The sequence below is a fragment of the Phodopus roborovskii genome, unplaced genomic scaffold (genome assembly GCF_943737965.1).
Source record: "Phodopus roborovskii unplaced genomic scaffold, PHOROB, whole genome shotgun sequence".
NCBI classification, from domain to species: Eukaryota; Metazoa; Chordata; class Mammalia; order Rodentia; family Cricetidae; genus Phodopus; species Phodopus roborovskii.
In genome coordinates this window covers 383720-455808 of record NW_026126443.1, presented here as the reverse complement: position 1 = coordinate 455808, position 72089 = coordinate 383720, and the positions used below count along the sequence as shown (strand labels likewise).

The 72089-nt window shown below is 44.4% G+C and overlaps 2 protein-coding genes across 2 annotated transcripts; one reads left to right on the top strand and one right to left on the bottom strand.

Moving 5' to 3' along the window:
* Nucleotides 1-46566: 46566 nt before the first annotated feature.
* Nucleotides 46567-54324, bottom strand: Sec61b (SEC61 translocon subunit beta). The gene is made up of 4 exons (XM_051187771.1): nucleotides 54249-54324; nucleotides 54004-54101; nucleotides 49736-49837; nucleotides 46567-46830 (listed from the first exon to the last, which is right to left on the bottom strand). Exons 1-4 carry the CDS (start codon nucleotides 54249-54251, stop codon nucleotides 46743-46745), a joined length of 291 nt encoding a protein of 96 aa, XP_051043728.1. The 5' UTR covers nucleotides 54252-54324; the 3' UTR covers nucleotides 46567-46742.
* Nucleotides 54325-54595: 271 nt separating this feature from the next.
* On the top strand, nucleotides 54596-59532 carry Alg2 (ALG2 alpha-1,3/1,6-mannosyltransferase). Its single transcript, XM_051187770.1, has 2 exons — nucleotides 54596-55049; nucleotides 56824-59532. The coding sequence occupies exons 1-2, from the start codon at nucleotides 54702-54704 to the stop codon at nucleotides 57721-57723; spliced, it is 1248 nt and encodes a 415-aa protein (XP_051043727.1). The 5' UTR covers nucleotides 54596-54701; the 3' UTR covers nucleotides 57724-59532.
* Nucleotides 59533-72089: the final 12557 nt, after the last annotated feature.

Here is a 72089-nt window from a genome sequence, read left to right as displayed (position 1 = left end):
AAAATTTGAGATACAAGTCTGGCTTTCTTAACTGCATCTTGAGCATCTGCCTCCCCTCCCCCTCCCATGCTGGCTCACTCCCAAAGGTGGAGAGAAACTTTGAGGGAAACTTTGTGGGCTGTTTCCCAGTTATAGAATACACAGAGACCAGGGGCCTCACTTCAAGACTATGAAAATAAACTTCCTTATGCTGCTTAGGAGACTGAACTGGTGAACCACCCTTTCCTTAGCAACCCAAAGACCATGGTATTCCATGAGCCAGGGCTCAATGTCAATGTGTTTTTATGAAAGGCCTGATCCAATACTTATTCTAAATGGAATTTTCCATTGGCTTTGCTGTCCATAAGAACACTAGTTCATTATCTATATTTACTAAGCAAATAATTGTTTAACAGAAGTCTGTTTCTCCTCCCTAAATTCTCACAAAACAGAGTGCTAAGTCATATAACAAGAGATTATAAATGAGTCAAATTTCTTCTGATTAGCTACATTAAATGTCATATTTGTATATGTTGAAATATTGGGTCTTCTAATCATCTTAATAGGTGCATTCTATATCCATGCTTCAATTTAGTTAGTACTTAATTCTTTCATATTGAAATTTCTTATAATTTTACTGAAATTATAAATAATCTCTTGATGAGGATTTCTATAGGTAAGGTTCATTTATCATCTATGGAATGGTTTACTTTAAAATTCTAGGAGAAAGGGTATTTTTATATGTGAGTATTGTTGTCATTTACAGTTTTGGCAAATGTTGAAATAAAAAAATCAAGGTACAAACCTCAACATCAGATGTTGACTTCAATTTTTCTATCGTTTCTATCGTTAATCACAGCTATATTTGTGGCTTGTTTTTGTACTTTACTTTCTTTCTCTATCCCATGCTTCACAAATGAATGTGTGTGTGTGTGTGTGTGTGTGTGTGTGTGTGTGTGTGGTCACAAAGACAGGGACACTTCAAAACACATTTAGCCAATATGGCCTAGTAGTTCTTACAGTGCCTATTGAAAGGAGAAATGGGCCTGAGGCTGATACTTTCAGTAACGGACTTCCTTTCCTGGATCCAAGAAATGGACTTCTAGATGAGTGGTGCCTATTTGTTGAGTCCATATGAGGTCAGACTTGGCTACCAATAAGAGGCTGTGAGCTTTGTCTTGGCCCACTGAAGCAAAGTCAGGATGGCTTACGGGTAAGAGTTGTGAAAATTTGCAAACACTAGTTTAAACCTAAGGCCACTGAATAAAGGTGATGCCACGGGGCATCTGATCTCCACTTATCTGAGAGAATTCCCTGGCCTATTGCATGAGGACCTGAGGCCTGGGATGCCTAAGAAGAAACACATTCTTATCCAGGAATATTTGTTTAGAGTCCAGACAAACACAGTCAAATGTCAAAAGACAGAGCCCCTTTGAATTGGGGAGCCATCTCCCCACAACTCCTGGGTTCCATAAAATAGCTCTTACAAGAAGGTAGAACCCAAGACCTACAGGCTGCACTCACCTCTCCTCTACTTGACTCTGTATTGTGAATAACAGCGAGGTCACGGGCATAGATTCAATGTGTTCCTGTTTGTCCAAGGAGACACAATGTGGACTTTGAATTTGTCAAAGAACTGAGGAGGGAAACTAGCTGAGATTCAGGATAATCACAATTCTCCCAGATATTTAATCATCTTCCCAGCTTCCAGCTTCCAAGAAGACTTAATTCCTCTAAATCTATGATACACGAGACTGGAAATCAATCTTTATGAACAACATGTGCAAAATTCCAACAGATTTTACATGTGAGCCCCTTTATCAATATTTGTGAAAAGAAATGTCATAGGCACCCTGGGACTTAACACATGTCCTAATGACACCTCCTAAATCCTTTTATGTGACTTCAGACTATTGCATCTGCTTGAGAAGCAAAGGAACTTGACTTCAGTCTCTAAAGAAGGGATCCTCAAAACTCTGTACTTTAGCCCAGATGCATGAGTAGACCCCCCCAACCTTCTTAGGAGTTGTTACTAGAAACGGAGGGCTCCAGACCCCAATCTCAACCTGTCCAGTCAGCGGCAATTGTAATGGGACCTAAGGTGACCAAAAAGCATAACGAAGTCACATCTGAAAACCCTTCATCCAGATTGTTCATAAAAAATTCTGGCAACTTTCTGATTTTAAAAGTTAAAAAAAAAGTAGAAGAAATTTGTAAAGTGTCTCCTGGAAGGAAGAAGGTGGCTTGAACTAGTATATAAATAGGTCATGCACAAGGTGACTGCCAAGCCATGTACAGTTGTGTCATAAGACAGCTGAGTCAAAGTGGGTGGCAGACTGGAGCAAGGTTGTAAGGAACCTAGACGGCTCTCATTGATGATGTGAAATGCTCACAACTTTGTGAGCAGAGGTTTGGTGAACTTCACAGTATAGGAAGATGCTCTCTTCTTGCCCAAGATTGCTGTACCAGTTGATTGCAAGGACAGGAAAAGAAATGTTGGGTGGCTGTTCTTGAGAGTAATCCTTCCAAGACAACTCAGTTAAGCCAAGGACAGCTGAAGATAGAATGGCAAGGACAGGAGGAGCCCTGGAGGAATCCAGTTAACAGTGAAATGTTAAAATTCTCTCACACTTTCAAAATCCTTTGAAAACACTGTTCTTTAAAGACACTGTCATTACCATATTTAAATAGTTCCCATTTTAGAGTGTGAGATTATTCCTATTTTTTACTGTAATATATGATGCTGCAATAAATATCTTTTTCACACATCATTATCCATATACTCAATTATTTGCTTTTTAAAATCTAAGTGAACTATATAGAGAGAAATGTGTAGAATTCAAAAGTAGATCATTTAATGACTGATCATAAAAAGAACATACCCAGAGATGTACCATCTAGGTCATTGTTCCCATTTAATGACTGCACCTCTCTTCAGGGCATACCATCTATACTAGGCAGCTTTCTTATCATCATACAAAAATACTTGGGGTGGTAAACACAAGAGAAGTTGTTTGGGCTCCATCTCAGAGGTTCTAGTCCATGATCGTTATTTGGCTCTGCTGCTTTGGGTCTTTGTAGAGACACTGGATGATTTCAAGAAGAATGTGGTGGAGTGACACATTCATCAGTTAGAGGCCAAGAAGCAAGAGGAAGGAAGAGGAAGAACCAGGATCTCAATATCCCTCAAGGGCATTCCACCAACAACCTAACTTCCTTCCAGTAAGCCCTATTTTTGGATGGTTCCATGTCCTAATAGCACCATAGACTGAGGACTAAGCCTTCAATGTGTGGCCTTTTGAGGAGCATTCCAGATTCAAAGCAAATTTTTAATACCAACTGAATAAATTTTATAAAAATACAAATATATATTTACATAGTTGAATATGTTGCATAAATATAAACTATGCTTACTCATATATCTCACACATATCACATGCATTTATGTTTTTATGTATCTTAGATATCAACTGTATATAAATGCATCTCTAAATTTCATGCATAGCCAAATATAAAGTCATACAGATTTTGCACGTGGGCCCCTTTGTCAATATTTATGAGATTCATCCAAGGTTTGTGTAGTGGGAAGATCCATTTCTTTATTGAGTGAATATCCACAATGTTCCATTTCTGTTTGTTCAGCAGGGCATCAGGCTGCAACCAGCTGCTCAGTCCCAGGCAGAAGCAGAAATCCGCTGATTTTACTGCTGCTGCTGCTAAACTCTAAGTGGATTCCTGGGCAAACAAAACAAAGATCGTTTGTGTGTGTGTGTGTGTGTGTGTGTGTGTGTGTGTGTGTGTGTGTGTGCGTGCATGTGCCAGTGATTTATACTGTTAATTGCTTTCCATAAAAGTTGTGACAATTTGTGTTAAAGGAAAAAAAAGCAGCATTTTCCTGAGGCATAAGTTTCAGGAATTCCTCAAAGCAACCAAAAATATTAAAACTTTGTGATGATATCTTAAGTATTATAGCCGTCTAAGAGAAATTATAACTATGAAGATGTTGGCATTACCTCTGTCAAAGTCCTTTATGATACTTAAAGATGAGGAAACTAAAAGTCAAAAAAGAGAAGGGACCTGGCTGAGTCATTGAACAGCATCCGGATTACACGACTTGCCTAGATGATGGCTGAAGAAATACATCACGGACACTGCAGGATACAATGATGTTAGAAATACAGGAACATCACCCTTTGGTGTGGAAATGGCATCCATTCAAAAGTATCCTTTTTTCCCCAGAAAATTTGTCTTCTCATCCACCTCAGAGAAGTAATATGTTATGTGCCCACCCCCACTCCTAAAATGCCATTGCTGTCATTTGGCCAGAGACTAGTAATAATTTTCCCTTCCCTGTCCATAATGGATAGAAGGATTGAACTAATTAATCACCATGTAGCCACAGCCTACCCTAAGAGCCATCTCTGCCTTACCTGCCACACTGCCTTGCCCTTAAATGTGGTGGGTTTCACACCTTCTTCTGGCCTGGTTGCAGCCATCTCCTCATGGTTGGATACTATTTCTACTTTGTCATTCGGGTCTCAGCTGAAGCATTACTTTCTCCCAGCTCTTACTGAAGTCCAATCTCAAGGAACACCCTCTTCCCCTCCCCCCACTACTATCTGTCCTGCTGCCATTTTCTAAGTTTAATTTAGTCAGTCTATTCCTGTATTTAGTGTTGCTGCTGCTATCTCCTAACCTGCTCACCTACCCAGTGTCTGGAAGAGTCCCTAGTACAAAGCAGTTGGTCAGTTAATGGTTGCAAAATACACCATTGACTGGAAATGACTTTTTCTTATAAGTCCAAGCATGCCATTTAAAGGTACCCTCTACAGTGTTACAGCCATTTGCTACCAGGAACAGAATTGAAACATGGCCTAAAGTCTTTCTGCAGTGACTATCTGTCTTAATCCTCCATTTACAAATCAGAAAACTGAGGCATGGAACAAGCAACTACACACCTGTAGTAAGAGAGAGAATAGAATGGGGGCTGACATCAGATGTCCTGACAGGTCACCCTCCCTGAACCTACCATGTGGAAATTCAGATCACATGGGAGCAGTATGATTCTACCCAGGATGCTTTCAGGAATCACCAGCTCCTTTTATCCCCATTCTGGGGATAGAGGTCGGTATAAGATTCTCCTGTTTCTGTGGATACAAAGCAAACCCAATCTCAGACTCCCTTGAAAATGTCAAAGGAGTGAATTTAATTTTAATTAAAAAAGGAAAATCATGTGTGTGTGCTTAATAGAATCTAATTTGGGCAATTTGGAGCTCATAAAGCAGAACCTTTATGTAAAAACTAGCAATTAACTTTAGGAAACAATATATTGAACCCTTGGCATTAGTAGAGTCAGCAGCTAGACTTTCCAGGGATGAGAAGATTGGGATGATACAGTGAAACAAATAAACCAGGGAGAATGACTCCTAAGAGTCCTGGGGTATGAATTTGCTTCCCCAAGAGCAAGCTTCTGAGACCTATGACCTTGAACCAATGTCCCATCTCTAGACCTTTGTCAGAGCAGCATCCTTATTCCAATACAAGGCTGATGCCATCTGCTTTCCTACTAGAGTGCTTGTGCAGGTAGAAGCAAACAAAGAAGAGCTTCAAGGGAACGCCCAATGACTGCCATGTCATCATCTCACCCATCCCTATTCTTCCAGCAGAAAGGATGGAGTTCTAGACCAGGGGCATGAGAGGAAAGTGGAGAGGGAGCAAGGGTATGCAGTCTTTCACAGTCATCTTGCATAAGTTGCTAGGGACTTATGACAGGCTGCTAGAGTTTATGTGCAGGAGCCAGAAGCAAATTTCCAAGTCATACTGAACTGGGGGGAGGGGAACCCCTGAGCCTCCTGGTTAGTAATCACCAGGGCCCTCACTGGACTTCCATGCAGACCTCAGAGCTTCTTCACAAAGAGTTGTTGTTACTTTTGTTTTGTTTGTTTCTCAGACAGTCTCAGATAACCAGACTAGCTTTAAACCCTTTATATAGCTGAGGACAACCTTGAGCTTCTGATGCTCCTGAGTGCTGGTATTGCAGGTACCGGGGTTTGTTCATTATTGAGTGCTGGAGATCAAACCCAGGGAATTATCCAGTCTTCTAACAGCAGCCTATATCCTCAGTCCCACAAAGAGCTTGGTACACAGGCTGTGCTGTTCCCGTTCAACAAAGAAGATGAACCATGGGGAGGTACAGCCACTATTAGGTCATACATCCCGGTGACCCCGTCAAAACTCAAGGCAGCTTTCCTGATGCCATCTGCCATTCTACTTCACAGGTATTCCCAGGGTTGCAAAAAGCAACTCACTGTGAGGCTGAGAAGTGAACACCCACTTGTCCCCTTTTGCCCTGTGACATCTGAAGTTTGTGCCTGAGCCATAGAAAGCCACAGCCACAAGCATGGTCTTCATGATGAGGCTCCTGCACACAGTGCCTTCTCCTGTCCCTCTGCCAAGCAGCAACCACCACTCCAGGCAGAAGCAATTTTTCCTAGTGCCTTCCCAGAAGCAAAGTGGCTAATTAATTGCACTGAACAACACATTAAATGTACTAATAATTGGGTAGTCACAGCAAAATGATTACTTTGAAGAAATATTACCAATTCCCTGTTGTACTTAACATTTCTCCTTATTTATCATTACCGTTTTAATCAATAATAGTCACAATACTAATAAATCCGTCTTAATTTTAATTGTGTTCAATTGGATGTACCCACACTGGAGTATTCTGAGCATACTTCATTATTTGTATTAATTTAAGATCACTTAAAAGCAAATTACATAGTTTGTACTTTCAAATAGGTAGTTAATTATGGCAAAGTTTCTCTAGATTCAGCATTTTCCAGTCAAGCTGTATGTGGTGCAAAAAGAACACCCCTATTCTGCCAAGCATGTGGGACAGAAATGGAGAGAAGAGCGGTGTGCTCTTGGAATCCCCTTGGACTAGCATACTCTGGCCTCTTACAAAGGGTTTGGGTCTCTTGGAGTGTGATTGATAGCTCTCTTCTGTACTGAGTCATGAATAGAGTCCTCATTCATTTATTTACCAAGATGGAGGGCAAGCCCCTCACCAGGATTAGAAGACAGGGAGGTCAACTGTAAGAGTTTGGAAGTGTCCAGAAAGTTGTTGGGATTCAGTTTGGTGGCCAAAGTTTTTGCTACATAGGTATAAGGACCCTAGATCAGATGTCCAGCACCCAAACATGCAAAGTAAGTGTAGCAATTCACCTGTAATCAAGACAAGGGCTCTCCAGAACAAGCTGGATAACAGATTAACCATATCAGAGAGGCCTGGCATCAACCAAGAGCTGCCTCGAAGAATAGGATGAAGAACCATTACGAAAGACTCCCAAAGTCAGCCTCAGGTCTCTAGTTCAAGTGCATGCACACTCATGTACATCTACATATACACAAATGTGCATGCATACATGTCATATGCACAGATACCTGTCAAAAATTGAAAGTATCTAGAGGCACTCACAGAGGTCCTGAGAAAGGCCAGCCATTGTCAATAGTCAAAAGAAGCAAATTGCTTGCAAACAAATAAGGAATACCGACAAAGGCAGAGACACACTCTGTGGGTCTCCCAGGCAGGTAAGAGCAGCAGGAAGCAGGTCTAGTCTTGACAGAGAGCCTGTTAGATGGCCGTGGTGCCTAATGGGCTTTTAGCAGCAATAATGGAAGTGACAGAAGGGAAGGCCCAGAGGGAGAGCCAGGCTGAAGAAAGCACTGACCTTTAGTCAGAGCTTTGAGTGGACACTCAGAGGTTAGTGATACCAGAGTGGAGGAAGAGGAGAGGCTGGAAGAGGAAGGCAGATTTAGGAGGAAAGACCATAGGTTCAGTTTGAAAGACTAAGAAGCAGCCGGCTAGAGAATTGGCAGATAAGGCAGAGGTGCTGGCAAATGTCCACAGGAACCAGCACTTGGGGGTGAGTGGGGGCCACAATGAGAGGAAATGAAGCAACCACTAAGTAGATCTCACTTCACTGGTGTGAACCCAGCTTAGGAGGCTTCTGGAATTTCTTCCCCTTGTCTCCACCTAGACCTGGTCCACAAGATAGATCAAATTATACCAAATGGAAATTACACATTCATGTTTCAATTGTCCCACTCTGTAACGGCATCTTGCCACCCTCAGAGTTTTGCTCTGGACTTGTGGTTCCAGGGTAGGGGCCCTGGGAGCTGTGGCTAGCGACAGTGGCAGATGGGACAGTGTCTCTGTGGCCACTCTGCACAGTTAGGGAATTGAGGTCCTGGCATCAGCAATAATTTACTGAGATGGATGTAACTGTGCTCATGACTGCCAGAAACCTCAAGTTGTAGGAAAGGGATTTCGTGGGAAAGGGGCTCCATCTCCTGGTAGCAGTCAAAACCAACATTTCTACAGCACTTTCCAGTTTATGAATTTAGGGTTACGATTGTCATTTAGTCTATGTCTTGGCCAGGTGGGATGATAATGAAACATGAAAAACCGTGGAGGCTACACTTTATCTTTATGCAGTCTATCACTAGCAATAAAACAATGAAAGAATAAATAAGTACTATCTTATCCCTTCCGGTTAGAGACTTTATTACCTGCAACAAATTAGCCTGGCTTGAGCCATTCACCCTGACCCAGCAGTTACAAGTGAAGTGACCACCAAGCCAAAATGGCCCGGCATGGGTCCCTGCATCTGGCATGGATTTCAAAGTTTGGAGTAACATGGAATAATCTTGGTGCCAAAGTAAGACCATAAAGCAAAAAGTGATCAGTTCTTGTGAGGAGTCCAAACAACTTTCTGTACAATACAGACAGATGTTTGATGCTCAGCAAAGAGCTGTGCATGTTCTGGACACCCTGATCAGCAGCAGCCACTACCAGGAATGAAAGGGTACCAGACAAAGGCGAGGGTGGAGTAGAAAGACAGAGAAGAGGCAAAAGGGGCAGGAGCTGGGCATGGTGGCACACACCATGTGATCCCAGGTGATCCCAGCTGAGAGAGCAGGCTTCTCGAACTCTAGCACAACCTGGGCTACTGACCCAAAACATGGAGGGAAGGGGACTGAAAGAATGCTTGACCCAGAAGCACAGGGACATCAGTTTGATCCCCAGAACTCATGTTTTTAATAAATAAATAAATATTTAAAGTAAAAAAACAAACAGGCACAACACATGTAGATGTTTGTAATCCCAACACTGCAGAAGTAGAGACAGTTTCCTGGGACTCACTAGTCAAACATCCTAAGCTACCTGACAGATGTTGTCCTCTGGCTTCTATAGACATGCACACAGAGAAATTTGAACATGTACATGTGTGTGCATACACACACTCCAAACACACACACATACACGATCAGGAATCTGTATACATACAGTAACTTCATTCAGGGTAATATTGTGCTCATCAACAGAGGCTCAAGCAGTGAGTCTCAAAAAAAAAAAAAAAAAAAAAGTTTGCAAGCCAGATATGATATACTTCTATTCTTGTCCTCCTGTCCAGGGACACAGCAGTACTCAGAAATTCTTGAATTTCTGTTTTTCTTTGCTTGTAGGTTGTACATTCTCCCCTACTATTCTGCCCATACTTAGGATCATGGCCTCCTGGGGTTCCCAAGCCCAGCCTCCACTAAGAATTTTTAATAAGAGGCAAAGCATTTGAATGTTTTATTTTCCTGACCCAAGCAGCACAGTGAGTCTATGCTCACAAGACACCTGAAGAGTCTTCTAGCCTAGTGCTCTGGAAGCAAGACCCTAACAGGCTGTGGTTTGTCACAGCCTGGGGGGGGCGCTATTCAAGAGGTGCCACTTGTGGCTTACCCTGTGGCCTTTACTTGGCAACTTTTCTATCCTGCTACCTGAGAATATGAGGCCCTCTGTTTTTTGTAGGTTTGCACCATCGAAGCAGAATTGGATCTGTCAGGTGTCTATTTTCTGTGTGATGAATGGGCTCTTGATTTCTGTCTCCACGTCTAGAAGGTCCAGATCCCCAGCTGGGATGGCAGAGTCACCTGGAGACGTGGCATTGAATGGATGAAGAGAGACCAAGCCACAGCTTCCTGGGGCCTCTGGGAATTAGGTTACAAACAGAGCTGGGGACAAGTGAAAAAAATAAAATAACAGTATCTTTTAGCTCAATCTAGATGTTCTTTGAAACAATAGTCTGTGAGCTCTATAGCCTGGAGATGTGTTGAGATACCAACCACCACCTAGAATAAGCCACATTCATGGCTCCCTTCCTCTTCCAATTTAGAGGACCCCTTCCTTAACATGATCCACTCCAGGTCGAGCAAAGAGAGGATAAGACCTGCCAAGTCTCCTCTCTGCCATGGTTATTGTGAGGCATAAGCAAAACCCCAAGCCCCTGTTTACCCACCTGCAAAATGGGAAAGCAGCTTCCCTAAGCATGGTTAACTCTTCATGTATTTCCATGTAATTCATACAACACCCCACCTGTTTTAGAGGCTGGAAGTACCTGGTAAGCATGCCTGCCCTTATTCTCTGAACCTCAGATGAGAGAGTGTGCCCAATTGTTTTTGCAAATGACACCATGCCTTGCATCCTAATTACCAAACCTATGTGATAGTCTGACCATCAATAAAAATATGGCTGTGTCCTCAAGCCACAGTGGTGAAGTCAAGTGAAGGTTTTAGAGTCAGCCACAGGTCACTTACAAGTCATGTGGCCAGCATAAGATCCCAAAGTTCTCAACCTTTGGCTGGCTCATCTACAACATGGGAACATGCAGGGTTCTCGGGAGGGCTGTTGCAAGGACTCCACGGCACAGTGCACCTAAAGTGGCTTCCAGAACTGGTTGGCTTCTAGTAAGTGCCCAATGGCATTCTAGTTGCATGATGATGGTAACAAGCATTCTAGGGACAGAGGTTCTAGCATGCCACCTAAAACCACATTCCATGTCTCCAGAAGGGGACTAGAGACTGCGGGGCCTGCTTTGGGTTCTACATGGCGACATGCGTTTCTTGTGTTTATGCCTCAAGGCTTCCTTTCGGCGGCTTCTTCCTAGGCAGATGCTCTGTCAGTGGTCCATATGCCGCCTCGCTGCTGCGCAGCTTTAAAGACGTGGCTGCCAGAACCACGGGAGAGCTGTACAGCTGAGTTAGCAGCTCAGGGGCACTGGCCTGCATCACAGACAGCCTGTACCTCCTTGCTGCTCCAGACTGGGAGCTCCAGCCCCTGCTCCACAGGGAGTACCTGTTCCTGACCTCATCCCACATACACAGCTCCAGCCCAGCACCACACATTTCCAGTCTCTCACCCCACCCCTGCTCCTCAAGCCCCAGCCCTGCACCCTAAGCTCCAGCCAGACACCCCATCCTCCACAGCACAAGTGGGCAGGGGGCAGGAGGCCAGGCTTGGTTCCGGGAGGGGGTGCACATGGCAAGGAGGCCAGCTGGAGGAACAGGAGGGGACAGATGCCATGGGGGCCTAGATTTGTTCCTACAGGAAGAATTCAGGGAGCTAATTCTAATTGACTCATTACCCCGGAGCGGTGTGTGTGTGTGTGTGTGTGTGTGTGTGTGTGTGTATGTGTATGTCTGTGTGTGTGTGTCTGTGTATGTGTATGTCTGCGTGTGTGTCTATGTCTGTGTGTGTGTGTCTGTGTATGTGTATGTCTCTGTGTGTGTGTGTGTCTGCGTATATGTATGTCTGTGTGTGTCTGCGTATGTGTATGTCTGTGTATGTCTGTGTGTGTGTGTGTGTGTGTGTGTGTGTGTGTGTGTGTGTGTGTGTGTAAGTGAGAAGGAAGGAAGGGGAGGCTGGCCTGGGTTTCCTCCAGACCTATGCAGAACTTCTAGCTTCCAAACCTCAGCAAAACCTGCTTTAAAGAATTCAACCTCAACCACAGCACAGCACTCCTTCCACCCAGTACCTCTAACTTCCCCCATGTCACCTTCAGGGACAACAGATGCACACACGTATGCACACATAAGCACGCATGCGTACACATAACTCATACCCTGCTGTTGCCCTTTACCCTGAGACTGATGTAGTTTCCAACCCATCATTTAAAATGAAAAGGTCCTTAGGTTCTGGTTCGTTCATGGGTCCTCCTTGCTTTTGTGCAGCAGTTCTCAGCGCGTTTCTGCTTCCTGCCTGTTGCCGTGCTGGCCGGGCCCCTCCTGCTAGGTACCCTTTGCACCTGCTTGAATCTGCCCATCTCCTTCCACACAGTTTTCAGAGACCAGGTCAATAGCCTACCTTTTTCTTCAGCTTGGTTGTGTGATGCCTGCCCTTCTGCCTCTAATTTCAGACTTCCTGGTGTGAAAACAAAGATAAGTGACCTCTATATAGCACCTTGACTCCTACAATAGCTTTCCACCCACGCTATGGCATCTCTGCCTCATAAGTGACAGCCCTGGAAAATGGGCAGGATAACCTTCTGGCCTCCCTCTTGCAACGCAATCAGCTGGTAGATCTCTGGAAACACAGGGCACTAGCCTGTACTTATCAGGCCGGCATTAATGGAGATAATCTTTGAGAACTGCGAGTTTCCACTGCTGGACTGAGCCTTTCTAGTCTCCTACCAGCTCTTCTGTCTGAGCTAGTACCTTCATATCCAGTCTACACAGCTGTGGGAACTGCACATTTGTATGAGAGGGAGGTGTTGTTGTTTTCTCTTACCATTTTTTTTACATTTGTATTTTTATTGCATGTGTATGTGTTTGTATGCATGTGTTTATGTGTGGGGGTATACAGGTGTCACACTGCACACGTGGAGGTCAGAAGACAAACTGAGGGAGCCAGCTCTCTCCTTTCACCTTGTGGGTTCTGGGGATCAAACTCAGGTCGTCTGGTTTGGCCACAAGTGCCTTTATCACTGGCCTATCCTGCCATCCCTCACTCCACAGTCTGGCTACCTGATAGCTGCAAGATGGTTGTTCACTGCCAGCCTCACATCTGGGAGAAGAGAAAAATGAAGAGGAGGAAGGGGAATGAGAAGGGGTAGTTCCTGCCCTGGGAAAGCAAAACTTGCCTGTAATTCCAAGTTGCCTACAAAACCAAGTTTCTAACTTGCACAGGCCATACCATACATATGGCTACCCTCAGATGCAAGGGAAGCCAGGAATGCATTTGTGTCCCTGCGTGCAGTGGCACCTCAAACAATTTCAAGACACCACTGCTAAGGAATGAGAAAATGACCCAGGTATTCTTCAAGGTTTTCTCCCTCATGGGCTCTGGGAAGTTAATATTTTCGTGCCCACGGTTATATCCTCAGAGTCAATGCTAGTGCTTGGCACTCAGTGACTGCGGAGCACATGTGCTAAATAGGGAATGAGTGGATGAATGAGTGAGTAAATGAATAAATGAACTCTAAAATCATTGCAGTTAATGAGTCTGAAGCTCTACCAGGTATATCCAACTTTTTCATATTACATTTCATCTTAAAAGTTCACACATGAGAACCATGCTATTGGGTCACATTTTTAAAAATCATGGGAGGAAATATCTCATAGTTTCTTAAGTTTGTGTTTTTGCACTGGGCCATATTCATAGCTGTCTTGTCCACCTTCGCAGACTCAGATGGAAGATCCTGACATCCTCCATCCACTTTTCCACACACCTGGTATTTGACATTTCACTGTGCCCCACCCTGGCTTTTCTGGGAAATACTTGATAGCCCCTAGTACACACTGTAGCTGAATCGGAGCTACCACACGTAGTTCTCACTTATCTGAGACAGAGCCTCCAAATTCACTTCTTAAATGACTAATTATGAAACATTTAAAAACCCCAACATGGGTAGATACATGACCTGTGTACTGACATGGGCTGGAGCATGTTCTTTTGTCACAACTGTCTGGAATGCAAATTTTAATGCAGGTGTTTATTGCTAGATACCTATCATTTTGAAGAAACATAGGTTTATATGTTTTAGTATAAAAAAATTATGCAGATTTTTTTTAAAAATCCTGTCTTCACAAATGCTATAAATTTGATAAACAAATAGAAGTATGAAAATTAGCCAGAAGTATACTCTTAGTTGAATAGGTTTTTAAATAATTAAAGTGGATTTCCTTCTTAATTAAGAAATTGGGGCTCCCAGATCACGCCAAGAAATTCTACATTTTAGATTGTTTCTGCTTTAACTGAATGTCCATGAGCTGCTTCCATGGCTTTGCTGGCCAGGACAGCTATGGGGGAAGAGGTTTGGGGGCTGGGGATGCTGGGCTGATGTCCTTCTTCCTTCAGATGAGGGTGTCTCATTACACAGAGTCAGAGCCGAGCTTCTCTTCATTCATAATAGAGCCAGCAACAGTGTTGACTTGACCCATTAACCGAACCACTAGAAGCACAACATGGAGAAACAAGCAATTTCTTGGAAGATGCCACCCTTTAGGATGTGCTTGTGTCTTGAGGCTCCTCGTCCTCCTCTTCTCCGTCCTCCCCTCCCCTTCCTCCTCCTCTTTCCATCTCTCTTCTTCATAGCTAAGGATGACTTTGAATTTCTGATCCTCCTGCCTCCACCTCCCAAGTGCTAGGATTGCAGTCTTGTGCCACCACACCTGGTCTATGCCATGTTGATGGTGGAACCCAGGGCCTCACGTTTGCTGGACAAGCCTTCTACCAACTGACTACAGCTCCAGTCCCATTCTTGCCTCTTTACAGTAAGAGTAAAAATAGCCAAGCTGAACATAATGGCATGTGCCTATAATTCCAAGGCTAACCTAGGAGATAGAGTAAGAATCTGTCCCAAAATCACAACACAACAACAACAGCAAAATAATGAAAATAAGTATCGTATTCCTTTTCATTGTAGTTATGAAGAGGAGCATCAAACAGATTTCTGTTTCTTTCTGTTTTTATGGCCAGAACTACAGTCTGTTCATGTCACGTGACTCCTCAGAAGACAGCAAGGTGTGCACATGGACATCAAGATGATGACTATCAAGAAGGAATTTCGGGGTCAGTGATGGCTTTCACGGAAACGTCCTGACAGGACTGCTTGTGCAGAGGATTGTGAATTCTCGACACAAACATACACAAATGTCAGTGTGAAAGTAACGGAGGGAGGTTTAAACTCACTTTGGCTAAAGAGTGAAGTACTTTTGGCATGCTAATAGAAGTGAGACAAGGCCCAGGGACTCTGGACTATGAGCAGGGTCCTGAATCTGTCACTCTCCCTTCCTGTGACTTTGTGTTAGTTATCTGAAAGAAATTGCAGAACTCAGTCTTCTCCTCTGAAAAGTGAAGCCTTGAATGAATCTCTGGAGGCTGGTTCACACTCCAGCCTGGTGATGTAGATTCATAAATGCCCACAAGGTCTGGGAGAGAATGGTTTGAATGTGTACACCCCTCTCCCACAAGGTCCTTTGCAGCTACTCCAACCTTCCCTGCATGTTCTGTCCTCACTGCCTTGGGTCTCTCCAGGTATAATTCCTCCAACACAGAGCCTTCCTGAGCCCCTGGGAGAAACCAGGTTAGAAGTCTCAGGACAGGGCTATGAAGTCATCTATGTCTTGAACTATAAGGTGGCTATCCATAAAGTAAGGGCGCCATGCCTCAGCCTCGTCAGATGCCTCAAGGAACCTGCAGACAAGTGTGGGCTTACTCAAAGAGGCCATTGCTGTGGTTCCCACTGGAACCACATTATCATTCAGGTGTTGAAGGAAGATGTAAACGCCACTCATGCTGTTTACTTGGCCTCCAAGATTTATTCCCAGAGACAGGCCATTAAGCTTTCTTCCCTTTTATTTATTTTTTTTCTCAAATTTTTTTCTGTATCCATTGTTATGAACTGCAAACAGCTCTGCTTTGTCCAGGGGCTCAGCAATAAATCTGCATTTAATAAACTGTCAAAAGATCACCAGTCTAGAGACAGTCCATGCAGCCCTCCTTATCTCCTTTTATATGGTTCTTTGGGGTACTGAGAAGCCATCTGTATAAAAGCTACCAGCCATCCAAATGGTCACTCCCTATACATATGCTGCTGGTAGGAAGCTAACCCTGAAACTAGGTATCATCAGAGCACTAAGACCCTGTAGCAATTGTGACAGATGAAGAGGGACCTGATCTCCAGACTTAGCCATGATCGTGGACAAATCTTCTACTCGGAGCCCCATTTGCTTCATCTATAGACAGAAAACCCTGTCCTTTGCCACGTATACTTCTGAGAATGGTGGTCAGATGAAGGCAGGATGAGAACTGTCAAGCTGTGTGATTCTGAGAAGCCTTGAGACTGCCTTGCTAGAGCTGTTTTCAGCATGGTAGAAGGAAGGCGTCTTGAACATTCCTCCCTTTACAGGAGAAAACTCTGAGCCAGTATCAAACAGTCATTTGCCTCTCGCAGTGTCCTCCAGGTAAGCTACCCTATTCCCCCAAACTTCACCTGCTCAAACTTGGAAGAGACTTGGGAAGAAGGGCTCTGCAGCAACTCCTGGGGATCCTCACCCCACCACAGGCAGCTTGGTTAAACAGGCTCTAAAACCTTCTTTTCTTTGATAAGAGTCATCATGCCTTCACACCCTTCTATCCAGCTGTAAGAGCCCTGAAGCCATAGGACAGGCACTTGAGAATAATATATGAGTGTGTTCCAAGTTAATATAGGGCACTGATGCTCTGGCTAAACACCAAAGCCATGGGTGGTTGAAAGGCAGCTATCCTACCTTGGCATCCTTTTAGAAGGAAGTAAGACTATTCTGAAAGATAGAAGTTCCTTCCTGGAACTCACCCTGGGAGCACTGACAGCTCATTCCTCACAACTGAGGAGCAGAGAGAAGTTTTAGAAATTTAGTGTGTAAACAAACACACAAAGCCCTCTATAAACTTCTATCTCCAAGTCCTCTATAAACTCCTGTCTGACTTTGTAAATAACACTCATATAAGAACTTCCCCCAGTAAACGGGGAGGCAGAAATGTACAGGCATTTCAGAGAGCCTACTTCTGCCTATTTGCATCTTATAAAAAGACTGTGCTCTGTCTGGCTCCCTCTTTACTGTTCCATAATCCTATCCATAAAAACCAGGAGAGTCTTATTTGCCAGCACTCAAGTTGCTTATTTCTATTGTCCCCATGATGAGATGAGGATGGGAAGCCAATCAGAACCCCCACTCCCAGATCCTGATGACCCTCCTTTAAAAATGCCTGAGCCCTAGGCCAGCTGAGAGCTTGATGAAAAGAAACACAATTTTTAAAGAATGCCCCCATCACAAAGTTGAGTCATAGACTGAGAGAAATTCCAGGCATTCCCTGCTTCCAGCCAATGCTTACAAGCTCCAATCCCTAGTCCCTGCTTCCTGCCCATCCCCCATCCCTCCAGCTCAGATGCCTGACCTCTGGCTGCAGCACCCAGTGTGAAACTAATAACCTCATACAAGCTGACCAGTGTCCACAATTAGAGGAGGTCAACCCCATTGACAGAGCCTTTAATCGTGTATCAGAGTGAATTTGCTTCTCTAACTGAGCCCTCAATGACACAAGGGGGGGACAGATCAGAGGAAAACAAGACTGTGCTCTACACAGACTGATGAGGGGTCAGACTGGATGCAGGATCATAGGGGAAGTCAAGCTAAGACCTGATGGAGCCCTTGGGCTTCCACATATGGGCTGCCTGGATGCCTCAGGAAACTACTGATCCCAGAGCCTAGAATTAAGCTAATCAATAAGCAAGTGGTGGGGCTGGAGAGATGGCTCTATGGTTATGAGCACCTACTGCTCTTGCAGAGGATCCCAGCTCCATCCCCAGCATACCACTGCCTGTAATTTCAGTTGCAGGGGCATCCAATGCTCTGGCCTCTGCGATCATCTGTGCTTTTGTGCACATTCCTATTGTGGAATAGTTGTTTAACTCCACAAAGATGTGTTGTATTTGTTTAACTATGCAAAGATGTGGTGCATTTGTTTATGTTGCAGAATATTTAACTATGTAAAGATGTGTTGCATTTTTTAATTATGTAAAGATCTGTTGTTTTTACCTTACCTGTTTAAGGAATCTGATTGGTCTCATAAAAAGCTAATTAAAAAACAGCCAACAGCTACATCAAATAACATGTCCACTTCTGTATACTCCCAGTGCAATGCTGTGTGTTGCTGTACAAAAACAACTTTCATGAGAATCCGCTGTCCTGTAATAAGGCCTGTGTTTCACCTGAGTGTTATCCACCTTAAGACTGTCTCTATGTGTGCTTCCTCCAATCTGAAGGCATTGATTCTAAAGAGATTTGGCTTCTTATTTTATGATGTACCTGTTCAACCTGTGTTAGTATCTATGGATATGTAATAAAAATTTAGTTGCAGTTATGCTGTGCCTGTGAGTCATTTGTTCTTCTGTCTGGTAACATAAAGGATGTTATTCCCCTTTAGAGTCTAATCTTTATTAGAATATGCCATGGAGCTGGCATATTATTGCTATTTCTAAACAGTTTTCTCAATTATCTATTCTGTTCCATTGTTTAAATGACATCAAAGATTCTGATTATATGTGTGTTGGTTATCCTTTGCGTGCCATTTCAGCCACTTTCTCCCTGGCTTCTTGATCCCTTCCTTATGCTTTTATTCTCTTCACTGTGTTCCTTGCCTTCCTTCAGCTCCTCCTAATGATTTTTTTTGTTTTTTGTTTGTTTGTTTGTTTTTGGTTATTCTGCCTTGGTACTTTATAACTAACCCTTGTTAGTATCTTCTCTTTATATTTCCTCCTAAATTCCGTCAATTCACTGACTCTTAATTCAGTGATATTGTTTTATATCTTTATATCAATGTGGGACTCCTTCTGTTGTTATTTTGTGATAGTTTTGAGACAGGTTTTTACCATGTAGCCCAGGCTGACCTCAAGATTGCAATTCTCCAGTCTCAGCCTCCTGAATACTTGGACTTCAGAAGAGCACCACTATTTCTGGCTGGTGTGAAATTCTCTCTCTCTCTCTCTCTCTCTCTCTCTCTCTCTCTCTCTCTCTTTTTTTTTTTTTTTTTTTTTTTTTTTTAGTTGTTGTTGTTGTGGGGGAAGTGAGACTGAAAAAAAATTGCTCCCAAAGAGAGTGGCACTATTAGGCAGTGTGGATTTGTTGATATGATATGTTTGTAAGTATGTTCTTGTTGGAGGAAATGTGCCCCTATGAAGGTGAGCTTTGATGGTTGATATATGCTCAAGCCACACCCAGTGAGCCAATCCACTTCCTGCTGCCTTCTGATCAAGATGTAGCCAGCACCATGTCTGCCTGCACACCACCATGCTCCCCACTATGATGATAACAGACTAAACCTCTAAACTGTAAGCCACCCCAATTAAATGTTTTCCTTTTTAAGAGTTGTTTTGGACATGGTGTCTCTTCACAGCAATAGGATCCCTAAGACAGGTTGTCTTTGTCTGTTTTCAAGTTGGCAGAAATCATCAATCTTCCAATTTTGTGGCTGTCTCTTGTCTTACAAGACTGAAATTTTCATTTTGGGTCTTTTCTTCTTCACTACTCAACCTCCACATCGCACCTCCTCCCTACATCTCACACTCTCTTCCTCTGAAGTAATTTGCCTTGCCCTCCTCGGGTAACAAGATTTTTCAAGTTCCTATCAGTAGTTGCCAGCTCAGCCCAGATTCTTCCTCTCTGGAAGTGACCACAGAGCAATCACAAACTTCTCACTAGTTCCCCTTCTCCCTCTCCCAAACAATTGTTCCTACTTCATACTACACACCTAGTGAGGCAATGGACAATGCAGAAAGAAAACTCACTGTGAGTGTGTTTATGCATCTGTTGGTAAACCTGAAACTTGAATATTCCAGTCCTTCTGGTTATACTAAAGTCATGGATTTGTTTTATTTTTCCTTCTTGTTGTCGTTTGTTTTGAGATATTTGGATTTTTGTGGCTGTCATCTCATCTCTGGATGCTCTCTGATGGAAAAAGGATGATCAATGGGCACGAAGTTGCAGTTGGATAAGAGAAGTGCATTTGGGTTTGGCACAGTAGAGGGACTGCCAGTAACAATAACCATGTATTTCACAAAAGCTAGAAGGAGAGGCTATGAATGTTCTAACCACAAAGAAATGAGAAACATTGAGAGGGTAGACTTGAACATTATATGATGGGTACCTACATTGAAACATTATATGGAACTGTATTGAGATGTTTCAATGTGTTAATTATAGACCTAAAAAATAAATAAAATGCTTTCTAACTATATCTTTGTGTGACTCTCATGAACTGTAAAGATTTTACTGTCTTCCATGTATTTGCTTGTTTGTTTTTAATATGGTAATTGAACCTAAGGTTTCATGATCATTAGTCAGGTAAAACACCACTGACCTAAATCACCAGCCCTTTTTTAATTTTTATTTTGACTTAAGATCTTCATAAATTGCCAGGGAAAGTCTTGAACTTGACCCCTTCCTCTAACCCAGACAGTTTCCACTTGCCTTCCCTTCTGTTTTCTGAGAGTCACTGCTCTAGCTGATGAAAAATATCCATTTCATCCCCTGCCATCCAGCAAAACCCCCCAGAGATATGTATTGCCAAAGGAATCTATGAATTTGCCTGACTTGAAACAGGAAAATTATCAGGCTCTATAGATGTGGAGACAAATCTACATATCAGACCAAACTAACACACACTCTGGCCTGTTTCTCACATATTAGCTTCAGAGTGTGACCACTTATATAAGGGTGTAAGGGAAATAAAATCAGGAACAGTTTTTGAAACATAAATAGTTAAGAACAAGATGGCGGATAGGTGGGTAAGTACAAATGAATACCATAAATGTCATTACTTCCATAACTTAGAATCAGTGTGCACTTTAGGAAGTGGCAGAAGGTTGTTTTAGAATCTACAGCAAATAATTTTACCTAAAGGTTTTCAAAATCTTTTCTCTTGGTTGATGTCCAAACCTTAGATCCAGTGTAGTCTGGAAAATTCTCTCCATTTCAAGGCCTCTGCACTGTTGGCCCATGCCCTATCATGGCCTTCATATCTGCTTCCTCGGGCTTCCATTAGAAGTCTCTAACTGTTAGCTGACAGATACATAAACTGATGCCCCAGCTGGCAAATGCCAAGGCTTTGTTGATTTTTGTTCTGTTTGGGTTTGGTTTTGCTTCTGAGATAAATCTGAATGCATGGTTGTGGACCAGTATTTCTGGTCCTCAGTGATGGATAGACAAGGAAAGCCTGCACCAGGCCCTTGTCTCAAGACTTACTCTGCCTGCTGTCTCCTTGCCAGCATCTCTAACAAATAGCTATTTCCTCTCAGCATGCAGCAGCCTCCTTCCCAGAGTGGGGTCATTCACCACTAGATGGGGTGCAGGCAAGCCATTGCCCTTTTGCTGGAAAGAGACAAGAAGGCCACTGAGAGGCAGCTGAGCATGGGGATGTAGAGAAATAGCAGGAGGCTGGGTCTCAGCCCACTCAGCCATGGCCCACTGGTTAACCTGGACAAGTCTCTGTGCACTCTGACCTCACCTTTCCCATTAAAACCAGACACATTCTGCTGATCCTCACTGCTTGGAGGACCCCAGGCACTCCTGAATCCAGCTTCTATTAGTGATGGTCTCAGGGCCTCTGAATGTAGGGGACTAAAGAGTGAGTGTAAATGACAGCAAGTGTGGACAGCAGACACCACTGCAGTGGGATGTGAGATAGCAGGAGCTTTCTTTTTATTTAAATTTTAATGAACTTTTTAATTTTGTATGGAGTGGCTGTTACCACACACATGTGGAGGCCAGAGAACAAGTAGGAGGAGTCAGTCAGTCCTCTCCTTTCAGGAGGTGGTCCCAGGAATCAAAGTCAGGCTCAAGCTTGGCAGCCATTGCCTTTACCAGATGAGCCATCTCACCAGCCCAAAGACGAGCTTTCTTAAAAGGGTCAGCATGGGGAGTTAGTTGGATGACTAGATGTGACAGGGGACAGTAACCCCTGGAAGCTTGCAAGAAGGATCAAATGGGACCCAAGAAAGTGAAAAGTGGGATTCAAGAGAGGAACTGATCAATTGTTTCAGAATTCACAGGGCTGGGTTGCGGTCAGAACCCTTACACAAGCAAGTATCCCATTGGTTTGGTAGCACTGGGTCAGTTTAAATTATAATCTTACACTTTACATATTGTCTTCTTCTTTTGTCCTCTTCATATCTTAACTCATTCCATTCCTATGAAACATGTGTAAAGCATAGGATCTGCCAAAGTTATGACACTTCCAGAAACACTGGATCTACCCAAAGAGCTAAAAGTCAGGTATTGTAAAGAAAGAAAATTCAGGAAACTGTGTTGATAAACACTTTCAGAATATTCTACAACCTCACCTGAATAACCAAATCCAAACAGAAAAGAAGACAAGGCTTCTTGTCCTGATCACCAACCAACCTTCTTATTTTGTTTTCCAAAGAGCAACTGGCCAACTGTGAACTGGCCTCTTTGGTCTTATTGCTGCCCACATGACAATGTGGCTACCTTGCCATGGGTCTTCTAGTAAGCCCTTATGTAAGGAGTAAGGTTTTTCTGCTAGCCCCAATTAACACAAAGACTCTGTATTTGATATAATCTGTTGGCCAAGTACTAGTTTCTTATTGGCTAGCTCTGTCTTAATTATTAACCCATTTCTGTTAATCTATGTATTTCCACATGGTCTTATCTTACAGGGGGCCGGCGGTTCTGTTCTCTCCCGTCCCTCCATGTTGACTCCTCCTTACTACTTCCTCTTTCCTCCTTGTCTCCTAGTTCTGCCTATCTTGCTTTCCTATTGGCCAACAGTGCTTTATTCATTAACCAGTATGAGAAATATATTTACAGAATGACAACTCCCATCATTCTTGCCTTTGTTTTCCTTTATAAAACAAGGCATATGCAGGATCATCCCATCTCAGCTCAAAGAGGAAGTGGTGTCCCAGTGAGGACCTCCCTTAGAAGGACAGAGGCCCTCAGAAAGCCTTAAGGTCTCCACCCCCATGTGGGGAGTTAGAAATCATTTCCTATCACCTACTTCTACAGAGATTCCCTCTCCAGCTACATTTACTAAGTTTTCCCACACAGGACACAGAAAAAAGAACACAGGGACAGATGGATAGTAAAGATAAACCTGTCACATCAAGCCACAGATCACAGACTCTGAGGGATTCTGAGGGACTATAGGTAGGTAGGGGTACCCAGCCTGTTCTCCCATCTGTAGTGGGGAGAATGTGTTGGCTTCTCTAACAAGGGCATCTCCCCTCAAATGATGGAGGACAGGTGTTCTGCTTCACACAGAAAGAACAAGCCAATGCCTTCTGGGTTTGTTTAGGAAGAGGGGCTTGATCTCAAGGACAGAAAAAAAAATCATAAATAAAACATGAAGCAGATTTGATCCTACACCCAAATGGCCTCATGGTCTCTTTGTGTACCAGTCTTAATTCGTTCTGATGCAGAAGGCCACCCTGCCTAGCCCGTGTATGAACTGCCATGATCTGAGAAATGCCTGCTGGTGCCAAGTCAAAAGAAGTTCTGGAACCTCTACTGCTGTTTCCTGCATTACATTGGTGGAGAGATGACGACCATCAACCCGTCCTCCTTCTAAGAAGAACCCTTCAGAATGCCATAACAAGGTCATGTCCCACCTCCAGCAGCAGAGAAAGTGTCTAGCAACTCAGGTGCACTCAACAGCCTTAGGAGAGAAAGGAGAGCAGCGAGGAGCATGCCTCAGACTGAGATTTGCTCAAGGTAAGACAGGTGCTGGGAATTGGATATGCCTCACAGCATGGCCTGCAATCAAGGGCCAACCACCATCCAGAGGGTCCTCGCTAAGTCTACAAAGGACACAGCTCCATTAGGTAGCCATATTTTTTTGTTTTCCCAAGTGGAGTTAGACTTACCGAAAGCCAAGCAAACTGCTTTCAAAAGTAATGACTTTGGCCATGATTAATTTTTTTATTATAATGCACATTTCTTCCCACTGTGCACATAAATATACCTCCTTCATTTTACAAGCTGAGTAATATTCTGTTAAGATGCTGCATCGTTTATATGTTAACCTGTTCTTACTGGACAGCTGGATTATTTCCAAATCCTTCATACACCTACATCAAGGTGTATGTCTGTAAATACTCTAACATTTTTCCCTCTAGTGAAAACTTGCTGCATTCATCTCTATGCACATGTGTGAATGCATCAAAGGATAAGTAACTTGAAGCAAAATTGCTGGGCTAAAAGGAACAAGTGGTTTTTAAATTTCACATTCAAATTGCTCTCCAAAGATCTACCCATAAGAATAGAAGATTGGGGGTGGGTGGGATGGGAGGGTGGTTGAGGGGATGGGAAGGAAGGAGGAAGGGAGGGAGGGAGAGAGGGGAGGGAGGAAAGGAAGGAAGGAAGAGGAGAGAGAAGACTGGCCTCAAACCCTCAATCCTTCTGCATCATCCTCCTGACACCAAGCAAAAATGGGACCTTTTTTTTCTTTTTGGAACTAGCCCTTGTAGATCAGGCTGGTCTCCAACTCACAGAGATCCACCAGCCTCTGCCTCCTTAATGCTGGGATTAAAGGCATGCGCCGCCGCCGCCACCACCACCCGATCAGAAATAGGACTTTTACAAAGACTATCATTTGTGAGGCTGAGAGTCTCTGTTGGCCATGCTTGTTTATCTTCTGAGGACCTGCCTATTCACTGCCTCTGCTGGTTTGTATATTGAATTATTTGTCATTTTTCCATTGATCATGGAATATCTGTATGTAATTCACCCGTTTCATGCTGCAAACAAAGTCCACTTACCCTGTTGCTTCTAAATGTGCTTCTCTGTGCTCATTTTGCTAATGACTCACTGAGATTTTCATATTAACTTCCAAAGACTTCTCTTATCTTAAGGATCTCTATCTTGGCCACAAGTCTTTTATTTATTTGTTTTCCACTTCATTAAAGACTTGGTTAATTTAGGAGCAATTTATGCTTAAGTAGATACATAAGCCTTTTGCATGCCATAAATCTTTAGGTGGCTGCTCCCTTCACTAATATCTTCCTCAAGATTTCTTAGCTATGCCTTTGTAACCCATCTGGAATTTATTTCATGGTATGCCATAGGAATCTCATCCCTTTTTTTTCCAAAATAGTTGGTCAAATTTCCCGATATCTTTCATCAAATGAGTCATCTTTTCCTCCAGAGAGTATAACCTAACTTGCTCAGACAGTTAGTTTTTATTTGGACTTAAAAGATGTAGAAAAGATTGGGACCAGAGCTATCTTGACTTCATCTGCAGGGGGGCAGAGTGGTGTTTGCTTTGGATGGCAAGGGAGTGTGGCGTGGGATAACATGGGGGAGGCAGTTACGTGGTCATGGAATTTGTTGTGAAAAAGGAAAGTTTGAGGAAGAGAGAAATCTACTGAGTCATAAAAGGAACATGTTATCAACAAAACAGCTTCAGAATGGCCAGAGGGCAGGAAATCACAGGCGTGCCTTAAAATAGAAGATGATGCAAACAGACTCAGGCTCCTAGCTGGAAGGAAAAAGCCCACAGGCAGTCCACCCCCAGCTATCCTACTGGCTGTTACAGAGCCTCAGAGTTCAGGTCAGGATTGGCTAGCTAATTAGAGGCTAGAAGAAGCCACAGTTGTTACTATAATCAATCTGCTTAGAGGTGGGGAGATGGCTCAGTGGGTAAAGTGTTTGTCCTGCAATAATGAGGATCTGCATTTCATCCCCCAGAAACCATGAAGATAGCAGAGCATGGTGGCAAGCAATTGCAATATCAGTGCTGGGGAGGCAGAAATAGGCCCCCTCATTTCCCCCAGGCTCACCAGCCAAGCAATCTAACTGAATAGGTAGCCACAGGTACCATGAGAGACACTACTTCAAAAAAATAACACAGATACTTTTGAGGAATGACATGTGAGGTTGGCCTCTGGCCTAGACACACACACACACACACACACACACACACACACACACACACACCACTAAAGTAAATAATTTATTTTTAAAAATGCTTTTGCACATCATTAATGGCCCATAGAAATTCACTTAATGACTGAAAAATAGTTCAATCTGTAGTCAGGTCATCATTTACCTAATCAATTCAGTATTTTCATTCAAATGTCATGTGTGTCGTGTGTGTGTGTGTGTGTGTGTGTGTGTGTGTGTGTGTATACAAGAAGTCAATGCTGAGTGTCTTCCTTATTCACTCCATCTTATTTTGGGGGACAGTTTCTCACTGAACCTATAGCTCACTGATTTGGCTAGATTGGCTAATTGAATCTTCCTAATTCTGCCTCATCAGCACTGGGATTTTAAACATATGCTGCCACACTAAGTTTGTTCACATGGGTTCCAAGAAATCACACTCAGGTTCTCATGCTTGCACAGCAAGCACTTTACCAACTGAGACATGTCCAGCCTCTGATTAGTGATTTTTAGAGATAGATCCCTTCGCACTTAAATCTTGTGCACTGCTTAATAAGAAAAAAAGTAGCAATCAGCTTTCTTCCTACTGTCAAATTTCCTTCCAATCAGCTCTTTCTTCCTACTGTCAAATTTCCTTCCAGAATGTTCCTGATCTTCTATATTCGCAACTTAAGTTCACTGTGGTTCATGTGCACAAGCCAGGGGTGGTTGTGCCCATCTGTAGTGCTGCACTCACAGGAAGAAGCAAAGAGATTGTGAGTGAGTTCAAGACCAGCTGTGGCTACATAGTGAGAGCCTGTCTCGAATAAACAAATAGCAGCTGATGAACTCCAGCTGTAAATCCTTCCCACTCTCTTTGAAGTACTTAAGACTCAATCCTCTTCAAGGTGAAACACTGAGGACTCATTTGATACACCCATGCCTTTAGACAACTATTTCAGTATCCCCGCTTTACAGATGAGGTGCAGTCACCAAGAGTTTCCAAGGCCACCTAGCAGTAAATGACTATAACAAGTTTCAAACTCTGCAACCCAAGGCTCCCACCCTCCTCAGCCAATGGACAAGAATGCCAGCTGCTGCGCTCACAGAGCAGGAAGAGATCACAGAAGAGCAATCGCAGGGCAGATGAGAGCAGTTAGGAAGCAGATTAGAAATGCTGTGGAGCCTATGTGTCGGACATGTTGCCGTGAGATTCTAAACTGTATGTTTTCTTTCCTCCAGGAGAAGGTGAGTATGACACGTGACAAAACTGGCAGACCACACGGTTAAGCCTACAACCTACAACAACCCTGCTAAGGACAGGACGAGAGGGTGGTCTGCCGCAGAGGGAAGAAGGCAGATGCCTCCAATTTCCTAGATCTGAAGAAATGAGGAGAAGAAAGGGTCTGAAGCTAACGTTCTAGACAGGCAAGATAAGTAGAACAGAGAAACTTCTACTTTTCCAGGGCTTCTGGCTGAGACTCTCCCAGCTGTCTGCTGGGTTAGTTATGCAGGAGGCAGGCTGGCTCTTTTGCTGTGTGTAGCAGCGCCACCTAGCAGAAGTAGGGTAAAATTGCACCACAACCACCAGGGCAGTTCCCAGTCCTTCAAAAGACTGGAGGACCCACCAGGCCAGTTCTTGCCTAATGCTGACATCGCTGTGATAAAGAAATGAATGTCTGTTCTTCACAGTTCTCAGAAAAGATCTGCGAAAATGTGTGGGAAAGAGAAGTGAAACTGCCCTTACCAGAGTGTTCTGCTCCATCCATCTCTTAAAGATCAGTAATGATGACAGAATGAACTGTCGGAAGATGTCAGAAGATGTCAGAAGATGAGTGTATGTCTCAGAGTCCCGAGGTGGTGTAAGTCCAGTACATTAAAAAGAGGGGAATGTTGAACTCACAATCTTGTTTAGCTTCCTGTTATGGAGTCACCAAGACTTGAGCAAGGAAGGGACTTGTACAGATTCACACCCCAAATTGGGGTTGTCCACATTAGAACCCATGTTTCCTGATTGTCACTGAGCCAGGGAAGATCAAGGCCAGCCCTTGGCAGCCAGCTCCCTGGAAAAGGTCAGTTGGCCTGGCACAGCCCACAGCTGAGGCTGTGTACTCAGTAGGCCTAATGATACTCCCCAGCATCTCCACAGGACCCTTGCCAAGCTACCTGACCTGTCTGCATCTCATATTTCTTATCTGTCAAATGGGAATAATAATAGTAATGTTAAACATGCAGCCCAACACTAAGTTCCTGCTCAATGCTCAGTAATCAGATATTAAAATGACACTTTTAGTGCTGACATTTTTAATATTATACTATTACTGGTGTGCTTCTCAGACTAGTTAATTACAGTAGCTTCATGTTCTAATTTTTTTCTCTTAGTTACTTGTAAGAAGATCACATGGAAAATTGAAAAACTGATTCATACATTTTAAATTATGTGACATTCTGAGTAGCAGGATGACATCTTGTGCTAGTTCACTTGGTCCCATTGGAGATATAAATGGCTTCTGGGTGCAGTGTATCCACTCCATACACACTACTCTGAAGGGCCTACTTGGTTATCAAATTGACTTTGGGAGACATCAGTGGCTATATCTGTGGTTTCAGCCCACACTGAGAGTCTAGAAGCATAGCCCATGGATGGAGTAGGATCTATTATATAATTATTCATACTTACTAGGTCTTACTATTTCTTATTAAGGACTGCAGACTTGTAAACAACTGTCTTCACACCTTGAAGAGCAGTGCTACATCAAGTGTGGAGGTGGTGGGCAGACCCAGGAGGCTGCCCAATGGATAAGAGCTACAGGGAGCTTTTAGTTCAATGAGGCTTAGGAAGGAGCAGTCACTTTAAGACCAGATGTCCTATCAAGGCCACCTCCTCCTACCTTGCATTGGGCAGGAAGTCATTAGTCCTCTGCACCACCCAACGCTTTGAACCTCTAATTGGGCTCTGCTTCTGAGGGGAATATGATTTGGAAGGTCGTCCGGGAAGACAGCTGTCTATGTTCATAAATCTCACAGCCATGATCAGTGCTTGAAGAAGTCGGGATCCAAAACAAATAACCTTGTTTGTCAATGTAATTCATTAGATTTTATCTGGAAACGTGAGGGAGAGGCTGAGATGTGCTCATCAGCCCAAACACAGGGGAGCGGGCCAGAGGAACAAAAGGCAGTACCATGCCTGCTTCCCAATGATGCCTAGAGAGCTTTTTATTCCCAGAAGAGTCAAAGGGCTGTCACGGGCCTCACAGCACTATGGGGCATGCCAGACCCATCAAACAGAACTCATCAAAAGGTCACTGCTGGGACCAGGGAGATGGTTCAGCGAGCAAAGGCACAGAGTGCAAGCCCCAGAACACGTAGAAAGGAGGAGAGAGCTGGCCCCAAAGGTTGTCAGTTGTCATCTGGCCTCCTCATGTGTATCATGCCACACACATGCCCCCCTACATACATCACACAACACATATACACTAATAATCAATAAAGTTTAAAGAAAAAAATTCACTATTGAATAGCACTCATGGGGTCTGCTTTTACAAAGCACTTAGAATAGAAGGACAAACACAAAAGTGACCCCCATGAGAACCTGCATGGGACCAAACTAGGCCCTCTGAATGTGGGTGATGTTTATGTGTCTAGATCTGTGGTATGTGGGGAGGGGCACCTGGCAGTGGGACCAGGATTTATCCCGATACATAAACTGACTTTTTAGAGCCCATTCCATAAGGTGGAATGACTTGTCCAGCCTGATTCAAGCTTGGCCCTGCCTCAACTTGGTATCCCAGACTTTGGTGACTCCCCAAGGGAGGTAGTATCCTCTCTAAGGAGTGGATGGCTGGGATAGGGGGAGACGGGGAGGGAGGAGGAACTGGGGTTGGAATGTAAAATGAATATATATATATATATATATATATATATATATATATATATTGAAATAAAAGGTAACCCCATGAACCAGGAGGGGTGGAACACAGCAGGAACATTAAGAACCTCACATGAAAACCTGCAATTCAAGGCTAAAAAGGTCTCACCGGACAGCACAGGAGGGTTGGGTCAGGTAGCCCAAGAGAACCATGGGAGGAAGTGACTGTTCCCACAGGGCCTGGTGGAAATCATAAGATACAGGCCCAAAACAAAGAAGAGGCACTCAGGGGACATAGACAGTAAGTATGGAGTTGTCCTCGGTACTCAGGGGACAGCAGAGAGTAAGTATGGAATGATGGGATATGTCATTCTGTAAATAAGTTTCTCTTATTGGTTAATGAATAAAGCACTGTTGGCAAATAGGAAGGCAAGATAGGTGGAACTAGTAGACAAGGAGGATTCTGGGAGATGTAGGAGGAGATTCAAGATGTAGAGACGTGAGAGAGAAGAGGTCCAGGCCCTCTCTCTGTTAAGACCACGTGGAAACACTTAGATTAATAGAAATGGTTTAATATTTAAGAGAGAGCTAGCCAATAAGAAACGTTAATAACAGGCCAACAGCTTTATATCTAATACAGCATCATCTGTGTGTTATTTGGGGCTGATCCAGCTGTGGCACCAGGCTGATGGGAAAACTGCTCATAACAATGGAGTTGTCCTCAGTACTCAGGGGACATAGAGAGTAAGTATGGAGTTTTCCTCCATCGGCAGATTCTATTAAGCAGCTAGAAAAGCTCTAGTCCTAACTTGACTAACTGAGTTTGGGGGTTCTATTTGGTTCAGGCTTTTGCTTTTATGGTGTTTATTTTATTTTTGAGACACTGAATTGGGACTCTTTGGGTTTTGGGGTTTTTGTTTGTTTGTTTCCAATTGTGCTTTTCATTTATTGGCTGGTATTTTGTTTTTCTGGCTTTTTGTTTCTTTGTTTGTTTGTTTGCTATTGATTTGTTTTTAAGACAGAGTCTTGTGTAACCCAAGGTAGCTTCTAACTTGCTATATAACAGAGGAGGGCCTTGAACTCCTTGTGTCCACATTTCAGCTTTCCAAGTGCTAGGCTCATGGATGTGAACCACCACTCCTGGAGGGACGGATGACTGAGAACTTGAAAGGGAATTTGAAAGTAGCTGCCTCTAGACTGATCTCCACCTCCAATGCTTCACACCAGACCTTCTGCCAGAGTCTCCTATTTTACTTATTTGGGTACCATTTTAACGTTATCTCCAAAATTTATTTTATTAATCTCTAAGAGATTACCAGCTGTAGTTTGAAAAAAAAAGCATGTCAAACATAAAATAATTCTTACACACACAGAGACACACAGACACACACACTTTCTCCAAAAGAAGAAAAAATTGTAGAGATCTGAAAGTGTGGGCCATGTGGGGGGTAGATAGTACCCCACTGTGGCCAGAGCACAAGGACAAGGAGTGTTTAGCACTACTATGTGTTACAGCACGAACCTTAGAAACATGCTCAGTAAAAAGAAGATATGTACACTCATACCCACCCACATATGATTGATCTGAAATCTCTCTAGCTAGAAACTGTAGCTCAGGGCTGGGGATGAGGCAGGAAGAATTTGGAGTTGGTGGTCTGAGTACAGGGTTTCTCAGGGCATGCAGATGGCTGGCAAACTCCATGAAATACAGAAAACTATTGAGTTGCTCAATTTAAAATGTTACTTGGTAACTCGTGGTATGTAAATTAGATCTCAATAAAGCCATAGCAATAAAAGCAACAACAAAACAACAGCTCTCAGAAAAAAACAAAACAAAGCAAAAACCAGGGACAACACACAGAGACCAGCTCATCTGACTGACTGTCCTTGTGGCCCAGAAGGAGTCATTAAGGACCAGAGGCAGGACAGATTTACGAGAGAGATGGCTGCCAGCACCTATGCCAGTCATGGGCAGGACAGAATTGTTCCAGGAAGGCCACGAAGGTGGCCCTCTGACAGTCATGTCAGTGGTGCCAGGGTGGAGATTCTCATCCAGGCACTGCGATCACAGAGCGCACCAACTTCCAGCCAAGCCTTTCACATGCCTGGGATGCTATGTGGACCCCAGGTAGCCAGCAAAATTCAAGTCAGCAGGCGGTAATGGCAGCCGGTCAAAGAGGCCAGCCTGTTGGCTGGCAGCCCCAGGATAATGGGTGATGCTCACATGAAGCTTCTGGAATCTCTGTAGACAATCCCGAGTCTGCAGGAAATAAATCAAGGCTCTTCTGTGAAGGTAATCCCAGCTAGGCCCAGGGCCAGGACACGATCCTGCCTGACTTTCTCCCGGGAATAGCACTGCCTGGAAGTCCCTACTGCCTGACACCTCCCTTCTCCCCGAGCCACTAACAGATTCCTCCCTGGGAGAGGTGAGTATGAAGAAACACGTTGTTAGTTTTTACAGCTGGGTCGGGATTCAGTGTCCTTAGTTTTCCACATTAGAGGTCAAGCTGTGTCCTCCTTGCTTGTCTCTAAGGTGTTTTCCTTCTCACTGATCTTAATGAACTGAAAGGGGAAAACAGAATTTAACTCCCAAAGGGAAATCAAGGACCATGCCCAAGCATGTCATACTTCTGAGGGAAACTGAGGCCTGAAGAGAGAGGAAGGATCGCTCAGGATGGGCAGAGCCAAACGTGACAACAGGAGCCCTCTAGTCAGTCCAAATCTCTTTCCCAGGGGCCTCGGAAAGTCAAGAACAAAGGTATACTTTTCTTCTGGAAACTGGCAGGGAAGATGCCAGCTCAGTGAGAGGGGGAAACATGGAACCTAGGAGAAAGTCCTATGACCCATACTTGCCCCATATAGTAATGTTTCCCTAAAAACTGAAGGAACAAGACCCCACTTTTTAAGTAATGATGTCACAGAGAGTGTTCTCTGAACGCTGTCACCTTGAGCTCAGATAGGGAAGCCCAGACCCCAGAGGACAGGGGGCTAATGAAGGTCACATGGCCAAGATGAAGGTAGGATCAAAAGCGAATGGGAATGGGGGCCAGCCGGTTCCCACCAGCACTTGGTCCGACTGTCAGCAATCCCTGTCTCAGGGCTCATAGCCAGCCACAAACTGACTTGTATCAGCTTTCCCTGCAGAGTCAGCTGCCCTTCAGACCTCTCGGTGCCAGGCTGAGGCTGCATTCTTCCCAAGCCAGAGTTTCACTCACCGCCAGGGCCAGTAATGGGACCTTCTTCCGGCCTTCTGATGTCACCTCAGCTGCCTCATTTCTGGGCTGGGGCTCTGGAGAAGCTGGCCTGGGGCTGGCAGGCCAGCTTAGCTCTGAGTCAGCCCTGGCTAGTGGCTGAGGATCACCTGCCCTCCAGGAAGCTTGAGTTTTACTGCCCCTTACCAGGTACTGCAGGAGGACATGCTGAACTCTGCCATGGCTTGAGGACAGAGTCAGGCTGCCGGGGCAGATGGGAAGAGAACCTGAGAACCATCCTGGCAGTATTCTTCTCCTGAGGGTGACTTCAGGACACAGTAAGGAGACAGGGGTCCCAGCTTCCTGCTCACATTGAGGTAGAACAGACTGTCTCGCCTCTGAACCCCCAGATTCAGACAGCCAGTGAGGCTCTGAAAAAAACAGACCAGCTTAACATGTGCAGGCTCTGAGGGACAGACTCCTCTCTCTCTCTCTCTCTCTCACAGCAGTTACCCCTCAGGAGGGTAACTACCCCACCGTGGCCAGAAGTCCCTCAGCTGCTGTGGGCCACACTACCTCAAATTACAGCCCAAGATCTCCCCAGCACAGGCAGAACGTGAGGGCACGGAGAATGAGAGGGGCTGAGGCTACTACATAGCACTCCTAGGACAAGGGCAGACCTGAGTCTTTCTGTCCGGTCTCTTTTCTTATGTCTTCCTTTCAGCATGGGGAGGGGCAGCCTTGCCCAGACCCTGGAAGGTTCTCAGAACAGCTCTGTCATCACTCAGGCACCTTCTCAGGGTGAGCAGTAAGAACCAATGTCTTTCAACAAGCCAGAAAGCAAAACCACAACAACACCATGGGTGGAAATACACCCGGGAGTCTCCGTGAACCCTCACTGGCCATTTCATGCTCTCATCAGTACTAACCAGTGGACAGTAGAGCCAGCTGTGTCCAGAAGGCCTGGAATGGGAGAGAAGGGGGCTGCTGCCTATGCCATACTGAGCAGGTGATTCACCACCTGTCATCCTGGTCAACAGTGACATGTACCTCAGACTCACAGGAAGGCTCTCATGACACAAAAGAAAGGCTCAAACCTCACCCACAAAAGAGGTCATGAGCCCTGCCAGAGCAGCCACAGAAAGCAGCTTACTAAGATAGTGGGTAGTGGCCAGTAGCCTTAGGTCAAGGGCTAGCTCTCCCTCGCCTCACCTAGCCATTGAGAAAGACATTGAGCTCACAGGGCTGTGTTCTGACCCATGCTGTGAAGTTGTAAAATTCCTGAGTACCCCTTCACAGGATGTGCGGAGTATCAGATGAGGGGCACACTCAAGGTAGTCAGACTTCTAGACAGGAAGGAGAACAGTGGTTTCCAGCTGCTGATGAGGGATAGAGTTTGGGGACATGGGAGGTGGGGAGTAGAAAGATGAGAAAGCATCAACTTGAATGTCAATGCCACTGCATGTCCTTCAGAAACTGGCATCATTATGGACCATGGTCACAGCCCAGGCCAGGGGAGACAATGAGAAAGCAGAGGAGAAGATGCAGTATAGTCCTAGGCCAGCAAGAAAGGGAAGCTGCCTCCCAGACAGCCCCAGTATCCAGCTTGTGTACCCCTGCAGTTACTTCCCAGTGCTGCATAGGGGAGTAAGTCAAGCCCCTTGTCTCATGGAGTTACTGTAGAAGAGAGAGGTATCCCTGAGATACAGGTGCTAAGTGAGAGCTGCCCAGCACACCAGTTGCCATGTGTCCCCACATCACATGGCAGGCAGCCTGGCTAGCCTTGGCCTTTGTGTGGCCTTGTCTAGGGCAGGCACACCCTGAGTTTCCATCAACTGTGGGGAGCAAATCCTACTGCTTCTGAGCATACTTGGCACAGACTATCTCTGAGTCACACGCATAAGGGGACCCCAGCTGTGTGACTTACAAACAGGTGACCTTGGGCACCTGTCCCTGTATGAAGATTAGTTTTTATGACATGAAGGCATTAGACCTTGAAGTCCCTAGAATGGTCCCCAAACCAAAATGGAGATATCCATGCACTATTTAGTCTTCAGATAAGCATCATACCATACACACACACACACACACACTCGAGCATGAGCCCTTACACATTCTCCTCCACCCCTTATTCTCTTCTCTCCTCTACCTCTCTCCTCTCTCAAGGCCCCCCCACACACACACATCCCTTCAACTGAGCACAGCACTCCTCACAATGACACACAATCGCCCTGTGTTTTATGGTTACAGTATGCTTCCTCACCATGGTCTTCAGTTCTCACCATGGTCCATGGGGCAGTATCGGAAATGAAAGACAGCTGCAACCTCTGCCTTCTCAGAGCAGTCACAAAAGGTGACTGTGGCCTCTTCTACACTCAGACTATTGGTCAAACAGCAGGTGAGAACCAGCATCTTCTACCTCACTTCAGCAACCTGACAGCTTCTTGGTTCTAATAGAAAAATGAGTCTCCCTCACACAAAGGCAGCAGGCACTGCTGCTTGCCTCTCTGTAGAGCCTGATTTGGCTGAGGGGAAAATGTGTCTGGTGGAATAACTAGCTATTCTAGCCTCCCTTCCAGAGAAAAGGAGCCATGTGACTCGCTTCTGGCCAAATTTTGGAACAGGACCGTGTGGGAGCTTCAGGAAACCCTCCTTAAGAAGAGAACCGACACAGGTCTCCTTCCTTCTAATGCTTGAAAGGTGGATATAATGACTGCTGCTTCAGCAGCCATTTTGTAATCATGAGGCAATGTTGAAGACAGGAGACATGCTAATTATGACATAAACAGAAGACACAAGAGATCCTTAGGAATTGGGGAGACTCTAGCGCTGCCACACTAGCTCTATGTCATTGTGGTTTGAATGTGTCCCCTCCAAGTTTCAGATGTTGTCAACATGATAGTGTAAAAGGTGGGGCTCTCAAAGTGGGACTAGGTCATGGGGATGCTTCCTTTTTATCAGTTACTTTCCCTCTGCTATAACAAAATACCTGACAGAGGAACTTAATGGAGGGAAGGTTTATTTGCATTCACAGTTTCAAAGGGATTTCAATCCATATGGCAGAGCCATGCCCGAGTGGCTCCATGGTGGATGGCAGTGTATGTGAAGACCTTCTGTTTCTTGGTAGCCAGGAAGCAGGGAACTGGAGCAGAATATACCAGAATCAAGTGTAACCCTGGAAGGCCCACCTCTCGCGAATTGCTTCTGCTGGGCACTCCCTGCTAAATGAAACCAGCTTGAGGCATTGTTGATAGGTGTCTTATTGGTCTCCACAGCATCAGACAGTTTGTGTCACAGACTGGATGAGCTAAACCAGTCTATGATGCTGAGGGAAGGGATGCTGAGGGAGTCCTTTTGACCAGTTCTTTGCTAAGAAAAACACTCAAGACCAGTTCATAGCCCTCTCCACTCTCCAAGTCCTCAATACAGCCTGTTCCATGCCGGCAGAGGCTTTAAGCATAAGAGGCCATGTAAAGAGGTGTGGGCACATGAGATACACATGTACCACGCATACACAAACATTTGTGCACACACATGTACACACATGCATTCATGCACAGCTCCAGGGACTCAGAGAAAGGGCTCAGTGCAGAGAGGGGAAAACCCTGATGCAAGGATGGGCTATCCATCAACGCTGTCTGCATCCACCACAGTGGGGAGGAAGAAGCCCCTTACAAATTGGGAAAGTGAGAGCTGGAGAAGTGAAGTCCAAGGTCTGTGTCAGCTTTTTAGCAAGCCACAGGCACACTTGACTGTAAGAGGAGGAATGGCAGTAGTGACAGAAGGGACAGTAGAAAGCATAGCAGCCAGTTTGGCCAGTTGAGTCCTAATATCTGTCATGATGCTGCCTGTGGGTCCCACGGGATGAGTTTGTCTGTATGAGCTGCCCCCTCTCCTGTGGGATCTTTACATCAAAGCCAGCACACATGGCAGAGAGATTCTCACATGTGTAGTTTAAGACCCCAGCCCTATATTCCTGCCTTTGTCACTAGTGTCAGGGAAGAACTGGCCAGATTAAATTCTAAGGTCCAGTCTTTCTGGCTCCTCCTAGACACACAAATATCTGTCATTAAGGCTAGATGTGGGATGTTGGTGAAGGCTTGTAATTCCAGCACTTGAGAGACTGGGGCAGGAGGATTGTAGGTTCAAGACTAACTAGGACAAAAAGAAAAGAGAAAGAGAAAGGGAGAGAGAGGAAGGAAGGAAGGAAGGAAGGAAGGAAGGAAGGAAGGAAGGAAGGAAGGAAGGAAGGAAGGAAAAAAGAAAGGAAGAAAGAAAGGAAGAAAGGAAGATGGTTGGACAGCTGGCTCAGTGGCCATTCTTCCAGAGGATCTGAGTTCAATATCCAGCACCCACATGGCAACTCATAACTCTCTGATCTCCAGTTCCAGGAGATCTAATGCCCTCTTCTGGCCTGCATGAACACCAGACATACCTGTGGTACACAGACACACATGCAAACAAAACACTTGTATGCATTTTAAAAATCATAAACTAATCATTTTTTAAAAAGAAATCTAGCATTACCATAAAATAAAATTTATTCATCGCTAAGTGATATAAGGAAGTAAGAAAGTCGGTGTTACATAAACACACATGCAGGATGAGAGGATTCATTATTGCACACCCCACCCCCAGACTGGTTAGCCACCACGAATACTTCACATTCGCCTCTTTAAAATATCCCATGCCTGTTTTGATAACTCCAGAGGCAAGCTCTAGCCCTTCACACCCAGGTACCCAGGTACATTTACATTAGAAAATCTGCTCTCCACCTCAAACATGATTTCTTTCCTTTCAACCAAGATGAAATAGTCCCAGCAGGGATTTAATATTCATTCTGCCCCTGCCCAGCATAGCCTGAGCACGTGACAGGAAGCCGCTCACACCAGCAGGGCCAAGGCAGGTTTTATTAGACAAATCAGACACTTTATTAACCACCCCAGGCCTCCTCATAAATGCAATCTATGGCCCCTGAGTGACAGGGACAGAGCCCTCGGGAGCTCTAGTCGCTTTACTCTGGCACTAATGAGCATGAATAAGCAGGGCTGGATGGTATGCTTTATGTTCCTCAAGAGCCCAACAAAGGGGAGTTTCCAGAGGCCCCTCTGGTGTCTTTGGGTTGTCTGTAAAATGTGCTTGGATTAGCCTCGCTCTTCCAGGGTCTGTACACGGCCAGCTGTGCCATATTCCACAACCGGGGACCTGATGAAGCTCTAGTCTGGAGCTCTGACCTGCTCGTCACAAAGCTTCCTGCCCAATTATTTCCAAAAGACTACACCATGCCCTGTATGACTGTGGCTGCATGGGGGAAGGGCTTTCTGCCACCTGCCACCTGTCTCTGGAAAGCAGTATGACCCAACGTGCAAGCAAACTGAACTACCACCCCACCCGACCACAGTCTCCAGACTGACCCAACGCAGGAGCTTCTGCCACAGGGGGATCCAGGCAGATCCAAAGGTTGAAGAGACAATTTCCTAAAGAGCTGAGGTGGAGAGGGAAGGGTGCTCTGACGGACTCTAGTTTCAGTCCTGTGAGTCAGGGATTCAGACTGAATAGGACCAAATGCTTGCTATTGATATCATCACTGAACCTTATTTTGTAGCGGCAACTGTGCTAAACACACCGCAGGTGGCTGGGCTCTCACATAAAAGTCAGCACAAGAGTGCCTTTATGTGCAATTATACCAATTATCCACAAATAGGAACTGAGGCATGGGTCTCCGAGGCCCTGCATGAGGCTCAGAACCTGTGTTTTCTGCCTCTCGGGATGAGATAGCTACTCAGAGGCTGGGACATGGCAATTACATCTGAAAGGGGCCCAGCCTGGAATTCTGTCACCAGGGTAATATAGCCAGATGGAATGCAGAGTCTAAAGCTGGGGTCTTTTAAAGGTGCGAGGGTTGCAGAATGAAGAGCAACAGGAAGGGGTAGAAACCTGCTGTAAAAAAGCTGTCCTTTGTGCCATACTGACATAGCCTTCTAGAACTCAGAGCAGCCATGATTAAACTCAAGGGACCCTCATAGGACAGGAGGGGCTCACAGACTCTCAGATTCAAGTCACCCCCTCCCTCCTACCCCCAAGTAGTTGCATGTAACCCTGCCCCAGCTGCATGTATGTGGTCATGGAAGTGAGACTATGGGAAACTTGACTGAAGGGGACACTCTAAGTGAGGCAACTTTTGGGAACTACTGTCTATGTTGGGGTGGACTTCAAGATTGACTCATACTCATAAACATAACCCCCAATAAATCCATTGGTTCACCAGGCTGGATTTTGGTAGAATTGTCTCTTTGGTCAGCCTTTGGTACCCTATTTGGGGTGAACAGACATTTGTTCATTTCATACACCAATCCAATGTCTTAAGAGGACCATTCCAGAGAAGGGAACATCCAACCCAGTGTCTTGCTCCTTTGAGCCACAGTCTGAGCCCCTGGGGACTATGGGTGGGCAGGCCATGAGGCTCAGCCAGCCCTGTTCTCCTCACCCCAAACTATCCTGGCACAGGGCCTCGGGCTTCATGGCTGCTGTCCTAGAGACACTCCTGGCCTGAGCACTCCTGAGAAGCCTGGGGTTTCCCAGATCTGCCTAGATGCTGACATTACAGTCAGTGGAAGGTGTAAGAAATACTTAAAGGCTCAGCTCCCTCTCTCTCTCTCAACAGTGTTTATCCCCTGAGAAGGTATGGGAAGAAGGATGGCCAGTCTCTTTCCTTCCAAGGATAATTAGTGAGATATAGAAAGCACCTGTGTTCGAAGGGGAAATGACCACAATTAATCTCTAAGCAAAAGGCCGGCCACAGTGTTCTTTAAGAAAACAGCTTTAGGAGTTTAACAACAATCGAGAGAATGAAAGTGAATTAAAAGAAATAGTAATTAAATCAGGGAAGAAGTTTTCGTAAAGGGGATGGTAAAGGAAATTAAAACCAGTAATACTGAAAAATGTGGTGGACTGGGCTGCGGGGAAGGGCAGGGCCTGTTGAAGGAGAAGGGAGAGCAGGGCTGGGGTAAAGCAACTGGACTGAGGGCATTAAGAACAGGGTCTGGAGATGGACCCCTTGAGATCACACGGCTAGCATGTCCAAAGCAAACGATGCAAACAAAGTCTGATTCATCAAGATTGTCTTAGGAGCTTCCCACACCACCATCTTGTTCAGTGATTTTATTTATTTATCTGTTTGTTTATTTACTTATTGGAATAATTCAAGGGACAGTGTATAGGTTAAGGTTCATTACAATGAAGGGATACATGAAAAGCATCTGAGAAGACCTAGGTAGAGCCTCCAAGAGGCTACCTCTCCGAGGAAAGGCCCAGTATGCCTCTTTGTCCAGTGTTGTCAAGTATGATAATGTGGGTCACGTTCAGCTCAAGCAGTTGACGAGGCCCTTGGATCCCAGGGTTTTTTATTGGTGCTGGTCACATAGGCCCCTTCCACCTGGTGACTGACAAAATGCCATGTTTCTGGGCTGGAGAGGTGGCTCAGTGCTTAAGAGTTCTTGTTGCTCTTGCAAGGACCCAGGTTCAGTTCCCAGCACCTACATGGAGGATCACAGCCATCCACAAGTTCAGTTGCAGGGGATCTAAAAAGCCCTCTTCTGACTTTCAAAGGCACCAGGCATGCACATGCTCCATCTATATACATAAAGGTAAAATATCCATCCACGTGAAATAAAAATTTAAAAATAAACAGCAAAAGATTGTATTCTCAGAGGAAATGATATACAAGAAAATGATAGCATTCCACAGCCTTATCAGCCAAATGCTTCAAAACCATATTTTCAGATGCCAACCACAGACCAACCTACAAGCAAGCCTTCCTACAACCAGAAAATGTCAAGCCAGCCTTACAACTTATTTCAGCACAATGGTCAAGAGGAGATCTTTCCAGAAATGTGAAATCAGCACAGTAATGGCTTGAATCTCCCCAACCCACCCCACCCTTGGGAAAAGGAGCCATCCTATGAAGATGCCTGCAGGCTGTGCCAGGACCACACCGTCCTGAACTCTGGTGGTAGGAATGACACCCATACTGCCAAGAAAAGTAGTGTCTATCAAATACCCACCAAAGCTTTTTTATAGCCAAAATCATCCACTTTGAGTCAATACATGGGATCTCTCTCCATTTACCCAAAGATGAACCTCCAGACTCCAAGTCTACATGCAAACGGCTCTTGCCTCCTATCTGAACAGGCAGTTGTTAACCTACTGCAAGGGAGATGCACTTCTAGAAACTCCAACGTGTGCTTCTGATCTGGGGTAGCCCTTCTCTGAAGTAAGATGCCCATATGAAGAGCTGTCAGAAAGTCACACTGAGGGCTGTGGATGGGAATGAGTTGCACGCTTGCTTCTCAAAGGGACAGGCAGGCCTATGGTGGTGGCACTTTAATCCCAGCACTCAGGAGGCAGAGGCAGGCGGATCTGTCATTTCAAGGCCAGCCTGGTCTACAAAGTGAGTTCCAGGACAGCCAGAGCTACACAGGGAGACCCTCCCAGCAGCCCCCACAAACCCGTACTCTTCATTTCTTCCTGCAGTTACCAGGAGCTGTCAGGACATTGTGTCTACCTACCAGAGCCTACCACAAAGAGTGAAGCGGGAAGGGGACAGATCAAAAGGGAGCCTCAGGGGAGTTTGTTCAGGCCAAGGGTCCTCCTTAAAATAAAAGGAAGTCCTGCCACTGAGTCAAAGGGAGGGAACAGGAGACCATGCTGGCTGTGGCCTCCCAAAGCCGTGCAGCTCTCCCCCCTGGCCTGCCCACACGGCTCACTGATATCAGAGGGAGTTTCTCAGATACTACCTCCTGAAGCTTTAAAGAAGCCAAAGGGGAACAAAACCAGCACACATGTAAGGTGATGAGCTGGAACACATTGCAGATGCAGACTCTGCTCCACGCAACTCCTACCTTGGACTCTGGTGTAGAGGATGGCGACCTTTGTATTCTCTCAACCCCTATGGGACAGGAGACAGCAGCAACAGGTTCTCAGCAAGTGCTCCTGACATACTGGGATGTTTGGGAACCACCTGCTGAATGCCACAGCACAAGCCAGTTCAGTGTTAGCCACCACACTAGGGCAAATTCCTGTTAATGTACCTTTAAGGTGCCCGTTCCTTTCTTTTCAGTTAAATCTGAGCATGCCTAGGTATTTCTGCCTATCATTTCAACCTTCCCAATATATGCTCCATGACCTTGGGTTAATCATACCAAAAATGTGTCTCTTTCCTTCTTGAATTATGAACTTAAAATGAACATGCACAGGAATGGGTCAACCCTATATGGATATGTACAGGCTCCCTGGTAGATAAATCCCATTGCTTCCCTTGCTGAAGGAGGGCATTGCTTTGGAAGGAACTGCCCAGTGATCCCCACATTATTGTTATTTGTATTCAAGAAGATGCAAACCCAGGGCTGCCCACTACAACCTCAGAATAGTGAGCTTGTGTTTTTTCCCCAGCCCAAGAAAGGGACCTCTGTGTAGTTTTGGAGCCTATCCTGGCACTCATTCTGTAGACCAGGCTGGCCTTGAACTCACAGAGTGAGTTCTGCCTCTGCCTCCAGAGTGATGGCAAGTGTGTGATTGAGTGGTCCAGGTGGGAACAAAGAGATGGGCAGCCATGCAGCCTATGGCTGCTCAATGGGAAGGAAGAACATAGAATATGTTAAAAAAAAAAAAAAAAAAAAAAAAAAAAAACCTTCCATATGCAGGTTACTCACGTTTTTCATTCATTTGGGGCATAAACTTGAGGACATTTCTTTCAAATGAAGCCATCCAGACTATGCATACAGCTACCCACTATTCCCATTTAGTTCCTTTTCAAGCTTTATTTTATCTAATGTAGGAAAGAGACCTAGTTGCCAGAGTGACCAAGAAAAGCACTTAAACAAACTTGGTCAGTTTCACTGTGTTCTGAAGTCACCTCCCATCTGAGACCCCACCAATGGGGAAACAAACCGCCTTCAGGTTCTGCTGTGGCTTCGCCCTACTTTGTCTCCTTTTAAAGTTTCATCAACCTGCTGGCTTCCTCCTAAATGTACCAACTACTCCATTTCCCTTTTACTACTCTTGCTGACCTCACCCTCCCCTTTCTGATAAACACCATCCACTATTCCCAGCCCTCTGATTACCAGCCCCACCAAAGTGAATCCACTCCCAGTGCCCCCTCCCTCCCCAGGAGCCCCCTGCTGACCAAAGCACTGAAGAGGTCCAAGCTGAACACACAAAGATTCTTACTCAATATGCATGATGAAGTAATGGACAAAGACTCCTGATATCAACACACACCTGTAAACATGTACACACATGAAAAAAAAAAACAGGTAATTAAAAAACAACCATATGGCTAAAGCATTTGCCGATTAGCTACCCCACAAGACACTGTTGCTTTCTTCCCATGAAAACTCACTAGTTTTCATGGTGAAGTTATGTCCATAGTCACCCATACATAAGGAAATCCAGAGGAGGAAAGTGAAGAGGCCACATCTGTTGCTATGTGGCAGTGGTGATTCTAAGCCTCAAAGATGGATGCAACAAGTTTTAAGTCCTAGAAATACACCAGAATCACGTTAGTCCTGGCCTAGACCTACCTCTCCTGGCTTTAAAGTTCCCAAGGAACATCTATCTCTGTGGGAATCTAGTCAGCCAAGCATGGTGGAGCATGCCTTTAATCCCCTGAATTTGAGAGACAGAGGCAAGCAGATCTCTTAGAGGCTAGCCTAGTCAACAATGCATTCCATCCAGAGCTATATAGCACCCTATCAAGAACAAGGGAATGTTCTCTGCAGGCATAGGCTCCGCGGCTATAAAGTAATTCCTGTTGGATGCAGTCCACCATTGTAGACATCATCAGCTATTTCCACCTGGTGCCAATATTTACATGATTTCAGAATCTTATTCAACTTTTCCTGTGGAGCCCAGCATGTGGAGGACATTATGCCAATCAAAATAAGGTCACAAATGCTGTGTGATTCTACCTGTAGGAAGAACAGACACATCATGAAGCTGGTGATGACTGTCAGCTGCTGGGGAGAAGGGCAGTTTTGCAAGGTGATGAGTTTGGGAGGCAGGTGGGGTGAAAATCCTACAATATAAACACACTGACCTCCACTGAATAATAAGTTGAAAATGGTTAAGATGATAAATTTTATATTATGTGTGTTTTTTACCACCAATTTTTTTTATAAAAAAGAAAGGAACAGCTTGAACACTGTTTCTCGGCAACAGTATTAGCATTGTACCACAGAGCCAAGGCAGCAACGGAATAAATGCTGCACATCTTTAATTCCAACTCCCAAATTCCCTTCCCTTCCTTCTGCTGACTGAAGCATTCGCATCCTGCAAGTGAGAGCCAGCACCTTGTAAGTCCCTGGCTCAGAAAATGCAGCAGCTTTCAGCCACCATTGTGGAGTAGGCTAGACAGGCCAGCAAGGCCAAGAGAGCACCCTGTGTGGTTGCTGCATCTATCTGCCCCAGAGACAGACAGATACGTACATACACACACACACACACACACACACACACACACACACACTGATAAACAAATTTCTTTTCCAAATTAAAATCATTCATTTTTGGCTATATATGGTACCTCTAACTGGCTATGGGATGGTAGGGGAAGGGTTCCACTACGGATATTGTTGTCTTTTTACCAGATGTATCTGACTGTTTTCTATGTTTCAAAAATAAAAACACCTATTTAATGCAATAAGAAATCCACAGAATCCAAGAAAACTGGAGTTTTTTTTTTTTTTTTGGTTTTTTTTTTTTTTTTTTTTTTTTTTTTTGTTAAGATTTACACAACTAATGTCACCCTAAGAAATCTTCCCTGGAGCTAGTGAGATGGCTCTATGGGTAAGGAAGTTTGCTGCCTGATGACCAGAGTTCCAGGCCCACATGGTAGAGAGAACCAGCTCCAGCAAGTTGTCTTTTGATCTCCACATGTATGTCACATCATTCAATACTGTGTCATGTGTGGTGTGTGTCCCCGTGTGTGTGTGTGTGTGTGTGTGTGTGTGTGTGTGTGTCCTCGCCACACACACATAAATAAATGTGAATTTTTAAAAAAAGAAATCCTATGAAGAGACATATTATGTAGCATGTGTGAGGCTCTGGGTCTGAATATTTGTAATGTAAAAGAAGGGACACTGTTTGGAAAGAGGAAGGGGTCAGCCAAAAGAGGCAGAACAAGAGAAGGCAGAGTAATGATTGAATACATCTATACAACGAACAGAATGAAAGCCATCTTTTTGCATAATACACTATTAAAAAGGGGGTGCATTGAGCCATCTCTGCTAGAGCAAGTGCTCCTAATCACTGAGCCATTCCTCCAGCCAAAGATTGAATTTTATTTTTTAATTATGTGTGTGTGTGTCTGTGCCCATGGCAGCAGTGCATTTGGAAACCAGAAGAGGGTGTTGGATGCTCTGGAGCTAGAGAGTTGTGAGCCACCTGACATGAGTGCTGGGAACAGAAACGGGGTCATCTGCAAGTTAACTGCTGTCATCCTCTAGCTTCAAGAGTTTGCTTTTTAAAAGTACTTCTCAATGTATGTTTTTATTTATTTGGGGGCAGGCATGTGTCACAGCACACATGGAGGTTAAAGAAGAATTTGTGGGGACCAGCTCATCTACCATGAAGACCCCAGAGACTCAACATGGATCATCAGGTTTGGTAGCAGACACCTTTACCCACCTGGGCCACCTGGCCAAACCCATGACCTGTTTTGTAATCTACACATCTCTTCAACGCTGCAATCTCACTGGACAGTCAGCTGCTCCTTCCTTTCTCTCTGGGCATCCCAAAGTAGAGCCTTTGGCTCCCAGAATGCACTGTTTAGGGTGGTTCTCAGTCATGTGGGGCAGCAACTGCTGTTTGCATCCAGTGGGACAGCTCAGGTGAAGTCTAACTTCAAAACTTACTTTTGGGAAGAATTATTTAGACAGTGTAAAAATGCTGTCTCATTCCTATTACAAAGTCTTTAGTTTTAAAAAAGGAAAACAAAATTTTACCAATAAATCCAATTCCTCAAATTAGCTCTTTCAAAGCAAGTTTAGGAATGAGATCCATTGAGTGCCAGGCAGTGGTGACATATGCCTTTAATCCCAGAACTTGGGAGGCAGAGGCAGGTAGATCTTTGTGAGTTCAAAGCCAGCCTGGTCTACAGAGTGAGTTCTAGGTCAGCCAAGGATACACAGAGAAAGCCTGTCTTGGAAAAAGAAACAAGATCTGTGGATGGAAATCCCTGATAGTCACTCAGAGAAGAAAAAAAGCAAACAATTACCTACAATTTTAGACACAAAGGACTGAAGGAGCCAGGCCTGGGGTGGGGGGTGGGGGGAACACGCCTGTACTCCTGCTCAAGGGGTGGAGACAGAATGGCAAGTTCCAAGACAGTCTGGGCTACACAACAAGACCCCATCTCAAAAAAGTAAAAACAAAACAAAAGAACAGAATGAGCAGGTATCTCAGCCAAGATTTTTGGTTTCTGATTTCTTTGACTCTTACCCTTGGTACCAGCTGCCTTCACACACAGATCTGCCTGATGGAGTTCAAGGCACATTTCTTGAAAACCAAATACCCAAAATGACAATCACCCAGACAGAAATACCTTGGGGAAAACATGCCAAGGCCAATTAGAGCATCTTGGATTAGAATGACTACATGGTTGTATGAGGAACTGTCAATCCGGCAAAGAAAGGGCTCTATAAGAAAGCCTGTCTACCTTCTCACTGGCAAACCTGAAGGCAGAGACTGAGGGCCCTAGCAGTAAAGCATCAGCAACCAATCTCCATATAAATCAATTCCAAAGTTTATTAGACATAGAAAAAACATTTCTCAAAGTCAATTCTTGTTAAGTTCTCTATAAAATAATACACGTGAACAGAAAATCACTACATTTTGGTCCAAGATATGTTGGGTCTTTTCCTTCTTCTTCTTCAGATGACAGGTGAATGTAGCCAAATTTATGAGCGTGTGTACTTGCCCCAAATGTGCAACATAAATACAGAAGCGATGAACAAAAGACTCATCACCAACACTGGAACAGGGCCACTAGAATGAGAAGAGAAGGCATGCTTACTTCAGGAACACGGTATGTTTAATACAAGATGGCCTGAGGGCAAAGTGGGGACATTTTTTATGTCACCCATAAGGATTACCAAAATTGTTACTGTGGACAAGCAAGTGTGATAATGTCACTCATTTGAAGGAGGTGTGGTCTCCCTTGTGGAACCATAGCACATTATACACAAACAAATGCATCTCTCAGATACTCTTAATTATGTATACTTAATATATTCTACAGTAAAAAGATAATCTCCCCAAACTCTTATGTGCATATGATCCACTTATAAAGCTTCTCAAATTAGCATGTATTAGGACAACCTTTCCTGTCTACAGTGTGTAAGACACACAGATAGATTATCATGTTACATAATTACAAAATGCTTTTAGATCAGTGATCCCATTCAACATGCACAAACTCCTGACACAAGTGAGATATTATCAACCTCATTTTATATATAAAGAGATCTGAGGCTCGAAGATATTCTTGCTTAAAAACACACAGAATAGAAAAGAGAAGCCTGAACTTGGCCTCACTGATTGCACCCATCAGGCTCATTAAACCTCCTGGAAGTTTGCTTTTGCTTATTTTGTTAAGACAATGTTTCTCTCTGTAGAACTGGCTGTCCCAATACTCACTGAAATCACACTGGCCTTGAACTCACAGAGATGCGCCTGCCTCTACCTCTTTAGTGCTAGGACTATCATGCAAAACCACACCCAGCAAATTTTTAATCCTAACACCACATTCCAGGCAGTGTATGTACACTGTTAACTTACATTCATAGGCTTTGTGTAGAAAGGGAGCAGATTTCCCTCATCTGCCCTTCCTTAATCAAATGCTTTTCCTGTAGAGAACTGCCTAACATGTTTCTTAATGGGAGGGCCTGTAACTGTACACAGCTGTGAACATTGCCCACACCAGGTATGAAGAATTCAATACATGTCAACTGGGATTGCAGAGAGCAGAGATTTCAGAAAAGGCTTTCATCAAGGCATTATCAGGACCCAGGGAGGAACATTAGTACCAGACTGGATAATAAACAAGGTCTCTGCTCCATCAGTCTAAAGTCTGTACAATTAGAGTAAGCAAATTTACAAGGATATGGAGAGGAGCACCACCACACTACACGTGAACTTCCTCCCTTACTGCCAGAGCACAGAGCTAAGGACCCAGCCCTCGGGAGCCAGAATATGGATGCCTGTCACTCAAGCTTGCCTGTGACCCATTCCTTACCTTCAAGTTTGTCTCCCCATCTGTAAGAGGTTAGTATGGCACAAAGGCTACAGACACACACAGGCAGACTTTTGGTGGGCTCTCAGGACACACTATTATCAACCTGAAAATCTTACCGAATCCCCAGAATGATCCAAAAACAAGCTCAAAGGTGTTGGCTTTGTAGATTTGTAGGTAGAATTCTCAACTGTGTCCCTTCACCAAAGGACATTTCTCTGGTATGATTGGGATACTGCTTATGAAACTACAAGGGACAACTTTATCAGTTCCTGAGAGGATCTGAGCAGCACCAACTGAAGGACTCGCAGGGCAAGGACTCACAGGACTAGCCTCAACAAGGGTTTCCCACATTTCTGAGAAATTTAAAATGAGTTCCAGGGCACCAGGAAGAGAAAGGGAATATAAGGCTCCTCCTCCAAAACTAAGAAAATCACCTCTAACAACCATCAAAGGCTGTCAGAGTGCCACCAGCTCACAAACCCTCAGCCAAACAAGTGCTTCCTAAATGCATGTTCCCTAAATATGGTCTAACAAGTCACCAATATGCTTGGGGGTGGGTGGGTTAAGGGGACCAGCCAGGCGTGGTCACATGCATCTATAACCCCAGTGCTCAGGAGGCTGAGGCACAAAGATAAGGTCAAGATTCGCCTAGCTACCCAGTAAGACCCTGGCCCAAAAAGAAAAAAAGAACAAAACTGTATCAGGAAAAAGTTCAATAAATGAATTAAACCAAATCCCAGGGACTGTAGCGAAATCTTCAGAAACTAAGCCTGTAATCCAAGCCAAACTGATTAAACTAACTGCATTTTTGTCTCTTTTCTATCAAACAGGCCGTAGGGGAGGTGTGGGCCTCAACAGTCAGGTCTGTCTGCCTCCTATCATTTGTGTCCGAGTACCTCACTGCCTGAGATTCCTCATCTGCAAAATGGTACAGTTCTTACCTCAGGGCTGCCAGTCAGATCAAAACACAGAAGATACTGTTTTCCTCAAAACAGCAAATGCCATACAAAGGAAATCTGCTGTAATTATTGTTATTGATTATCCATGGGGTTTAGTCAGGAAACAGCAGAAAAGGGTGCATGGTACCAGACACCCTGGCCAAAGAGGTAAGCACAGGATAGGAATTGTCTGGACAGTCACTTCCCATTACCTTATGAGTCCTCCCTAAGGCTAAGCTTGGAAGTGATGCAGTCACCCCCCTGGGTCTGCTGGCCACTCTCCCACAGCAAGGAAGCCAAAGAACTTTAGGTAACACAACATAATGGGACATTTCCATTAGGCTGTATGTAATAATATCAGCTTCCACCTCAGGGTAACTTTGAAAAAAATCACACAATTCCCATTCAAATGGCTCCTCCCCTTTCTCATCGTGGGGCAGAAGCACCAAATGCAGAAAGATTTCCTCTACCTAAGCAGCTTCCCTCCAGTTCTCTGTGCCCATCACTTGCCCTGACACAACCACAGGAGGTCTTCTCTTCCTTTCAATCACTCCCACAAAGGTGGCACTCAGCACCCTAAGCTGTCTAATGAGTCGACGCACAGGCAAGCAGATCCAGTCCACCTGGCACAAATACAGCTACAGTGTACTATGTCAGGGACAGCTCCTCCACACCCAATCACCAGGACAGACACCCACACAGCTGCTCCATGACTTACACTTTGAGCCCAGGGGAATCTTCTGTGTAGAATCTCCACATACCCCCAGTCCCTGCAGAGGTGGTGCGGCCTGCACTCCGTGTCCCACAGCTGGCATTTTTTCTGAAAGGGATAAAAATATCATTACTAGCCTTTTAATAACATATGCTTATAGTATATAGGCCTCTTTAAAAAAAAAAAAAAGCAACCTATAAGAATAAAAGCCTTCTTTACTACCTTCACCTCTCTGATCTTATGTTCCATGGATTGAGTACTACCTGTCATGTGCCAACATATACAGTAACTGCCTTAGCCATCTATAAGCAAGAACATCTATCTCGGCAATGGTTAAGCCAGCATATGAACCCAGTCCTGGCCCCAGGGCCTGTCTGCTAACTACAACATCTAACCTTCTCAATGGACATTTCATCTCAGTTTGTCTTCATAGGAATGTCTGAAGTAATATACCCTATCTATAAATGCCTTTAATATATAATTTCATTTTGAAAAGATTACTTTAAAAGATGCCTTAAAATAACGGTTTGCTGCAAAATTAAGAAAAAGCAATAAATTTTAGTTATATCAAGGTCCTCAAAATGGAGAATGCACATGGTGAATAATTACTTTGAAGTGTACTTGAGCTATTTTGATATACAGACCATAGGTCTTGGAGAGGGGCAGGATGTGAAAAGCAGAAAATATGTAACCAGAACTTGTCCTTTGTAAAAGGATGGAGCTGGTGCAGAGCCAAAGACTTAGACTGAGCAGACCAAAGACTTAGGACCAGGACCAGAGTCTTCTAGGAACTATCCTCCTAGGGTCAGGGGGAAATACCCAGCCCTATGCTAGAGTGGCAAAGCAAGAGCCTGGGCAGCAGGTGGCAAGAAAAGGATCCGAAAGAAATCCTTTCCAGCCATTTATCACTATGCCATAAGTGTTCAGTGTAGGAAAAGAATGGAGAATGTCCTGCCCCACCAAATCCCAATATTTCCTCTTAAAATCCCATTCCTGGGGGGGGGGGGGCTGCTGATTTTTGATTAGTCCAAAAGCCCATCTCACCCCAACATTGTCTTGGCATGACATTCTGAATGCAGAAATCCTGTCTGCAGCCAAGGACGCTCATCCTACAGGTGAGAGGAAGAACCGAGCCTTGGTTCCCGTCTGGCTTCAACTGTGCTCATGACAGAACTCTGAAGGCAGTCAATACCAATGATTTATCTACTCTACTGGAGAATGACATCTCAGATACACTAGTTACGGGCTACAGTAGCCTGGAAACAAACAAATCGATATATAACTGCTTCTTCAGGAAGACTGATTGAAAATAGCAGAAAAGATGTACAAGGTTTGCAGAGTAACTCATGCTCTTAGAAGCCTTCTCCAAACAGGCAAGTCTCTAATCTGGAGGGTGGGTACCCGAAATCTCCTGTTTATATAAAGGGAGTTGAGCCCAAAGATAACCTCATGCCCACAAGAGAAGTTATCACTTGAGCCATAACTACAACCATACACTTGCCACTATTTGCACAACCATAAATACAGCTGTCTTCAAAACTGGAATTTCAAGATCCCTGGAGGAATCAGTAGGGATGCTTTGTTTTTACTTCTGCTGCTGGCATTGAGACAGAGCAGAGGACCTGAAAACCAGGATGCATAGAAATACTGATCTGCGCTCACAATGCCCCTCATTACCTTATCTGGGAAGCTAGCTGAGGTGCCTAACAGAGCCCACTCCAATCTCTTAATCTTCAATGGAGTCTACACGTTCTCTCTGTATCTTAAGACACTGTTTGCCCTAACCATGTGCATGCTTTGGTCTGCTGCTATGGCTGCTGGCACTCAGTGGAGCAGCCCCAGCTCACTATCTGTGTACACTTACTATTCCTTTTGCCTAGGCAGCCTGTCCTCCCTAGACCACAGTATCACTATCTCCCAGCAACTCATGGGTCTTTACTCATGAGCCATACACCCTGAACACCCTATCCAAACTGTTCACCCTCGCTCTGGCCTCACCCTCCCCAGCTTCCATCATTTATTGCCTCTATCTCTTGAAATTACATGACCCATTTATTTGGTTATTTATGGCCTCCCACACTGGGAAAAAGCTCACAGAATGCAGACCACAGACTCCAACCCCAGCTGAACCTTACATCCCACACATTTCTTCTCTGAGGCATTATTACTTCATTCAAAGAGAGACATAAATTGGACACTGTGTAGTAGTCCAAAGCATCACTAACCATAAACTTCAATTTCTTCTCAAAGAATGGACACATTCTTACACAGTTGACAGCAATACAATCATCTAACCAGAAACAGGTTTCCAGAATGAATTTTGTACAGTCTCTCAATACAAATAGCCACCGGCTATCTAATTTCACTGGCCCTACAATACGAGATTCTAAAGGACACATCCATATCCATAACCTTAAAAGTTGCATCTGTCACTTCATTTATACACTGGTTGTCTCATTTTTACTCATCACACTTTGACAATTTGATGAATAGGTACCTTCTGGTTCTTAGAAGTTCTCAGATGGCCAAACTTCACTATTAATTCCTGTTGAACAAAAACCAAGCCCCAAGAACTATCCACACTTACAAGACTAGCACAAAGGTCTGAAACCCCAGTGAGCAACAACACAGAACCCCAGCCTGTACAACCTACACAGTGACTCAATACACTTCCTTTGAATATCTTATTGACAGAACATTGTGGTCATTCAGGGTCATCTTATCGCTCCTGACAGTCTTATCACAACATCCTTCTCTGAGCTGAAATCTGTTGCATACCTAGTCTAAATTCACTGCATAGATTTAGATTTTCCTGCAACAATCAACAAGAAAAGTTCTTCACATCTTCCTTTACTGTTGTGTTGTGTATTTGTGTGTGGTGCTAGAGATCAAGTCCAGGGCACATGCTAGGCAAGTTCTCCACTACTGAGCTATACCCACCATATCCCCACGCCTTCCTCTTCGTGTTCGTAAGCAGTCTTAAAGTTCCCCTTCGACTGTCAAGGTCTACTCCTCTCCAGAAAAATGCTTTCCTAGGTCTTCCAGAAATACAACAATAGGGTTCACCCATTCCTTCAGTTAACATTTACCATGGCATGGTTTATATCAGGAATTGGGAGAGAGGACTTGGGCAGATTCTCTGTCAAAGCAGAGAAGACGAACATGTAAACCTAAACAGTTTTATACCATTAACAAAACTATAATCCTAGCACCTAGGAGGTGAAGGCAGGGTGGTTATGAGTTCAAGGCTGAGCTACGTGAGACTGTCTAAAAGGGAACTAACTAACTAGATAACACCTGAGAAGAGAGCAGACCTAATGAGGATATGCAGATCAGAAAATGGTAATAAGTTCAGAATTACTGGACCACAGGAGAGAGAAAGGAGAGCCCTGGCATTCCTCCACAGGCTCCCTTTTTAGCATGCAGTTACCAGGAACTTACAGAGAACCTAAGTGCATGAATAACAGCAGCTGGAGGATGGGCAGTGGTGGAAACACAAAGTAAAAGAGGTCGAGGGCTAAACTGGATGACAGGAATGGAGGGAGAGAAGTAATGAAAAGATCCTCCAGTGAAGCCGGGCATGGCTGGATAGAGAACAAGAAATACAAAAGACTGGAGTTCCTGGTTTTCTGTAAGTTAGAGTATAGCCGTGTCATTTAAAACTTAGGAAGCACCAAAGCTGGAGAAAGGGCTCAGAACTTAAGAGTACTTGTCACACCTGCAAAAGACCCCATATCGGTCCCCAGCACTCACATGGTGTCTCACAATCATTCATAACTGCAGTTCTAAATGATGTAATGTGCTCTTCTGACTTCCAAGGGCACCAGGCAAGAACATGATGCACATACACACTCGTGCATACCACACACACACACACACACACACACACACACACACGATCCAAAAAGGCACATGAACAGCTGGGGATGAGGAACTGTGGTGACAGACTGCTGTATAAAGCAAATCTTGTTAAACTGAGTGTGTAGTGGACCTGCCAATGGAAGCCTGAAAGGTAAAGCCCCAGAGACACTGGCCTTATGCCATCGCCTTTCGTAAAGTTGTTACTGACCTTAGACTAGTTTAACTTCCCTTTAATTAAGGGGGTGCGTGCAACCGATCAAGGAGAAGAAAACGATGCCTCCCTCGGACAGGGCCTTTATGTACTGGATGGCCACGTCAGCTCAGGCTCACCCAGCCCCAGTGAATCCTCCCTTTCCTGGAACTTCATCCCTTCCTTTCCCAGCCTGCAGCGGGGCCGCCCCCCAGACCCTTACCTCTGCCGGACCGTGGATCCCGCCGCCCGCGCGGCCACCGCTTTGCTGGGAGAACGCCCTGAGGAGCCCACGTTAGTGCCACTGGGCGTCGGACCCGGCTGCGGAGAGAAGCAGACAGAATGTGTGAGCATCAAGGGCTCTCTCAGACCCCCGACCCCGCACCCACCCGGGAAGCTGGGAAACACAGGGAGGTCCCGGAAAGGGAGGGAGGCCACGGCAAGAGCCTGAAGCGGGGAGCCGCGCACCATGCTGACGCCGAGGAACTGCGGACACGGAAGGCACCGGAGAGGAAAGTCGGGGAGTTGCTAGCACTCAGAGCACTAGCGGAGACAGGCTCTGGCCCCGCCCCCAGCCGGCTGGCGGGGTCTTCGCAGACTCTAGGACGTCTGAGCTGTCCTAGGATATGCCTGTGACGATTAACCTGGGAACAACTAGGCCGTGTGAAAAATACAGACCTTTAGCTTTTTTATTTGATCTCCGAGCCTTTCATGGGGACCACTATCATCAAATGAGAAGCTTTGGGCAAGTTCACGCGAGAAATTTAGTCAGGCATTTTCTTAGCGCCCACAGGTTTTGTCGCTGATGTGTCCTAAACTGACGCACGCGTCCCAGGGCTGGGTCGGCTTTCAGTGGCTAGCTGCGCCAGGGGCGGAGATTGCAGAAGCTCGCGCGGTGGGTGCGGGCGCGGCTACCCTGCCATGGCCGAAAACCTGTGCCGAGCCCGGGCCCGGGTTTACCCCCCATCTGTGCTGTTCCTGCATCCCGACATGGGCGTGGGCGGTGCCGAGCGGCTAGTGCTGGACGCGGCCCTGGCGCTGCAGGAGTACGGCTGTGACGTGAAGATATGGACGGCGCATTACAACCCGAACCACTGCTTCTTGGAGACCCGCGAGCTCCCGGTGCACTGCGCCGGGGACTGGCTGCCCCGCAGCCTCGGCTGGGGCGGCCGCGGCGCCGCCATCTGCGCCTACGTGCGCATGGTCTTTCTGGCGCTCTACGTGCTGTTCCTCTCCGGCGAGGAGTTCGACGTGGTGGTCTGCGACCAGGTGAGGCGGCCACCGAGCCTTGGCCGGGGGGGGGGGGGGGGGGGGGGGACCTGTGGTCTAGGTTTTTTTGGAACTGTCCAGCAGGAGTGCTCAGGGAGAGAATGGTCTCCAGTTTTAGTATGGAGCCTTTAAGTAGAAGATCACAGAGATCCCTCCTCCCCTTTCCGTTGAAGGCCCGTGAGATAGAGAGCTCATATGCCTGCATTTTAAATGCTTATTCCTGGCAATAAAGTAGTTGGGCCCGGGGACTAGCATTAAAAGTCACCTTCTGTCACTGCTTGTATCTAACTCCGTTTGTTCTCCGTTATTTCTATTGTTTCTGCTTACAGGCCCCATCCATCTGACCTTCTCCAGTCTTCCTAATCCTGCCACTCCAGGATCCAGCAGTGCCATGGGTTAAAATCAAGCTAAATATATCATCATGTCCCTATTAAAACTGTAGCATTGTCCCCATTGATCTTGGAGAAAAGTCCCAATTTATGTCTTCCTAAGTGGTCCCAGGCTGCTCTCCCAACTTGACTTCTTGCTTCTATCCCTCCCAAGTGCTGGGTTTTACAATATAAGCCACCTTGCTGGACTGAAGTCCAAGTTTCTGGTAAATAGCATCCAGCCCGATCTGCCCTGTAGTCATACTAGACTTGTTTTATAGGTGTTTTTTACAACCCAGGATTTGGGGATTGGTAGGAGGTTGGTGGGTTTGTTTGTGTCTGCACAGGTATCTGAGCTTGCATATGGAAACCATCAGTGTCAGGTATCTTTCCCAGTCAGTTCACCTGAACATTTGAATCAGGATCTCTCATTGAACCATAAACTGAAAGAATCGTCTAAACTGATATATACAGCCATACCCTGGGTTTATGTGGGCAATTGGAACCCAACTTAGATCTCCACATTATCACCTGGAGCCAACTCCTCAGCCCCACATTTTTTTTTTTTTCTTTTTAACTGAGAAGTAACATTTCTCAGGAGTAAAAGTTCAAATAGGAAATATAATATAAAAGTTCCCTGTCCCCTCCTTGAGAGAGCAGAGAGCCACTGTCAACTGTTTCTTCTTTATCCTTCCAGGAAATAACGTATGGCTACTGTAGCGCATATGTGTCTGTTTCTGGGTACACCTTACTTGTACATAATTGGGATTCAATTTACCTGCTGTTGGACACTTTACCTTTGTTCTCCAAATATTTGAGGCATCCTTGTTTATTGATATTCAATCCACATCAGTCCCCATTATTCAGAAATACCATAAATGTTCCTGTTTTCCCTAAAGGACACTGACATTTGCAGCCTGGGTATGTGTGTATGTGTGTTTAGAAGAGACATACTCATATTGCACTCTATGTGATATCCTCATACTCATCTCACTTCATACCTTTGTCCTCGGAGGAAACTCCCGGGGGAGGGGAGGCTCAGTTGTGAGTCATAGAGTGGTTCATTGTAAATGTCATTTGCAAATTTGTCTTCCAAATTTGTCACTTTGTTCTCCTACAGTCTGTACTAGACTACCCCATGCTCTTATCCACAGTGGACTCTACCAGCCATTGTATGCTAACCAAGCCAACAGGTGGAAATAGCCACAATTGCTCTGGGTTTCTTTACTTATGATCCTGAGTTGCACTGATCATCCTGAGAAAGTGTATCTTCATGGATAATGTAGACCTTTACCCAGGTCCTATGACTTAGTAATGCCAGGCAGCTGCGCTGTAACCAAGAAAAGATTGTGGCCATGGCAGTTGATGTACCTAGAGCCTTACCTACTGTTGTTTTGTCTTATTAGGTGTCTGCCTGTATCCCAGTGTTCAAACTGGCCAGACGGCGTAAGAGGGTCCTGTTTTACTGTCACTTCCCAGATCTGCTGCTTTCCAAGAGAAATTCTACTCTGAAGCGCTTCTACAGGGCCCCCCTTGACTGGATCGAGGAATACACCACAGGCATGGCAGATCGCATCCTGGTCAACAGCCAGTACACAGCTTCCATCTTTAAGGAAACCTTCAAGAACCTGTCTCACGTAAACCCTGATGTCCTCTACCCGTCTCTGAACATCGCCAGCTTTGACTTGGCTGTTCCTGATAAGATAGATGACCTAGTCCCCAAGGGCAAACAGTTTCTGTTCCTCTCTATCAACCGCTTTGAAAGGAAGAAAAATCTGCCTTTGGCATTGAGCGCCCTAGTCCAGCTTCGTGGACGGTTGCCATCTCAAGATTGGGAGAAGGTTCATCTGTTCATGGGTGGTGGTTACGACGATAGAATCCTGGAGAACGTGGAACACTATAAGGAGTTGAAGAAAATAGTCCAGCAGTCAGACCTTCAGCGCCATGTGACCTTCCTGCCATCCTTCTCAGACAGACAGAAGATCTCACTCCTCCACGGCTGCTTGTGTGTGCTTTACACTCCGAGCAATGAGCACTTTGGCATCGTCCCTCTAGAGGCCATGTACATGCAGTGTCCCGTCATTGCTGTTAATTCAGGTGGGCCCTTGGAGTCTGTCGTCCACAAGGTCACAGGGTTTCTGTGTGAGCCTGACCCAGTTCACTTCTCTGAAGCAATGGAAAAGTTCATCCACAAACCATCCTTGAAAGTTATGATGGGCCTGGCTGGAAGAGCCAGGGTGGCAGAGAAGTTTTCCGCTGAAGTATTTGCGGACCAGCTCTACCAGTATGTCACCAAACTTGTGTAGTCAGGGGAGTCTGTAGTTTAGGGTCTGTATGCTACATGCGCTGCAATCCATCCTATGGGTTGTAGAAACACCTCTGAAACCAAAAAAGGAGCTAGAATCTAGTGCTAGTGAGATTTTTTTTTTTTTTTTTTAAGTAGACTTGCGTCTTGAATGTGAGCCACTTGTCCACCACATCTACCTGTTATTTTCTGAAAATATCCTTAATGCTATAGTCATTCCACATTTCATCATTGTTGTTGAAAGATGGTAGAAATCTGCTGCTAGCAGACTATTTTAATTCTATTTTTCTGGATTATTGTTCCTTTATATATAAAGGTTTAATCATCCAGTGCCTTAATTGGCTTTAATAGTCTTACCATTGTCACAGTTGATTGATTTAACTTGAGAGTGCAGTAGGAACAGGACTATTGCAGTTCCTACAGTCAGTTTACTTAGAGTATTCTCTGTTAGCTGCTAGGAAATGTATGTTTGATTTTTGTCTGGATCCATAACAAGAGTACTCAGTATTATTTATTGTTTATGGGTGGGGGTTGGTTTTTGTTTGTTTGGGGTTTTTTTGATTTTGTTTTTTTGTTTGTTTGTTTTTTACTGCAATTGGACAATAAAAGGATGTTTGACATAAGAAGAGAATAAAACTTTAGATCTGGGCCTCCATGCTCTGATTTCATCTAGTTAAATAACAAAACCCAAAGTCAGAAAACTAGGGTACACTAGGCAGTTGATATGAAGGGATATCAATACATGTGTTGGCTTCCTGTATCAGAAATTACCCATGTTTGCCTTATTTCTTTGAGCCTGGGCAGAACAGTGTATTGTGACAGGAACTCATGATAGAGGAGGCAACCAGGAAGCAAAGCGATAGAAAGGACCCAATATCCCCTTCTAGAGAATGCCCTGATGATGTAATTTCCTTCCTCTAGCCCTTCCTACTAAAAGTTCTCTCACCTCTCAGTAGCAACATGGGCTAGGGATGAAGCCCTTCAGGGCACAATCCTTTGGGGATGTATTAGTCAGGGTTCTCTAGAGTAACCGCACTTATAGAATGAATCTCTCTCTCTGATATATATATATATGTATATAAGGAATTTATTAGAATGACTTACTGCAGTCCAGCTGATCCAGTGATGGCTGTCTGTGAACGGGAAGTCCAAAGGTCCAGTAGTTTCTTGGTTCATGAAGCTGGATGTCTCGGCTGGTCTTCAGCATCCACTGGGACCCTGAAGAAGGAGGCTCTAATGCCAGTGAAGGCATGGACTTGCTAGCAAGGCGAGGACAAGCAGGCAAAGAGCAAAAGCTTCCTTTCAAATTCTTATATAGGCTTCCTGCAGAAGGCATGACCCAGAATAGAGGTGTGTCTTCCCACCTCAAGAGGGAAGATCTGCCGACTTCAAATTAAGGAGATGTGCCCTCCATTTTTGAATTTTAGTTAATTCCAGATGTAGACAAGTTGGCAACCAAGAATGACCATCAGAAGGGGCATTCAGCATCTAAACTGTATACCAAGCATATTTCAGACATGTTTCATAATGTCACTGAGTCTCCATCTCTTGTAGTGTTTGTGTCGTATATTCTCTCCCGAGGTTAGCATGCCAGTGTTCCCTGTCCTTCACTTAAATGACTTTGTGTGAAGCTTGCTCGAACCCCTACTCCCCTCTGAATTTCCATATCCCTGTGACACTGCCCAGTCGTAATGATTCATTGTTTACCTGTTGCTTGTACGTGCAAATATTAAAGTAATTTCCAATTTGCCTTTAATGTTAAATTCACCTGTAAGAATATAATAATAATAATAATATATGAATACCAGTAGTCAAGTGGTCTGTTTTATGGTAGAGAGCAGAGCCAAATAGCCTGCTTGCCTTAGAGAAAAATAAGCTTTGCATACACCTCAACTTCTTCATCTGTGAAGTGGGGTAATGATCCTGCTGGCTTCTCTGGAAGAGTGGGTGTGGCGGTGGCAGATTTCAACAATAGACATAGTGCAGAAACAATACTGCATGTGTGGTCTATAGACAGTAGCTGCAGCCACTGCCTTTTGTGGAGATTGAAAAGGACTGGAAATTTCATGTGAGCATAGGCCGCACCACAATACCACTTTGTTGAGGTTCCTTAGGGATGCAATTTTAGTTTAAATCTGTATCTCAGGAATATTTTTACCAAGTGGCACAGTACCAAAAAGAAGCTTCACCGAATAAGAATGTCACAGCAAATTCTGTGCAATGTGGGGGTTTTTAGTGTTGTAAAAGACCCAGTAAAGTGGGTCTTCCCCATTTTGTGGTTTGGTTCATGTGTGTTTGAGAATTACAGCTTTTCAGGTCAACCCACATCAGGGTCTGGCTGAGAGTCCTTGCATTCCTGAGGTGGGGAATGTAAAGAGACAGTGGGTAGAATTGGGAGGGCACTCAGTGAATACTGAGATAATCCCCAAGTTTATTACTCGTAGTTCTTGTATGCCCCAATCAAAAGGGGAGTGCAAAAGACTCCCTTACCATAATACAAGGAACAAACAAATATAATTACCTTCCCAATACCCAAAACATGGTCACCAAACCCTAAGTCAAACATCCTATAATTTGTCAAAACATCCAGTAGCCATACTTTTGGCCAAACATCCTGTTGTTTAACCTTGAAGCAAGAGGAATAGGTTTGAACTCTCTGACCTTAAGTCACAATGGAAGAGAACCACATCTGTGGGTCCCCATAGCTCTGATCATTTGATTCAAGGCTGGTGGACCAGGCCACACGATCCATGGCAGCTTCTCACTCCAAACACAAAAATCAATTGCTACTTTGAGTATCCTTCTAAAATGAACTCTAGGCCCCTGCAATTTGTCTTCCTTGTCCTGAGCCCCCATGGGTAACAGAAGACTTCACAGGCCTGGAAGAACAGCACAGTCCTGCCTGCTCCAAATGCCTTGACTCTGAGCTGCTGGGCAAACAGTAGGGTATCCAGAACTTGCAAAATTGCATCCAGTAGGGAACTAGCATGGGCCACTGGAACTGACTTGCATACAGTAGGCATCCATTTAATCCTTGTATGAAATCCAGTGTTCCCTTTGCAAATCACTGTGGGTAAACTACTTGCTTCATCAGCCTGGAAAGGTGAGCAGAGCCTGAAAATTCTGATACCTAAGCACCACCCTACCTGCTTTAGTCATCAAACTCCAGTTGTCTGCCTCACATCTCCCTCTGCAGAGCTGCTCCTGTGCTTGGTCAAGCCCTAGGCTCAGAAAGGTTTGATCCTTGGTGGTCTGAGGTTGGTGTGTAAGACCTTCAGAATGAGGAGTCTTCCAGGTTCGGTCGATACCCCAAGAACTCAATGTCCAGTCCAGTTGCTGCAAAACGCAAGAGGCTTTAATGAACAGAAAACGTTTGCACAAACGGGCTCCTCCAGCATGCAGGCTAGGGAGAAGCCCCTCCCCTGGGCCCAGGTGTTTTTAAAGGCAAACCCACAAGCTTAGGGAGGGGGTGGGACCCTCTGTCCATTGAGTATGGACCCTTGGAGGCCGGATGGTCTGCTATTAGGGTCAGCAGACCTTAGGGCCTCAGAGTGTGCTAATTAACCAGTGTTACAGCTATCTCTTTGTTTCCTAAGGACCCTATTTACCACCTGTTGACTCACAGGAAAGGAGGGGCAGTGTGAATTCTTGTCATCTCAGGGCCTGGTGAGAGGAAGCTAGCAAATTCCAAGGAACAGATATTGGTTAGCTTTCCAGGTCAGACCGTCCTTCATTTAACTTCACTTTTTGGTCTTTCAGGTGTAATTCTCCCAACATCTCCACAAAGCCCAGACAAGGGAAAGCCATGACCGAGTGCATACAGTTGAAAAGTGGGCAAGTCAGGATTCAGTCCATCTCGCCTCAAGTTTGCTCCTCTTGAGACATAAATGTCACACATCCCTTGCACATGCACACCCAGCAGCCCAGTGACAGGCTGTATTATTGCTGTCCTTCCTGCCTGGTAATGTTCCCATGGCCCCTGAACCTTTCCTGTTGGCCTAAAAGCTTGTAGAGCTCACCATGGGTTGCCCTGTGTTTCCTTCCCGTTGTCCTTCAAAGGCAATGACAAGGCCTCTTGAGAGGTGGGGAATCAGACACACAGCTGGGAAGCAGTGGTTCTGTAGGTGAAGGCTGGGTTTGGGGACAGCCCAGGACAAGTTTCTCAGTTGTGTAGATGCTTTTTCTGTAGTGCGCTGTCACCTTCCAACCTGCTGCAGGCAACTGCCTGTTGTGCCTCCCTTACTCACCCTGTCAGTCCTCTTGTCCTGAGTCCAGCTGCTGCCACTAACTGCCACTAACTTTCTGTGCATTGCTAGCTCCCAGAATCTGACAGACTCCAGGGGTCACACAACCTGATTTGCCCTTACAGAGCTGAGAAGCCCAGAGGGAGCAAGGGACCTGCCTGAAGCCACTTAGAGGGGCAGCGGCAGCCCTCAGTTTGTCCTTGTGGGCCCCTCTCCCAGCATCCACACTACCCTCACCTCTCGCCACTCTGAACTTACTCCTTCATTCCTAATCCCAAGCCAACTCCCTGCAGCTCTGTAACCCATGGAGGGCCACCAACACCAGCACATCTGGTAGATGGAGGGTAAAGAGCCTCCCAATGACAGGCGACTTTTCAAGGTGACAGGTGACGGTCAATAGTGGATGGGAAGAGTAGAAAGAAGAGTTTACCAAGCTAAATGGAGCCAGCAGCTCCCCCGGAATCCACAAGTCCGGGGTCAAGCAGGGAAGAAGGCATACAGTGAGGGGAACCAGGCCAAGTAGTTTTTGTTTGTTTTGTTTGTTTTAGTTCATTTTTGTTTGTTTGTCTTGGATTTGTTCGTTTTGCTTATTTAGTATTAGGGGGAAAGCTAACCGCTCTGATTTATTTCACAGTGTATACATGTATTGAAACATACTATAAATACATATTATTAACATGGAATAACTAAAAACTTTTTAAGCTAGATATAATGGCACGTCTTAAGCACCAGAACTTCAGGGCTGGAAGAGAGAGAAATGGGCCCCATGAGATGAGTTGTGGGTAAAGGTGCTTTCCACCAAGCTTGACATCCTGAGTTCAGTCCCTCAGATCCCCATGGTAGAAAGAGAATGGAAGCTCACAAATTGCCCTCTGACCCCCCACGCCCATAAACAAATAAATATTCTTTTAAAAAAATTAAAACAATTTTTTATCTGGATATAGTGGTGTATGACTTTAATCCCAGCACTTCAGAAAAACAGCACTGGGTGGATCACTGAGTTCCAGGCCAGCCTAGTATATATAGCAAGTTCCATGCCATTCAGTGTTATACAGTGAGACCCTTCCAAAAAATATTCTTAAAAGATTTTACCATTTTATAAAAAGAGGGGTTGTAATTGGTTGCTTTTTTACTCTTTTATTCTTTTGGGGGCCCACAATCCAGCTCCCAAATAAATCACACTCACACACACACACACACACACACATATACACACATACACATACAGTCTTATTCTTAACTTATAAATGCCCAGCCTTAGCTTGACCTGTTTCTAGTCAGCTTTCCTTAAATTATCCTGGCTACCTTTTGTCCAGAGGCAAATCCCAGAGGATTTTTCCTTTCTCTATTTCTGTGTATCTTTTCTTTCCTTCTTATTTATTCTGTGTCTGACTGTGTGGCTAACCTGGAGTCCTCCTCTTCTCCTTTTATCATTCTTTGACCTCTTTTCTCTCGTTTTCTCCTATTTACAATCTCTTCCTGACATCCATGAGTATTCTTTCTCCTGCTTTGCTATTGGCTGTTCAGCTCTTTATGAGACCAATCAGGTGTTTTACATAGGCAAAGTAACACAGCTTCACAGACTTAAACAAATGCAACATAAATGAATGTGACACACCCTTATATCATTAAAAAATGTTCTACAGTATAAACAAATGTTACACATCCCAAACTAATATTCCACAACAGGGGCCTTTTTTTAATGAAACTAAAAACAACCCTACTGTTCACTTGTTTTTACAGCATAGAATCAAACATTGATATGTTCAATTAGTGCCCTGAAATGTACATTTACTCTTCATAATAATCTCTTGCTGTTATATTTTGAGATTGCTTTGACTTTTTTTGTTTATTTTTCTACATAGGGTTTCTCTATGTAGCCCTAGCTGTCCTGGAACTCACTCTGTAGACCAGGTTGGCCTCAAACTCACAAAGGTCCCCCTGCCTCTGCCTCCCGAGTGCTGGGATTAAAGGTATACATCACCACTGCCTGGCTCTGCTTCAACTTTTTGGTACTGTAAGCAGCTCAGTGAAAAGCTTACAGGCAAATTCTAAGAGCAAATATTTAAAAATATGAACAGCAAAATTAGAAGGCAAAATCTGGGGGAAAATAGTCATGAAAAGGAGATTGCGAGAACTGCCTGACATCACAAACACACTCAAGAATGCAAAAATTTGTAAAAACCAAAAATTAATTGCCTTCAATGATGATTTTCAAACCAAGTTACCACATTAACCAGCTCACATATAGCCAAACTGTAGGCTTCCTTTGCATCATGAATCCAGAAATTTGAGGAGAGGACATTTCAGTTTAATAGAATTAGACAGTGTCACGTGTGAGGTCCTGGGAGCCAGCATTGAGTGGTGTGGTCTTAATGCTTGCAAGTGGCTGAAATCACAGCTCTAGGCCAAAGAGGGGGGATTTCAGGAAACTACCAGGATAGATCGTACAGTCCAAGGAAAATTGGGCATATACAGGTGTGCTGGTTTAAATAAAAACGGCCCCCATAGGCTTATAGGGAATGGCACTATTAGGAGGTGTGGCCTTATTAGATCTTTGAGGTTCCCCTTGCTCAAGCCAGTTCCAGTGTCACTCTCTCTTCCTGATGCCTGCTGATCTGAATGAAGAACTCTCAGCTACTTCTCTAACACCGTGTCTGCCTGTATGACACCATGCTTCCTAACATGATGACAATGGACTAAACCTCTGAAACTGTGAGCCAGCCCCAATTAAATGCTTTCCTCTATAAGAGCTGCTATGGATATTGTTCTTAGCAGCAGTATTTGTAATAGCCAGACATCTATAGAACATTCCATCCAAACACAAAAAAAATATACCTTCTTCTCTGCTCCACATGGAACCTTCTCTAAAATCAACCACATACTAGGTGGCATAACAAACCTCAACAGATACAAGAGAATAGGAATAGTCCCCTGTATCTTATTGGACCACCATGCTTTAAAATTGGAATTACACAACACAAATAGCAGAAAACCTGCAAACTCATGGAAACTGAACAATGTGCAATTGCACCACTCCTGGGTCAAAGAAGAAATAAAGAAAGAAATTATGGACTTTCTAATATTCAACGAGAATGAGGATACAACATACCGGAACTTATGGGACACCTTGAAAGCAGTGCTACGAGGGAAGTTCATTGCACTAAGTGCCCATATGAAGAAAACAGAGGATAGTCACATAAGAGAATTAACAGCGCAACTGAAAGCCTTAGAACAGAGAGAAGCGAACACACTCCGTAGGAGTAGACGCCAGGAAATAATCAACTTGAGTCTGACATCAACAAAATAGAAACCAGGAAAACAATACAAAAAAATCAATGCAACAAAGAGTTGGTTTTTTGATAAAATCAACAAGATAGACAAACCTTTATCAAAACTAACGAAAAAGCAGAGAGAGAACATGCAAATTAACAAAATCAGAAACGAAAAGGGGAACATAACCATGGACACAGAGGAAATCCAGACAATTTTCAGGTCATACTTTGAAAATCTGTACTCCACAAAATTTGAAAATTCAAAGGAAATGGACAAATTTCTGGATAACTGTCACTTACCAAAATTAAATCAAGAACAGACAAACAACGTAAATAGACCTATAAACCGCAATTAAATAGAAGCAGTCATTGAAAGCCTTCCAACCAGAAAAAGTTCAGGGCCAGATGGATTCAGCACAGAATTCTACCAGATATTCAAGGAAGAACTAATACCACTACTCCTCAAACTGTTCCACAAGATAGAAACAGAAGGTTCATTGGCAAACTCTTTTTATGAGGCCACAATAACTTTGGTACCCAAGCCTCACAAAGACACAACTGAGAAAGAAAACTACAGACCAATATCCCTGGTGAACATCGATGCAAAAATACTCAATAAAATACTGGCAAACCGAATTCAAGAATACATCAGAGAAATCATCCACCATGACCAAGCAGGCTTCATCCCTGGATTGCAGGGATGGTTTAACATATGAAAATCAACGTGAACCACCATATAAACAAACTGAAAAAGAAAAATCATATGATCATCTCCCTAGATGCTGAAAAAGTCTTCGACAAAATTCAACACCCTTTCATGATAAAGGTCTTGGAGAGATCAGGGATAACAGGAACATACCTAAACATAATAAGAGCAACATACAGCAAACCAACTGCCAACATCAAACTGAAAGGAGAGAAACTTAAGCCAATTCCTCTAAAATCAGGAACAAGAAAGGGCTGCCCTCTTTCTCTCTGTATCTCTTCAGTATCATACTAGAAGTTCTAGCTAATGCTATAAGACAACAAAAGGAGATCAAGGGGATCCAAATTGGAAAGGAAGAAGTCAAACTGTCTCTATTTGCAGATGATAGGATAGTTTACATAAGCGACCCAATAAACTCTACCAGGGAACTCCTACAGCTGATAAACACCTTCAGCAAACTAGCAGGATACAAGATAAACTCAAAAAAATCAGTAACCCTACTTTTTTCAGACAACAAAGAGACAGAGAAAGAAATCAGAGAAACATCATCACCCTTTACAATAGCCACAAGCAACATAAAGTATCTTGGTGTAAAGCTTACCAAACAAGTAAAAGACCTATATAATAAGAACTTTGTGGCTCTAAAGAAATAAATTAGATACCAGAAAATGGAAAGATCTCCCATGCTCTTGGATAGGTAGGATAAACATAGTAAAAATGGCAATCTTGCCAAAAGCAATCTACAGATTCAATGCAATCCCCATTAAAATCCCACCACAATTCTTCACTGACCTTGAAAGGATAATAATCAACTTTATGTGGAAAAACAAAAGACCCAGGATAGCCAAAACAACCCTATACAATAAAAGAACTTCAGGAGGCATCACCATTCCTGACTTTCAGCTCTATTACAGAGCTATAGTTCTGAAAACAGCTTGGTATTGGCACAAAAATAGACAGGTAGAACAATGGAATCTAATTGAAAATCCTGATATTAACCCTATGAACACCTGAGTTTTGACAAAACAGCTAAAATTATACAATGGGACAAGGACAGCATCTTCAACAAATGGTGCTGGCACAATTGGATGAGGGTGTGTAGAAGACTGCAGATAGACCCATGTCTGTCGCCATGCACAAAACTCATGTCCAAATGGATCAAAGACCTCAACATCAATCCAGCCACATTGAACCTCTTAGAAGAGAAAGTAGGAGGTACCCTTGAACAAATTGGTATAGGAGACCGCTTCCTGAACATAACTCCAGGGGCACAGACACTGAGAGCAACAATTAATAAATGAGACCTCTTCAAACTTAGAAGCTTCTGTAAGGCAAAGGACACAGTCGACAAGACCAAATGGCAGCCAACAGATTGGGAAAAGATTTTCACCAATCCTATATCTGACAAAGGGCTGATCTCCAAAATATACAAAGAACTCAAGAAACTAGTCAACACAACACCAAATAACCCTATTAAAAAATGGGGTACAGAACTGAAGAATGACTTCTCAATAGAGGAAATCAAAAAGGCTGAAAGACACTTAAGAAAGTGCTCAACATCCTTAGCTATCAGGGAAATGCAAATCAAAACAACTTTGAGATACCATCTTACTCCTGCCAGAATGGCTAAAATTAGAAACACCAATGACAACTTATGCTGGAGAGGATGTGGAGAAAGGGGAACACTCCTCCACTGCTGGTGGGAGTGCAAACTTGTACAGCCATTTTGGAGATCAGTATGGCAGTACCTCAGGAAAATGGGAATTAGTTTACCACAGGACCTGGCAATCTCCCTCTTAGGCATATACCCAAATGATTTACATCCATGCAACAAAGACATATGTTCAACTATGTTCATAGCAGCACTATTTGTAATAGCAAGAACCTGGAAGCAATCTAGATGCCCCTCAATTGAAGAATGGATAATGAAGATGTGGCACATCTACACAATGGAAAACTACTCTGCAGAAAAAAATAATGGTATCTTGAAATTTGCAGGCAAGTGGATGGCACTTGATGAAACCATCCTGAATGAGGTAACCCAGTCACAAAAAGAGGAACATAGTATGTACTCACTCATATATGGATTTTAGACCTAGAACAAAGGATCACCATCCTATAATTCATACCGCCAGAGGAACTAGGATACAAGGTGTATTCTAAAAGATTCATATAAAGTCCCTCACAGAACCAGGAAGGGACAAGTCCCCCAGAGCACAGGGGAAGTGGGGGGGCAGAGAATGGAGAGAGAAGTAGGAGAAAGCGAGAGGGAGGAAAGGAAAACATGTGTGACCAGGAAGATTGAGCCTGGTTGGGAATAGAAGACAGGAAAGAGGGAGAGAGAGAGAGAACATAAAAGAGGGAGCAAATATTGGTTTAAAGATAAAATTGAACACAAACAAAGGTCTAGAGAACTACAAGACTGCTCCCAACTAACAATTTGAGCATCCGTGGAAAGGCTACCATAAATGCCCTTCCCAGATAGTGAGATCAACAACTAACTTATCCATGGAGCCCTGATCTAATACCTGTTGGAAACAGGAGCAAACACCCATACATAAACACTGAGTCGAACTAGAACCCAGATGCAGATGGAGAGGACAAAACCAGGCTGCAGAAACACATAGAGACAGCTTACCTAAACAAGGAGGAGCTAATGGGCCACCAGATTGATAGCTGGGAAGCCAGCATGGGACTGATTCAGGCCCCCCTGAATATGGGTCTCAGCCAGAAGGACTGAGCAGTCTAAGGGACCTCAGACAGTGGAGCCAGGATGTATCCCTGGTGCACAAAAGGACCTTGCGAACACATCCCCCATGGAGGGATAACTGCCTTAACCTAGAGACAGGAGAGAAGCCCTAGTCCCTACTTCACAGGACCTGTCAGATCTACATGACCCCAACTGGATGGCATTCCCCTACATATGGGATTGGGGTGGAGGATGGGAGGGGAGGGTGGTTAGGGTGCATGTGAGAGGGCAGAGAGGGTAAAAGTGAGTTAGGGAGGGAGGGGGAACTGGGATCGACATGTAAAATAATAAATTAAATTAAAAAGAATATTATTACTTGAAGATGAAAGGCTTATATTAGTGATGTTCAAGATATAGGTACTTGTTCAATATTTTTGGTTGTCTTTTCCAGCGTCTGTATGAAGACTTTTACTTTGACTTATTGTATCCTGTTTTGTCTTATTTGGTTGATGTCTCTTGAAAGCTGGCTCTTTTCTGAAAAGAAACATATAGAGGAATGGACCTTGGGAAGAGGGTAGATAAGGGGAGGAGCTGGAAATGTGGAGGGATGGGAAATTGGGTCAGGATGTATTGTATGAGAGAATATATTTTCAACAAAAACAATAATGATATTAAAGATGGCAGAATTCCTTGGAGATAAAAAAGAATTCAATTATGCTTGTGCTAATATCATTATATAAAATCTTACTTGAATAAATATTAGATTCTTTAAAAAAAAATAAAGAGTTGCTATGGTCATGGTGCTGCTTGAAGCCATAAAATCCTAACTAAGACAGCAGGAAAGTCACTAAGCTAGAGATTCTAAGTGATCCAGGAATTTATGCCACAGGACACACTTTATGTAATGTTCCATACCTTTTTCATGGTAGACAATCTTCATGGTAGGGAACATGGTTCACAATAGCAGACAGTCTTATTGGTTCACCACAAGGAAGGCAACCCTCTCTCAGGAAAGATGTCAGTGAAGGACTTCTGGGCCACTCTTGGTTCAGGAGACTTCCCTTGCTTCAGCAAATGAAGCCCAGCAGCAAACAAGACATATTCTCTGGGCCCAGCTCACCCGAACTGGAGTCTATCAGCTAAGACCAGGACCCAAGGCCACCTAAAAGCACAGCTCATCCAGTGAGGAGCAGAGCAAGGAGGTAAGCAGGGAAGAACAAGCAAGCTGTACCCAGGAAAGCTGGGCAGACAGAGCAGGTGCTCTACCCACTTCTCAGTGTTACATCCCTTAAAGACATCCCCCCAAAAGGCCCTGAGAGCTGTCCAGCCCTCCCCATTTACACTATTCCCATTGTTTCCACTACCAATCTTACCAGTGTGTGCATAGGACCCGTAATGTACAGGAAACCGGAGAAAAAATATTAACAGCTTCACACTCTTGAACTTCTATAATTCAACATCACTGAGAGTTTTATTTACAGACCAGACTTTTTCTTTGCTCACATTTGAAATATTTTACCCATCTTAATTTTTGTAAGTGTGTGCATTTATTGTGTGCAGAGGAGTACATGCACACATGTTGTGGCGTGCAGGTGGAAGTCAGAGGACAACTTGAGAGAATCAGTTCTCTTCTTCCACCATGTGGGCTCCAGGCCTTGAAAATCAGACTGCCAGGCTTGACTGATGCATCCCTCCAGCCGCCATTCCTTAGTTTTGATACTCTCATTTTTTCATTTGTTTTCCTTTTATTGAAGATAGTTCTTTTCTCACGCAATATGTCCTGATTAGTTTCCCTCCCACCCCTCCTCACAGTTCCTCCTCCCCTCTCCTCCAGATCCCCTCCCTTTCTGGCTTTCATTAGAAAAGAACAGGCTTCTAAGAGGTAACAACCAAACATGACAAAATAAAAGATAAAGCAAAAACCATCACATCTAGGCTCAATAAGGCAACCAACTAAGGAAAAGAGCCCTAAGAGCAGGCACAAGAATCACTCATTCACTACTCAGGAGTCCCATGAAAAATGCTAAGCTGAAAGCTGTAAGACATATACAAAGGACTTGGTGCAGACCCATGCAAACCCTGTGCTTGCTGCTACAGTGTCTGTGAGTTCATAAGAGCCTTGCTCAGTTGATTCAGAGGGCTTTGTTCTCCTGGTGTCCTCCATTCCCTCTAGCTCTTACACTCCTTCTGCTTCCTCTTCTCTGGGGATCCCTGAGCTCTCGGGGGAGGGATTTGATGGAGACATCCCATTGAGAGCTGAATGATCTAAGGTCTCTCTCTCTCTCTCTTTCTCTCTCTCTCTGCACATAATGTCTGGCTGTGGGCCTCTGCCTCTGTTCCCATCTAGTGCAGGAGGAAGATGATCTGGTGATGACGGAATAAGGCATTGATATATGAGTAAAGAAAGATATCATTAGGAGTCATTTTATTTGTATTTTTTTAGACCAGTAATGTTTAGTTTTGCCCTATGTCTCTGAGATATCTAGTCTCTGATTCGTGGTTACCCAAGCCATGTTGGGTATGAATCTTATCTTGTGGAATGGATCTTAAGTCAAATTATACAATGGTTGGCTATTCCCACAAGTTCTGAGCTACCATTGCTCCAGCATATCTTGCAGGAAGAAAAAAATTAGGTCAAAGATTTTCTGGCTGGATAGGTGTTTATATTTCTCTTTTGATAGCCTTCAAAGTTTCTTCTTGCTTCGAAGACACTAGAATGCAGGGGTAAAGGCTCCACGTAGGCACCAGCTCAACTTCTCCATGTTCATGGCGCCCACTGTCAGTATGCAGAGGACAGCCCTCTCTCTTAGTAATAGCCTGTATTGTTTGGGATTCCCATGGGACCCCCTCAGCCAACAACTCAATTGAATGCAACCCAGTCCCACTACTGATGTCATTTGATGACAAGAAATGGACAGTTGGGACTCAGTATCCCCAATATTAGGAGACCTCATAGGAATGCCTTCATATATTTTAAGAATTTCCACTTCACTAGTTTCCATTGCATGTAACTCCTCAAATGCCCCTAAATTCCAGCTGTCTCCCCCTGCATTCCATCCATCAACCCCATTTCCTCTCCCTTTCACCAAAACCTCCTGATCCCATTCTCTCAGGGATATCCATGTGCCCACTGAAGGGACCTTAGCCCACTCAAACATGTGGCTCTGTCAGGCACTGCCCTTCTCCCCATTCCCTCTGCCTTGATAAAACAAACAAACAAACAAAAAGAAACATTAGATTATGTTCCTAAAGCTAGCCACCAAGGTCTATACCCTTATTTGGCCACTTCTTCCTCCTGAGGCTGACCACCAAAGTCCAGCAATCAGAAGTACCCTTTGGTTCACCTAATTAACATGCCCAATTAAAATTAAACACCTCATCAGAACACAGAGTTTTCCCCTTTACCTTTACAAACCACCATTTTCCTATGTGTACATCTGTCTCCTCTCTATC

Bases quoted from the DNA above. Each gene is read 5' to 3' on its own strand.
- Sec61b (XM_051187771.1), bottom strand. The intron at 49,838-54,003 runs GTAAGGGTCTGG...TATCCCTTTCAG, and splicing joins GGATCCACGGTCCGGCAGAG to AAAAAATGCCAGCTGTGGGA. The intron at 46,831-49,735 runs GTAAGTCATGGA...TTCTCATTCTAG, and splicing joins GATTCCCCTGGGCTCAAAGT to TGGCCCTGTTCCAGTGTTGG.
- Alg2 (XM_051187770.1), top strand. From the start codon at position 54,702: ATGGCCGAAAACCTGTGCCGAGCCCGGGCCCGGGTTTACCCCCCATCT. The intron at 55,050-56,823 runs GTGAGGCGGCCA...TTGTCTTATTAG, and splicing joins ACGTGGTGGTCTGCGACCAG to GTGTCTGCCTGTATCCCAGT.